Genomic DNA, 72089 nt, shown 5'->3' with positions numbered 1-72089 from the left:
CCCAGGGCGGAGAACAGGGCTTGACACACAGTGAGCGCTTAACATATCACGGTCGTTATTATAAAAGCATGAAAAAAATTAGATCTGAGGCCAGTGAGCAAGTCTTCCAGAGTCGACAGATAATTTTGGATAACCTCATCTGTCTTCTGGTGTGGGCCAAACCCCGGTGGCCCATATTCAATCACGTTTTTTGAGCGTTTACTGTAGGCAAAGCACTGTACTAAGCGCTTGGGAGAGTACAGTGTAACCGCAAATGGCCACATTTCTGCCCACAGCAAGCTCACAGTCTAGAGGGGGAGACCTACATTAATATAAATTAATATAAATTCTCCCTGTCTCTATATGTTGCCAATTTGTACTTCCCAAGCGCTTAGTACGGTGCTCTGCACATAGTAAGCGCTCAATAAATACGATTGATGATGATGATGATGATGATAAATAAATAAATGAATATAATAAGAATAATGATTATTATTCTAGAGGGGGAGACCTACATTAATATAAATAAATGAATGAATATAATAATGATTATTATTCTAGAGGGGGAGACCTACATTAATATAAATAGATGAATGAATATAATAATAATAATAATGATGATTCTAGAGGGGGAGACCTACGTTAATATAAATAAATAAATGAATATAATAAGAATAATGATTATTATTCTATAGGGGGAGACCTACATTAATATAAATAAATGAATGAATATAATAATGATAATAATGATTATTATTCTAGAGGGGGAGACCTACATTAATATAAATAAATAAATGAATATAATAAGAATAATGATCATTATTCTAGAGGGGGAGACCTACATTAATATAAATAAATGAATGAATATAATAATGATAATAATGATTATTATTCTAGAGGGGGAGACCTACGTTAATATAAATAAATAAATGAATATAATAAGAATAATGATTATTATTCTAGAGGGGGAGACCTACATTAATATAAATAAATGAATGAATATAATAATGATAATAATGATTATTATTCTAGAGGGGGAGACCTACATTAATATAAATAAATGAATGAATATAATAATGATAATAACGATGATGATTCTAGAGGGGGAGACCTACGTTAATATAAATAAATAAATGAATATAATAAGAATAATGATTATTATTCTATAGGGGGAGACCTACATTAATATAAATAAATGAATGAATATAATAATGATAATAATGATTATTATTCTAGAGGGGGAGACTTACATTAATATAAATGAATAAATGAATATAATAAGAATAATGATTATTATTCTAGAGGGGGAGACCTACATTAATATAAATAAATGAATGAATATAATAATGATAATGATGATGATGATTCTAGAGGGGGAGACCTACATTAATATAAATAAATAAATGAATATAATAAGAATAATGATTATTATTCTAGAGGAGGAGACCTACATTAATATAAATAAATAAATGAATATAATAATGATAATTATTCTAGAGGGGGAGACCTACATTAATATAAATAAATGAATGAATAGAATAATGATAATAATGATTATTATTCTAGAGGGGGAGACCTACATTAATATAAATAAATGAATGAATAGAATAATAATAATAATGATTATTATGCTAGAGGGGGAGACCTACATTAATATAAATAAATGAATATAATAATGATAATAATGATTATTATTCTAGGGGGGAGACCTACATTAATATAAATAAATAAATGAATATAATAAGAATAATGATTATTATTCTAGAGGGGGAGACCTACATTAATATAAATAAATGAATGAATATAATAATGATAATAATGATTATTATTCTAGAGGGGGAGACCTACATTAATATAAATAATGAATGAATAGAATAATAATAATAATGATTATTATGCTAGAGGGGGAGACCTACATTAATATAAATAAATGAATGAATAGAATGATAATAATAATGGTTATTATGCTAGGGGGGAGACCTACATTAATATAAATAAATGAATGAATAGAATAATAATAATGGCATTTATTAAGCACTTACTATGTGCAAAGCACTGTTCTAAGCGCTGGGCACCGAATATGAACGACAAATGATAAATTAAGGTAAACAGCGTGGCCCAGGGTTTAGAGCCCAGGCCTGGGAATCAGGAGGACATGAGTTCTAATCCTGGCTCCGCCACCTGTCAGCTGTGTGACCTTGGGCAAGTCACTTCACTTTCCTAGGCCTCAGTTCCCTCATCTGGAAAATGGGGATGAAGACTGGGAGCCCAGTGTAGGGCAAGGATTGTGTCCAACTCAATTACCTTATATTAATAAATACGATTGATGATGATGATGATGATGACTTTGGGTAAGTCACTTCACTTCTCTGTGCCTCAGTTACCTCATCCGTAAAATGGGGATGCAGACTGGGAGCCCCATGAGGGACAACCTGATCACCTTGTAACCTCCCCAGCGCTTAGAACAGTGCTTTGCACATAGTAAGCGCTTAATAAATGCCATCATTATTATTATTATTATTATTATTATTGTTATATCTACCCCAGGGCTTAGAACAGTGCTTGGCACATAGCAAGCAGTTAACAAATACCATTATTATTATTATTATTATTATATCATCATCATCATCATCAATCGTATTTATTGAGCGCTTACTGTGTGCAGAGCACTGTACTAAGCGCTTGGGAAGTACATCATTATATATATCATCATTATATCATATATATATCATTATATCATAATATATATCATCATTATTAAGAACCCAAACCCAGCCTGAGTCTAGGGACCGCTCGGAACAGACCCCCAGGGCTCTTCCTTCTGGGAAAATCAATCAACCAATCGTATTTATTGAGCGCTTACAGTGCAGAGCACTGTACTAAGCGCTTGGGAAGTACAAGTTGGCAACATAGAGAGACAGTCCCTACCCCACAGTGGGCTTACAGTCTAAAAGAGAAACCAGAGAAGCCCTCCACGTGATGTAATTATGCTTCCCGCTTAGGAGGGCAAAGCCTCGCCCTATCTCCCCCACACCCTTGACCTCGCAGTTCTGACGGACATATCTCTAAATTATATATTCTAAATTATCTATGGATATTAATATATTAATGTCTGTCCCCCCCCCCCCCAAGATGTAAGCTCGTTGTGGGCAGGGAATGTGGGTGCCAACTCTGTTGCAATGTGCTCTCCCAAGGCCTCAGTACAGTGCTCTGCAGCAGGAATTGCTCAGTGCCATCGATCGATTGATTAATTGATCTCCATAATCTCCACGCGGGCGCAGAGGGGAGAGGCCGGAGGGCTTCCCGGTGAGGGCCGCCCGTGCTGGATGCGAGGGGATCGGGGAAATGGGTTCGGATTCCCAGAAGTGATCCAGCCGGGATGAAGGATTTTCCGAGGGGAAGGATGCCAGGGCCTCTCCCAGAGTCGGACACCGCCAGCTTCGCCGAAACATTGCCGGGTGGATGGCTTTTGGACTGGAAGGTTAGTCCTGTCATAATAGTTGTCATATTCGGAAAGCGCTTACTAGGAGCCGAGCACTGTACTAAACGCTGGGAAGAGACAGGATGATCAGGGCAGGTCTCTGCCCAAGTTGGGGCTCGCTGTCTAAGTAGGAAGGGAGACAGGGATTGAACCCCACTTCACAATCATTCATTGAATCGTATTTATTGAGCGCTTACTGTGGGCAGAGCACTGTACTAAGCGCTTGGGAAGTCCAAGTCGGCAACATGTGGAGAACGGTCCCTACCCGACAACGGGGAGGGGGAGACAGACAACAAAACAAAACAAGTAGACAGGTGAAATTGAAGCCTAGGAATGATCAGTCAGTCTATCATATTTATTGAGCGCTCACTGTGTGCAGAGCACTGTACTAAGCGCTGGGGAGAGTACAATACAACAATATAACAGACACGTTCCCCTGCCCACAATGAGCTTACAGTCTAGAGGAGGAGACAGACGTGAATAGAAATATGTGAATTACAGATCTGGATACAAATGCCATGGGGCTTGGAGAGGGGATAATAATAATAATAATAATAATGACATTTATTAAGCACTTACTATGTGCAAAGCAATCAATTGTATTTATTGAGCGCTTACTGTGTGCAGAGCACTGGACTAAGCGCTTGGGAAGTACAAGCTGGCAACATAAAGAGACAGTCCCTACCCAACAGCTAAGCACTGGGGAGGTTACAGGGTGATCAGGTTGTCCCACGGGGGGCTCACAGTCTTAATCCCCAGTTTACAGGTGAGGCAACTGAGGCCCAGAGAAGTGAAGGGACTTGCCGACAGTCGGCAGAGCCGGAATTTGAACCCACGACCTCTGACTCTTCCCACTGAGCCACGAAAGGAGCAAGGCGAGGTGGCGCAGGAGGGAGCTGAAAAGATAAGAAGGCTTAGTCGGGCCGAGGGCAAGTCACATTGCTTCTCTACGCCTCGGTTTCCTCATCTGTAAAATGGGGATTCAATCAATCAATCAATCGTATTTATTGAGCGCTTACTGTGTGCACAGCACTGTACTAAGCGCTTGGGAAGTCCAAGTGGGCAACATTCAATCCCGGTTCTCCTTCCTTCTGAGACTGTTCTACCCACTAGGCCATTCTGCTTCCTTGGAAGAGCAGCCTAGCCCTCCTGAGAAGAAACCCATTTGGAAGAAGAAGCTGTGAAATCATTGGGAAGCAGTGTGGCCTAGTGGATAGAACACAGGCCAGAGGGTCAGAAGGACCTGGGTTCCCCTCCCAGCCCTGCCTTTTGTCTGCTGTGTGACCTTGGGCAAGTCATTTAACTCCTCTGGGCCCCAGCTACCTCATATGAAAATGGGGACTGTCTCTATATGTTGCCAACTTGTACTTCCCAAGCACTTAGCGCTCAATAAATATGACTGATGGATTGATTGATTGAGGACGTGAGCCGGATTCCGTCCGGCAGGCGGAGGAGGCCGGACTTTTTGTGGAAAACCCTGCTGACGGGGAAAGGGAGAGAGGAAGAAATCCCAGTCCCAGGAGCTGCGGGAGGAAGATGGGATGGGATGAGCTGTCCAGGCCGGGCTCCTCAAGGGTCAGGCCTGGAAGGGAGGAGACCCTGGGAAGGGGAAGGGATGGGTGGACAGTCCAACCGGGAGTAACGGCGTGCAATGAAGCGGAGGAAAAGTTGGGCCTCGGGGTTGGAAAATTGTTCGAACTCGCAGATGACTAAACCGTGGAATGGTCTCTCCCAGGAACGCAATGGGAACCTGTGGGGTTGAGTCATTTCAAACTGGACCGGACGAAAGTAGAGCGGGGGGGCGATGACCCGAGCCGCTTCGGTCGTGGGACATTTCTCCGGGACTGGACACCTGCCCGGGACCCCCGTGATAAGAACTCTTTGAAAGGGAAGAGGGAGAAGGGGAGAGATGGAGAGGCGGAGGTGGAGACGGAAACAGAGGCAGGGAAAAACAGAGATGGAGCCAGAGGGAAAGAGAAAAGTGATCATGAGATACAATCAATCAATCAGAAGCTAAGAGGAAATGTACAAGAGAAATAAAGAGAGAAAAGCGGGAGGAAGCTAAGGAAATTGGAGAAGCAGCGTGGCTCGGTGGAAAGAGCCCGGGCTTTGGAGTCAGAGGTCATGGGTTTGAATGGTCAGCTGTGTGACCTTGGGCAAATCACTTCACTTCTCTGGGCCTCAGTTCCCTCACCTGGAAAATGGGGATTAAGACTGTGAGCCCACCGTGGGACAACCTGATCACCTTGTAACCTCCCCAGCGCTTAGAATGGTGCTTTGCTCATAGTAAGCGCTTAATAAATGCCATCATCATCATCATTATTATTATTATAGAGTCAGAGAGAGAGGGAAGCCTTCCCAGACTGAGCCCCCTCCTCCTCCTCCCCATCCCCCCATACGTCCTTCCCCTCCCCACAGCACCTGTATATATGTATAAATGTTTGTACGGATTTATTACTCTATTTTATTTGTACATATTTATTCTATTTATTTTATTTTGTTAATATGTTTTGTTTTGTTCTCTGTCACCCCCTTCTAGACTGTGAGCCCGCTGTTGGGTAGGGGCCGTCCCTATATGTTGCCAACTTGTACTTCCCAAGCGCTTAGTACAGTGCTCTGCACACAGTAAGCGCTCAATAAATACGATTGAATGAATGAATGAATGAGTGAATGAGCGCTCAATAAATGCGATTGAATGTACAATGAATGAATGAATGAAAGGGAGACTGAAGCAGAGTTTGAAAAGAATTCAGTGTCAAGAGCTCTCTCGAGGCCAAAGATTTCAATCAGTAACAATAATTGCGGTATTTGTTCAGTGCTTACTTTGTACTTCCCAAGCGCTTAGTACAGTGCTCTGCACACAGTAAGCGCTCAATAAATACGATTGATTGACTGATTGATTAGTACAGTGCGCTGCACACAGTAAGCGCTCAATAAATGCGATTGAATGTGCAATGAATGAATGAATGAAAGGGAGACTGAGGCAGAGTTTGAAAGGAATTCAGTGTCAAGAGCTCTCTCGAGGCCAAAGATTTCAATCAGTAATAATAATTGCAGTATTTGTTAAGTGCTTACTTTGAACTTCCCAAGCGCTTAGTACAGTGCTCTGCACACAGTAAGCGCTCAATAAATGCAATTGAATGAACGAATGCCGCACGTTGTAGTAAGCGCTGGGTAGATATGAGCAAATCGGGTTGCACAGAGTCCCTGTCCTGCGTGGGGCTCACAGTCTTCACCCCCATTTTACAGGTGAGGGAGCGGAGGCCCGGAGAAGTGAAGTGACTTGCCCAAGGTCCCCCCACTGACCAGTGGTGGAGCCAGGATTAGAACCCAGGTCCTTCTGATTCCCAGGCCCGGGCTCTATCCACTAGGATATGGGCTCCTTCCCCCATCTGTAATTTCTTTTAATTCCCCCTTTTAGACTGTGAGCCCACTGTTGGGTAGGGACTGTCTCTATATGTTGCCAATTTGTACTTCCCAAGCGCTTAGTACAGTGCTCTGCACACAGTAAGCGCTCAATAAATACGATTGATGATGATGATGATGACTGCCTCCCCCTCTAGACTGAAAGTTGTTTGAAGATGGGGATCCCCAAAGATCCTGTCTGCCAACTCTGTTGTACTTTCCCAAGCGATAGCGTAGCGGCTAGAGCACGGGCACTGTAATAATAATATTAAATAACAATATTATTAATAATAATAATAATAATATTAAATAACAAGAAGAGAAGCAGTGTGGTTCAGTGGAAAGAGCCCGGGCTTTGGAGTCGGAGGCCATGGGTTTGAATCCCGGCTCTGCCAACTGTCAGCTGTGTGACTGGGCAAGAACCTGTATATATCTATATATGTTTGTACATATTTATTATTCTATTTATTTATTTATTTTACTTGTACATATCTAGTCTATTTATTTTATTTTGTTAGTATGTTTCGGTTTTCTTCTCTGTCTCCCCCTTTTAGACTGTGAGCCCACTGTTGGGTAGGGACTGTCTCTGAATGTTGCCAACTTGTACTTCCCAAGCGCTTAGTACAGTCCTCTGCACACAGTAAGCGCTCAATAAATACGATTGATGATGATGATGATCTATATATGTTTGTACATATTTATTATTCTATTTATTTATTCATTTATTTTACTTGTACATATCTATTCTATTTATTTTATTTTGTTAGTATGTTTCGGTTTTGTTCTCTGTCTCCCCCTTTTAGACTGTGAGCCCACTGTTGGGTAGGGACCGTCTCTATATGTTGCCAACTTGTACTTCCCAAGCGCTTAGTACAGTGCTCTGCACACAGTAAGCACTCAATAAATATGATTGATTGATTGATTGTTTGATTAACTTCTCTGTGCCTCAGTTCCCTCATCAGCACAATGGGGATTAAGACTTTGAGCCCACTGTGGGACAACCTGACCACCTTGTAACCTCCCCAGTGCTTAGAACAGTGCTTTGCACATAGTAAGTGCTTAATAAATGTCATTATTATTATTAGTAATGATAATTATTATCAGTAATAATAATACAATATAATGATATAATATACTATTTATTTATTATTTTATTTGTACATATTTATTCTATTTATTTTCTTTTGTTAATATGTTTTGTCTTGTTGTCTGTCCCCCCCTTCTAGGCTGTGAGCCCACTGTTGGGTAGGGACCGTCTCTATACGTTGCCAACTTGTACTTCCCAAGCGCTTAGTACAGTGCCCTGCACACAGTATAAATGTCATTATTAGTAGTAGTAGTAATAATTATCATCAATAATAACAATACAATATAATAATAATATAATATATTTATTATTTTATTTTACTTGTACATATTTATTCTATTTATTTCATTTTGTTAATATGTTTTGTCTTGTTGTCTGTCCCCCCCTTCTAGACTGTGAGCCCACTGTGGGGTAGGGACCGTCCCTATACGTTGCCAACTTGTACTTCCCAAGCGCTTAGTACAGTGCCCTGCACGCAGTAAGTGCTCAATAAATACGATTGAATGAATGAATATGTTATAATCATATACAATAATTAATAATGTAATAATATATTATGTAATATAATAATTAATCATAATAATGATGGCAGTTACTAAGCGCTTACTATGTGCAAAGCACTGTTCTAAGCACTGGGGAGGTTACAAGGTGATCAGGTTGTCCCACGGGGGGTGCACAATCTTATTATTGTTATATATATATGTTTATATATATATGTTTATGTTTATATTTATATATATGTTATATGTTTATATATATGTATATGTTTATGTGTGTATATATGTATATGTTTATATATATGTTTATGTTTATGTTTATATATATGTTATATAATGTATATATTATTATAATGATGATTACTGATCATTATTAGTAATAATAATAATGACGATGGCGTTTGTTAAGCGCCTAACATGGGATAATAATTATAATAATGATTACCGATCATTATTAGTCATCCTAATAATGATGATGGCATTTGTTAAGCACCTACCATGGGCCAGGCACCCGTTCTAAGCGCTGGGGTAGATACAAGCTAATCAGGTTGTCCCCCGTGGGGCTCACAGTTTTGCAGATGGGGTAACTGAGGCACAGAGAAGTGACTTGCCCAGATTTTCACCCGGGTCTTTGCTGTCATCTTTAAAATGAACTTCGTGACTCCACAGCGGCCAAAAAGGGGGGAAAAAAGGCCAAAATGACCTTGGCCCACAGAGACAATCAGGGATTGGAACTGAATTCTGCTCATCCAGGACTGAATGGAAGGGACTTCGGCTCCCCCTCGTGTTAGCAAGGGGGCCGTGCTGCTTCCTCCTGCACACTTTATTATTATTATTATTATTATTATTATTATTAATAATAATAATAACTGTACTGAGTACTTGGGAGAGTACAGTGCAGCAGAGTTGGCAGACGCGTGCCCCGCCCGCACTGAGTTTCCAGTCCAGAGATTGATCTAATAATCAGTGTGTGTCTGCGCACGAATTCATTCAGTCGTATTTATTGAACGCTTCAGTAATAATAATAATAATAGTGATAAGAATAATAACGATAATAATAATAATAACTGTACTAAGTACTTGGGAGAGTACAGTGCAGCAGAGTTGGCAGACACATTCCCCGCCCACACTGAGTTTCCAGTCCAGAGATTGATCTAATAATCAGTGTGTGTCTGCGCACGAATTCATTCAGTCGTATTTATTGAACGCTTCAGTAATAATAATGATAATAATAATAATAGTAATAATAATAACTGTACTAAGTACTTGGGAGAGTACAGTCCAGCAGAGTTGGCAGACACGTTCCCCGCCCACACTGAGTTTCCAGTCCAGAGATTGATCTAATAATCAGTGTGTGTCTGCGCACGAATTCATTCAGTCGTATTTATTGAACGCTTCAGTAATAATAATGATAATAATAATAATGATAATAATAATAATAGTAATAATAATAACTGTACTAAGTACTTGGGAGAGTACAGTCCAGCAGAGTTGGCAGACACGTTCCCCGCCCACACTGAGTTTCCAGTCCAGAGATTGATCTAATCGGTGTGTGTCTGCGCACGAATTCATTCAGTCGTATTTATTGAGTGCTTCAGTAATAATAATAATAATAATAATAGTGATAATAATAATAATAATGATAATAATAATAATAACTGTACTAAGTACTTGGGAGAGTACAGTCCAGCAGAGTTGGCAGACACGTTCCCCGCCCACACTGAGTTTCCAGTCCAGAGATTGATCTAATCGGTGTGTGTCTGCGCACGAATTCATTCAGTCGTATTTATTGAGTGCTTCAGTAATAATAATAATAATAATAATAGTGATAATAATAATAATAATGATAATAATAATAATAACTGTACTAAGTACTTGGGAGAGTACAGTCCAGCAGAGTTGGCAGACACGTTCCCCGCCCACACTGAGTTTCCAGTCCAGAGATTGATCTAATAGTGTGTGTCTGCGCACAAATTCATTGTTGTATTTATTGAGCGCTTCACTAATAATAATAATAATAATAGTGGTAATAATAATAATAATAATAATAATAACTGTACTAAGTACTTGGGAGAGTACAGTGCAGCAGAGTTGGCAGACACGTTCCCCGCCCACACTGAGTTTCCAGTCCAGAGATTGATCTAATAGTGTGTGTTTGCGTACGAATTCATTGTTGTATTTATTGAGCGCTTCACTAATAATAATAATAATAGTGGTAATAATAATAATAGTAATAATAATAATAATAACTGTACTAAGTACTTGGGAGAGTACAGTCCAGCAGAGTTGGCAGACACGTTCCCCGCCCACACTGAGTTTCCAGTCCAGAGTTTGATCTAATAGTGTGTGTCTGCGCACGAATTCATTGTTGTATTCATTGAACCTTCAGTAATAATAATAATAATAATAGTAGTAGTAGTGGTAATAATAATAATAATAATAATAACTGTACTAAGTACTTGAGAGAGTACAGTGCAGCAGAGTTGGCAGACATGTTCCCCGCCCACACTGAGTTTCCAGTCCAGAGATTGATCTAATAGTGTGTGTCTGCGCACGAATTCATTGTTGTATTTATTGAGCCTTCAGTAATAATAATAATAATAATAGTAGTAGTAGTGGTAATAATAATACTAATAATAATAACTGTACTAAGTACTTGGGAGAGTACAGTCCAGCAGAGTTGGCAGACACGTTCCCTGCCCACAATGAGTTTCCAGTCCCGAGATTGATATAATGATCGGTGTGTGTCTGCGCATGAATTCATTCAGTTGTATTTATTGAGCACTTCAGTAATAATAATAATAATAATAATAATAATAACAACTGTACTAAGTACTTGGGAAATAATAATAATAACTGTACTAAATACTTGGGAGAGTACAGTGCAGCAGAGTTGGCAGACACGTTCCCCGCCCACAAGGAGTTTCCAGTCCAGAGATTGATCTAATAATCAGTGTGTGTCTGTGCACCAATTCATTCAGTCGTATTTATTGAGCGCTTCAGTAATAATATTAATAATAATAATAATAATAGTAATAATAGTAATAATAATAATAATAATAATAACTGTACAAAGTACTTGGGAGAGTACAGTCCAGCAGAGTTGGCAGACATTCATTCAGTCATATTTATTGAGCGCTTCAGTAATAATAATAAAAATAATAATAATAATAATAACTGTACTAAGTACTTGGGAGAGTACAGACCAGCAGAGTTGGCAGACACGTTCCCCGCCCACACTGAGTCTCCAGTCCAGAGATTGATCTAATAATCAGTGTGTGTCTGCGCATGAATTCATTGTCGTATTTATTGAGCGCTTCAGTAATAATAACAAATTACAGATGAGGTAACTGAGGATCAGAGAAGTTAAGTGACTTGCCTAAGGTTACACAGCAGACATGTGGCGGAGCTGGGATTCGAACCCATGACCTCTGACTCCAAAGTCCATGCTCTTCTCCACTGAGCCATGCTGCTCCTCCTCCCCCATGATGATAATAATAATAATAATGATGATATTTCATTCAATCGTACTTATTGAGCACTTGAAACTCACAATTTCAATCCCCATTTTCCAGGTGAGGTAACTGAGGCCCAGAGAAGTGAAGTGACTTGCCCAAGGGCACAGAGCAGACGGCTGGCGGGGGCGGAGCGGAATTAGAACCCATGACCTTCTGGCTCTCAGGCCCCTGCCATTATTATTATTATTATTATTACTGTTAGTACAGTGCCTAGCAAATAGTAAGCACTTAACAAATACCATTATTATTATTACTGCAGTGTCTGGCACAAAGTAAGTGCTAAAAATGCCATTATTATTAATAAGAATAATAATGGAGTTTATTATGCCATTATTATTAATAAGAATAATAAATCCCACCGTGCCATTATTATTAATAATCATTATTATTGATAATGATAAGAATAATAAATACCATTCTTATTCTTATTCTTATTATTTCAAGTCAATTTGGTTGTATCCACTCCAGTGCTTAGTACAGTGTCTGGCACAATAGCAAGTGCTTAATACATACCATCATCATCATTATTATTATTATTGTTATTATTATTATTGAAGCAGCGTGGCTCAGTGGAAAAGAGCCTGGGCTTTGGAGTCAGAGGTCATGGGTTCAAATCCCGACTCCACCACATGTCTGCTGTGTAACCATAGGCAAGTCACTTAACTTCTCTGTGCCTCAGTTCCCTCATCTGTAAAATGGGGATTAAGACTGTGAGCCCCACGTGGGACAACCTGATCACCTTGTATCCCCCCCAGCGCTTAGAACAGTGCTTTGCACGTAGTAAGCCCTTAATAAATGCCATTATTATTATTAATTATTATTATTATTATTATTATTATTATTATTATTATTATTTCAGTGCCTGGATCATAGTAAGTGCTTAACAAATATCATTATTATTAGTAATGGTAGTAGTATTCATTAATTCAATCGTATTTATTGAGCACTTACTGTGTGCAGAGCACTGTACTAAGCGCTTGGGAAGTACAAATTGGCAACATATAGTAGTAGTAGTAGCAGTATTATTATAGTGTCTGGCACATGGTACATGTACCATGGTACATGGTACACAACTTGTACTTCCCAAGCGCTTAGTACAGTGCTCTGCACACAGTAAGCGCTCAATAAATACGATTGAATGAATGGTAAGTGCTTAACAAATACTATTATCCTTGTTATTGTTATTATTATTATTACAGTGTCTGGCACATAATAGTAATAATGGCACTTAGTAGGCGCTTACTAGGTGCAAAGCACTGTTCTAAGCGCTGGGGAGGTTACGAGGTGATCAGGTTGCCCCACGGGGGGCTTACAGTCTTCATCCCCATTTTACAGATGAGGGAACTGAGGCCCAGAGAAGTGAAGTGACTTGCCCAAAGTCACACAGCTGGCACATAGTAAGTGCCTAACAAATGCTGCTACTATTATTGTTATTATTGTTTATTCATTCATTCAATCAATCAATCGTATTTATTGAGCGCTTACTGTGTGCAGAGCACTGGACTAAGCGCTTGGGAAGTACAAGTTGGCAACATAGAGAGACGGCCCCTAGCCAACAGTGGGCTCACAGTCTAGAATGAATGAAATGCCATTATTATCATTATTATTGAATGAATGAATGAAGTGCCATTTTTATTATGATTACGATTGAATGGATGAATGAAATGCCATTATTATCATTACGATTGAATGGATAATGAATATCATTATTATTCTTATTATTACGATTGATCGAATGAATGAAATGCCATTATTATCATTACGATCGAATGGATGAAGGAATAGCATTATTATTATTACTATTACGATTGATCGAATGAATGAAATGCCATTATTATCATTACGATCGAATGCATGAATGAAGGGCATTATTATTATTATTATTATTATTATTATTATTATTATTACGATTGATCGAATGAATGAAAGCCATTATTATCGTTACGATCGAATGGATGAATGGATAGCATTATTATTATTATTGTTATTACTATTATGATTGATCAAATGAATGAAATGCCATTATCATTACGATTAAATGGATGAATGAATATCATTATTATTATTATTACTATTACGATTGATCGAATGAATGAAATGCCATTGTTATCATTACGATCGAATGTTATTATTATTATTATTATTATTATTACTATTACGACTGATCGAATGAATGAAATGCCATTATTATCATTACGATCGAATGGGTGAATGAATAGCATTATTATTATTATTACTATTACGATTGATCGAATGAATGAAATGCCATTATTATCATTACGATCGGGTGGATGAATGAATAGCATTATTATTATTATGATCATTATTACTATTACGATTGATCGAATGAATGAAATGCCATTATTATCATTACGATCAAATGGATGAATGAATAGCATTATTATTATTATGACTATTACGACTGATCGAATGAATGAAATGCCATTATTATCATTACGATCAAATGGATGAATGAATAGCATTATTATTATTATGACTATTACGACTGATCGAATGAATGAAATGCCATTATTATCATTACGATCAAATGGATGAATGAATAGCATTATTATTATTATTATTACTATTACGACTGATCGAATGAATGAAATGCCATTGTTATCATTACGATCGAATGTTATTATTATTATTATTATTACTATTACGACTGATCGAATGAATGAAATGCCATTATTATCATTACGATCGAGTGGGTGAATGAATAGCATTATTATTATTATTATCATTATTACTATTACGATTGATCGAATGAATGAAATGCCATTATTATCATTACGATTAAAAGGATGAATGAATGGCACTGTTATTCTTATTATTACGATTGATCGAATGAATGAAATGCCATTATTATCATTACGATTAAATGGATTAATGAATAGCATTATTATTATTATCATTATGATCAAATAGATGAATGAATAGCATTATTATTATTAATATTATTAATATTAATGTGCTCTGCACATAGTAAGCGCTCAATAAATACGATTGATTGATTGATTATGACTATTACGACTGATCGAATGAATGAAATGCCGTTATTATCATTACGATCGAATGGGTGAATGAAATGCCAGTATTAGTATTATTATTATTATTATTAAATGAACGAACGAAATGCCATCTTATTAGGGTTCAATGTGGATGAATGAAATACCGTTATTATGATGGTTATTACGATTGATTGAAGGGAACACCATTATTATGATTCTTGCGATTGACCGAGCGAATGAAATGCCATTATTATTATTATTATTATTACTATTATTATTATTATTATGACGATTGAACGAACGGTTGAAATACCAATTGCGATTGCGGACATTGGCGCCGGCAGGGGGCGCCGTGCAGGCGGGCGGGCGGCCGGCAGGTGGCGCTGCGGCGCCAGGGGCGGCCGGCCCAGGCCGAGGCAGTCGAGCGCCGAGCGCCGAGCGCGCATGCGCCGCCCGGCTCCCCGCCCCGAGGCCGGCGAGCGTCGAGCGCCGAGCGCGCATGCGCCGAGCGTCGGGCGGAGAGAGGGAGGAAGGAAGATGGCCCCGTCGGGGGGCTTTGGGTGCCGCGGCTGCCGGCGGGCCCTGGCCTGGCTGCCCGTGCTCATCATCGTCCTCGTCGTGGCCTGGGCCTACTACGCCTACGTGTTCGAGCTGTGCGTTGGTAAGCGAGGGCGGGAAGGCGGGGGGCTCCTCAGCCCCAGAGCATCCGGGGACCCTCAGGCCGGGCAACATCCGGGGACCCTCAGGCCGGGCAACATCCGGGGACCCTCAGCCCGGGGGCAGCGGCCTTCCCTCAGGCCGGCCAACATCCGGGGTCCCTCAGCTCGGGGGTAACGGTCTCCCCTCAGGCAGGGCAACATCCGGGGACCCTCAGCTTGGGGGTAACGGTCTCCCCTCAGGCAGGGCAACATCCGGGACCCCTCAGCCCAAGGTCCAGCAGCCTCCCCTCAGCCTGAGGCCTAGCACACACATCCTCAGCCCGAGGTCATCATCACCATCATCAGCAGTTGTATTTATTGAGCGCTTACTATGTGCAGAGCACTGTGCTAAGCGCTTGGGAAGTACAAATTGGCAACAGGTCTAGCAACATTCCCTCAGCCCAAGGTCTAGCAATATCCCCCCAGCCCGAGGCCTAGCACACGCCCCCTCAGCCCAAGGTCTAGCAGCCTCCCCTCAGCCCGAGGCCTAGCCCCACACCCCCTCAGCCCAAGGTCTAGCAACCTCCCCTCAGCCCAAGGTCTAGCAACTTCCCCTCAGCCCGAGGCCTAGCACACACACCCTCAGCCCGAGGCCTAGCACACACACCCTCAGCCCAAGGTCTAGCAGCTTCCCCTCAGCCCGAGGCCTAGCACATGCACCCTCAGCCCAAGGTCTAGCAACATCCCCTCAGCCCAAGGTCTAGCACCCTCCCCTCAGCCCGAGGCCTAGCACACACACCCTCAGCCCGAGGTCTAGCAACCTCCCCTCAGCCCGAGGCCTAGCACACACACCCTCAGCCCGAGGTCTAGCAACCTCCCCTCAGCCCGAGGCCTAGCACACACTCCCTCAGCCCAAGGTCTAGCAACCTCCCCTCAGCCCAAGGTCTAGCAATATCCCCTCCCCTCAGCCCGAGGCCTAACACACACACCCTCAGCCCAAGGTCTAGCAGCCTCCCCTCAGCCCAATGTCTAGCAATATCCCCCCAGCCCGAGGCCTAGCACACACACCCTTCAGCCCCGGGTCTAGCAGCCTCCCCTCAGCCCGAGACCTAGCCCCACACACCCTCAGCCCAAGGTCTAGCAACCTCCCCTCAAGCCCAAGGTCTAGCAACCTCCCCTCAGCCCGAGGCCTAGCGCACACACCCTCAGCCCAAGGTCTAGCAGCCTCCCAAGGCCTAGCACACACCCCCTCAGCCCGAGGCCTAGCCCCACACACCCTCAGCCCAAGGTCTAGCAGCCTCCCCTCAGCCCGAGGCCTAGCACACACACCCTCAGCCCAAGGTCTAGCAGCCTCCCAAGGCCTAGCACACACCCCCTCAGCCCAAGGCTTAGCCCCACCCACCCTCAACCCAAGGTCTAGCAACCTCCTTTCAGCCCGAGGCCTAGCACACACACCCTCAGCCGAAGGTCTAGCACCCTCCCCTCAGCCCAAGGCCTAGCACCACACCCCCTCAGCCCAAGGTCTAGCAGCCTCCCCTCAGCCCGAGACCTAGCCCCACACACCCTCAGCCCAAGGTCTAGCAGCCTCCCCTCAGCCCGAGGCCTAGCACACACACCCTCAGCCCAAGGTCTAGCAGCCTCCCAAGGCCTAGCACACACCCCCTCAGCCCAAGGCTTAGCCCCACCCACCCTCAACCCAAGGTCTAGCAACCTCCTTTCAGCCCGAGGCCTAGCACACACACCCTCAGCCCGAGGTGTAGCACACGCACCCTCAGCCCAAGGTCTAGCATCCTCCCCTCAGCCCGAGGCCTAGCACACACACCCTCAGCCCGAGGTCTAGCAACCTCCCCTCAGCCCGAGGCCTAGCACACACACCCTCAGCCCGAGGCCTAGCACACACACCCTCAGCCCGAGGTCTAGCAACCTCCCCTCAGCCCGAGGCCTAGCGCACACACCCTCGGCCCGAGGTGTAGCACACACCCCCTCAGCCCAAGGTCTAGCAACCTCCCCTCAGCCCAAGGTCTAGCAATATCCCCCCAGCCCGAGGCCTAGCACACACACCCTTCAGCCCCAGGTCTAGCACCCTCCCCTCAGCCCGAGACCTAGCCCCACACACCCTCAGCCCAAGGTCTAGCAGCCTCCCCTCAGCCCGAGGCCTAGCGCACACACCCTCAGCCCAAGGTCTAGCAGCCTCCCAAGGCCTAGCACACACCCCCTCAGCCCAAGGTCTAGCAACCTCCCTTCAGCCCGAGGCCTAGCACACGCACCCTCAGCCCAAGGTCTAGCAGCCTCCCCTCAGCCCGAGGCCTAGCCCCACACCCCCTCAGCCCAAGGTCTAGCAACTTCTCAACCGGAGGCCTAGCCCCACACCCCCTCAGCCCAAGGTCTAGCAGCTTCCCCTCAGCCCAAGGTCTAGCAGCCTCCCCTCAGCCCGAGGCCTAGCCCCACACCCCCTCAGCCCAAGGTCTAGCAACATCCCCTCAGCCCAAGGTCTAGCAACGTCCCCTCAGCCCGAGGTCTAGCAACCTCCCCTCAGCCTGAGGCCTAGCTCACGCACCCTCAGCCCAAGGTCTAGCAACCTCCCCTCAGCCTGAGGCCTAGCCCCACACACCCTCAGCCCAAGGTCTAGCAACATCCCTTCAGCCCAAGGTCCATCCCCAGGCACCCTCAGCCCAGGGGCCAGCAGCCTCCCCTCGGCTTGGTCCCCATCCTGCAACTTCCCCTCAGCCTGGGGCCCGGCCATGACCCTTTGCCAAAGTTCCAGCATTCATTCATTCATTCAGTCAGTCATTTTTCATTCATTCATTCAATCATATTTATTGAGAGCTTACTGGGTGCAGAGCACTGTACTAAGCACTTCGGAAGTACAAGTTGGGAACAGAGAGAGACAGTCCCTACCCAGCAGTGGGCTCACAGTCTAGAAGGGGGAAGACAGACAACGAAACAACACATAGTAACAAAATAAAATAAATAGAATAGTAAATACAAGTAAAATAGAGTAAAAAATCTGTACAAACGTATATACAGGTGCTGTGGGGAGGGGAAGGAGGTAGGGCTCAGTCTGGGAAGGCCAGAGCACTGTACTAAGTGCTTGGGAAGTACAAGTCGGCAACATATAGAGACGGTCCCTACCCAACAACGGGCTCACAGTCTAGAAGGGGGAGACAGACAACAAAACACAACATGTAGACAGGTGTCAAAATAGAATAAATAGAATTATAGTTCTATGCACATCATTAACAAAATAAATAGAATAGTAAATATGTACATGTAAAGTGTCCTCAGCCTGGCCTCCAGCAGCCTCTCCCGGGGTCCGGCCACACACACGGAGCCCGGGGTCTCTCAGTGTTGTCCCTGCCTAGGGTTCAGCATTCCCCCAGCCAGTGGGCTGGGCCCCTTTATCCTCCCTTTCCACCCTTTCTTCTCCCACAGCAATACTACTAATAGTAATCGTGGTATTGGTTAAACGCTTACTATGTGTCAGGCACTATACTAAGTGCCGGGGTGGATACAAGCAAATAGGGTTGGACACAGTCCCCGTCCCACTTGGAGCCCACAGTCTCAATCCCCATTTTCCAGATGAGGGAACTGAGGCCCAGAGAAGTGAAATGACCTGCCCAGGTATTTAAGCCATTATCTGTGCATCGAGCAATGTGCTAATACGCGACAGTCGGGTCAGCCGCGGGTTTCTAAGTGCTATTAATCAGTTGGTGTTCGGTAATTTTTATTGAGCACCTACTATTTGCGAAGTACTGTGTGCAGTGCATGTGTTGAAATGCAAGTAGAAGATGTGATATAATCATTAATTGCAGAATTGTGGAAAGGTAAATCCGTGAATCATAGTGGGTGGGGAATGTGTCAGTTTTAAGCTTTTACTGTGTGCAGAGCATTGTACTAAGCACTTAGTAAAGTACAGTTCAACCATAAACGGTGACATTCCCTGTCCACAATGAGCTCACACGCCCAAGCGCTTAGTACAGTGCACACTGCGCTCAGTAAATACGATTGGAAAGATGAATAAGTGAATGTTAACATGAATTCACAAGGACTAAGAGAAGTGTATGAATGTAAGTTCTGAAGTGGACATTCATATGACGTGATCTGGGATGGGGGAAATTTGTCGGGGAAGGCTCTCTGGAGGAGGTGTGTTTTCGGAAGATTTTGCGGTTGGGGAAATGTGAGAGACTGTGAGCCCAACTTCTAGACTGTGAGCCCACAGTTGGGTAGGGACTGTCTCTATATGTTGCCAACTTGTACTTCCCAAGCGCTTAGTACAGTGCTCTGCACACAGTAAGCGCTCAGTAAATGCGATTTATTGATTGATTGCTATGGTAGATTTGCAGGGAGAGGGAGCTCCAGTCTGGGAGAAGGACGGGAGCGAGAGAGTTCAGTAGCTACAGAGTGGAGCGCGGGAGAGAGGCTAGAAAGAAGATGCTTTCAGCCTAACTCTGTCACCTGCAAGGACAGAATTAAGACTTTGACAAAATGCTTCGCTTTTGCTGTCATCTGGAAGTGGCCATCTAGGGCCATTTAGAATTTTCCCGTTTTGAGATTTAGGGGAACTGAAAGAATGTATAAACTTGGGACAGTGCCAAGAAAGAGTTCTTCCCCCCCCCCCCCTTTTTTTTTAATGGTATTTGTTACACATTTACTATATTCCAGGCTCTGTACTAAGCAGTGGGGTAGTAGATTCAAGCTAATCAGGGTGGTCACAGTCCCAGTCCATCATGGGGCGCAGTCTTAATTCCCATTTTACAGGTGAGGCTCAAAGTGAAACGACTTGCCCCAAATCATACAGCAGACAAATGGCAGAGGCAGAATTAGAACCCAGGTCCTTCTGGCTTCCAGGCCCGTGCTCTATCCACTAGGATACACCACTTCTCTAATTTATAGTGCTTCTCTCTTTTTATGATGATGAAAAAAGAACTTTAGTGGATAGGGAAAAGAAGTCTAGTCGAGGCTCAGATTCCCAGAGGATTGTGTTAAAATGTGAAATCATTCATTCAGTCATTTATTGAGTGCTTACTGTGTGTATAGCATTGTATTAAGGGCTTGGGAGAGTACAGTGTAACAACAAATAGACACATTCCTGCCCACAACCAGTTCACAGTGTAGAGGGGAAGATGGACATTAGTGTAAATAAACGGATTAATAAATAAATAAATTACAGATATATGTGCTGTGGGGATGAGTGGGAAGATGAATAAAGGAGCAAGTAAGAGCAGTGCAGGAGGGATTGGGAGAAGAGAGGAGGGCTTAGGGAAGGCTTCTTGGAAGAGATATGCCTTCAGTAAGGTTTCGAAGTGGGGGACAGCAATTATCTGACGGATATGAGCAGGGAGGACGTTCCAGGCCAGAGGTAGGATGTGAGCGAGAGGTCGGCGGCCAGATAGATGAGCTCCAGGTACGGTGAGAAGGGTAATATTAGAGGAGCAAAGTGTGTGGTTTGGGTTCGGGTGGGAGAATAGCAAGGTGAGGTAGGAGGGGGCAACATGTTGGACTGCTTTAAAGCCAGGTGAAGAGTTTTTGTTTGATGTGGAGGTGGCTGGGCGACCACCGGAGGTTCTTGAGGAGCGGGAAACCGAGCGCTGTGAATGTTTTCGAAGGATAAAGATTCGGGCAGCAGAATGGAGAGTGGACTGAGGCAGGGAGGTCAGCAAGGAGGCTGATGCGGTCATCCAGGCGGGACAGGGTGAATGCTTATACTAACGTGGGAGCAGTTTGGACAGAGAGGAAGGGATGCATTTTGGCGATGTCGTGACGATAGAACTGACAGGATTTAGTCACGGCTCAAAGTGGACGCTTGTCTCCATTCGAAGGGCATTACTGCAGAGTAAAGGGAGGGTCCTGATCTCTAGAGGAAGACCCTCCTCGCCCCCACCCCACCCCCAGTGCTATTTTCTCAAATGCCTACTTTTCTGTTTAAAGCCAGGGTGGTGTGTAGCGAGGCAGGACTGGTCTGTCACCCGAAGCTATACACAGGGGCCGAAATGATCTAGTTAGTCCCCAAATCAAACTGTTTTGGGGAGTTTAGATTCTTAGAAACAGTGGGGAGGGGGCGAATGACAGTCTCTAGTCCATCAGTAGTATTTATTGAGCACCTTGTGCAGAACACTTGAGAGAGTACAGTAGAGTAAGGACAGGATTCCTACCCTCAAGGTGTTTGCAGTGTAGCTGGGGAGGTGGGCAGTAAAATAAATTAAAAGTGGGGGGAAGTAATAGAGTATTAAATACGTGCTAAAGGGCCACGGGGTTGGTGGGGGGAATGAGTGCCCACATGACTGTAAGTTCTCTACCCCCTTCCCCGCCACACAGCACTTGTGTATATTTGTACATATTTATTATTCTCTTTATTTTATGAATGATGTGTATATACCTATTGTTCTGTTTATCCATTTTGATGCTATTGATGCCTGTCTACTTGTTTTGTTGTCTGTCTCCCCCCTTCTAGACTCTGAGCTCATTGTTGGGTAACAATGGTCTCTATCTGTTGCCGAATTGCACTTTCCAAGCAATCAATCAATCATATTTATTGAGAGCTTACTGTGTGCAGAGCACTGTACTAAGCGCTTAGGAAGTGCAAGTTGGCAACATATGGAGACAGTCCCTACCCAACAGTGGGTTCACAGTCTAAAAGGGGGAATTAGTACAGTGCTCTGCACAAAGTAAGCGCTCAAAAAATACGATTGAATGACTGGGTGGTGTCAAAGTACTGAGGCAGCAAGAGGGGGGAATAGGGTTGTTGTATTGTCCTCTCCCACGCACTTAGTACAGTGCTTTGCATACAGTGAGCGCTCAGTAAATACAAGTGAATGAATGAATAGGGCAGGGGGAGAGGAGAGATTAATCTTGGAGAACATCCTGGAGGCGGTGGGTCCTTTCAGAAGAGCCTTGTAGATAGGGAGAGCAGCAATCAGCCCGGTGGGAAGGGGGAGGAAGTTCCTGAGAGAAGGGAAGACCTGAGCAAGGTGGCTTCTCTGGAGAGAATATGGGGGAGGTAGGGGGGTTCCCTCTCCTGTTCAACCTGAGATTAATGAACCTTGTGGGGAGAACCTGGGGAAATGGAAATCTGCAAACCAAGGGGCAATGAACTACAACAATAATAATGATGATGATGATGGTATTAAGCTCTTACTATGTGTCATATACTGTTCTAAGTTGCTGGGTTAGGTAGATGCTAATGAGGCTGGACACAGTCCCTGACCCACATGGGGCTCCCACTCTCAATCCCCATTTTCCAGATGAGGTAACCGAGGCCCAGAGAAGTGAGGCGACTTGCCCAAGGTCACACAGCCGACAGGAGGCGGAGCCGTGATTAGACCCCAGGTCCTTCCCGTGCCCAGACCGGTGCTGTACCCCCTAAGCCGTACTGCTTCCTAATGCATTTCCACAGCCGTGAAAGTTGTTCACTCAGACCTAATCAAGCAAACTCCCAAGTGCTTAGTACAGTGTCTGCACATAGTTTTGACTCATCTTTTCTCGCTGTCCCCCAAAGATCCATCTTACCTCCTTCCCTTCCCCACAGCACCTGTTTATATGTATATGTGTTTGTACATATTTATTACTCTATTTATTTACTTATTTATCTTGTACATATCTATTCTGTTTATTTTACTTTGTTAGTATGTTTGGTTTTGTTCTCTGTCTCCCCCTTCTAGACTGTGAGCCTGCTGTTGGGTAGGGACTGTCTCTATATGTTGCCCAAGAGCTTAGTACAGTGCTCTGCACCCAGTAAGCGCTCAATAAATACGATTGATTGATTGATTGATCTTAGGTTGGGTGTGGGTTCCTCCACAGACCCTCACATTTCCAGCTGGTCAGATTTTCAACCCTCCTCCTGTCAGTGATGCTTCCGTGTGAAGAGAGCCTCCGGACGCCCCAGTCCTAACCTGGCTGTCTCTGGCATTTTGAGTTTTCCTTGAGGAGGACACCAGCTCCTCCACCTCACCCTGAAAACGGGAGGATCCATTTCTCCAGAAGCACATCAAAGGGAGCGTCCTGAGGTTGAAAAAATAGGAGAAAAGTCCTGGCCAAGGACTCTTGTTGGGAACTTGAGTCATCTAACACCCCAACGGCAAGCCGTGGCTAGAAGGATTAGAGAGGGTGTGCGGTTGTACATCCAGTCCCAAATCCCTCTGTCTTGGCTAGGGGATTTACCCATGGAATTGTGTAACACACACTTACACAAAAAAAGAGCCTAATAATGCGCCCAGTCTTTAAAAACTTGGGATGGGCCTGTGGTAGATTTCGGTCTTAAATTAGCACACATGGCCAAAGGGTTTTTACGTCTTGCCCCGCCCAGCCGAAGGAAGGGGTTATTAGGGAGGGAAAGGAAGGTAGAAATGGCAGTCAAATACCACAGTCTTTTTGGAATGTACTCCTTATTTTTTTTTCCCTCTTCAGAGGCCTACTGCTTCCAGCAAGCAGAGGTTGCCAGAAAATCCGCCCCCCCTTCTTATCTCTGCTTCTCAAAACAAATTGCCCCTCTTAATTTCTTTTAGGAGCCAAACAGTTTTCATTTCTACTCTCTACTGGGTCAAGAAAGGGACAGGGCGTTGGGAGGCAGAGGAGACGTCTCCAGAAGTAGCACGGCCTAGTTGGGTAGACCAGGGGCTTGGGAGTCAGAAGGACCTGGGTTCTAATCCTGCCTCCACAACACTTGTGTGCTGTGTCACCTCGGGCAAGTCGCTTCACTTCTCCGGGCCTCAGGTCCCCCATCTGGAAAATGGGGACTAAGACTTGGAGCCCTGTGTTAGAACCACTCACCTGACGACACAAGGGTCATCTTGCTCACTTACTTTGGAAGATAAACAAAAGGGGCCTTGGTCAATCCAAGCATTCAGAAGGGGTAAAGATGTGAAATCGGGTCAGAATCCCAAAGGGAACTCGGAGTTTTCTTTGAAGAGTGAGAGACTGGTTAAACATGGTGTTGGATAACATATTTTAGTCAAAAATATTGAAAAGAGCATTCAAGACTCTAGACCATAAGCCCACTGTGGCAGAGAATATGTCTGTTTATTGTTGTATTGTACTCTCCCAAGCTCTTAGTACGGTGCTGTACACACAGTAAGCGCTCAATAAATACAATCGAATGAATGAATGACATCGACTGCATCCAAATTGATTAGTTTGTATCTCCCCCAGCTCTTAGAATCAGTCAACTGTATTGAGCGTTTACTGTAGTGGAAAGAGCAATGGTCTGAGAGTCAGAGACCTGGGTTTTAATCCTGGCTCCTCCACTTGTCTACTGTGTGACCTTGGGCGAGTCACTTCACTTCTCTGGGCCTCAGTCTCTTCACCTGTCAAATGGGGATTAAGACTGTGAGACCCATCTGGAACATGAACCGTGTCCAGCCCGATAATCTTGTATCTACCTTAGCGCTTAGTATAGTGCCTGGCACATGGTAAGCGCTTAACAGACTCCACAATCATTATTATTATTACTTGGGAGAGTACACTATAACAGTAAACAAACACATTTGCTGCCCACAGCAAAGCTTACAGTCTAGAGCTTAGAACTATGCCTGACACATAGTAAGTGTTTAACAATTATCGTAAAGAAAAAAGAGAGGGAGAAAGGGCACACCGAATATTCCTTTTGAGGAAGGTGCTCAGTACGTATACAAAAGGGCAAATAATGATCTCCACCCACTCGCTTAGCCAGCAAGAGTAGCTGTGGAACAACAGCAGTCGTCCTCTTCTTAAAAATAATCATTATGGTATTTGATCATCGCTTACTATGTGCCAGACACCGTACTAAGCGCTGAGGTACATCCAAGCAAATTGGGTTGGACACAGTCCCTATCCCACACAGAGCTCCTAGTTTCAATCCCCGTTTTCCAGATGAGGGAACTGAGGCCCAGGGAAGTGAAGCGACTTGCCCAAGGTCACACAGCCGACAAGCGGGTGGAGTCAGGCCCTTGCCCTGTGCACTACGCCACGCTGCATGTGTGGGCATCAGTCAGGATCCTCCCAAACGTCTTGGGTTGGGCAAGCGGAGATCCACCCTTAACCAAGACTGGCCCGTGGAAAGCTTCCCTGCTCCTCCCGTTGGCACAGACGAAAGGAAAAACATTATAGACGGTCCTTTCAGGCCTTCCATCCTGAGGTTCTCCAACTGGCGACGGCGGAGGAATCAACCAGCTGGGGGTAACTCTAGGAGGATGGATGTGGGAAGAGGAAAGATGTCAGAGAAGCCCCTCGTTAGCTCCTGTCGATCCTCAGTATCGGTCGGTGAGGTTTGTGGAAGCATAGGAACAAGGCCCCATGGAGTGGATCTAAGAAAAAGAAAGCTTCCCACCCGCGAGGAGAGAGAGAAAAGGGTGTCACACACGAGTCTGAGCATGCAGTACCTCTGTTCCCAGAACAAAGGATGAGCACCATTACCCTGGAGGCTCGTTCCCAGTGCCCCACTTAGCACGGAAATTAGAAATGCCCACTTGGGAATTTGGATCAGAGTCAGATGCCTCAACACTACTAATTATTTTCCTCCCCCCGCCCCTCTTTTTTTTTTTTTACCCAACAGTGACTGTGACCAACCCAATTGAAAAAGGTAAGATAAGTTCATACACTGCTCTGACCAGGCCAAGCGCCATTTTCTGTCATCCGTTCACTCGTTCCCCCCTCTAATAATGATAATAATGGCATTTATTAAGCGCTTACTATGTGCAAAGTACTGTTCTAAGCGCTGGGGAGGTTACAAGGTGATCAGGTTGTCCCACGGGGGGCTCACAGTCTTCATCCCCATTTTACAGATGAGGGAACTGAGGCCCAGAGAAGTGAAGTGACTTGCCCAAAGTCACACAGCTGACAATTGGCAGAGCCGGGATTTGAACCCATGACCTCTGACTCCAAAGCCCGGGCTCTTTTGCACTGAGCCACGCTGCTTCTCTAGACTGCGAGCTCGTCGTGGGCAGGGACTGTCACCGTATATCGCTGTACTGTACCCTTCCAAGCCCTTAGTACCATGCTGTGCACACAGTAAGCGCTTAAGAAATACGATCGAATGAATGAATTCATTCAGTAGCACTCACTGAGAGCCTACCGCCTTTAGAGAAATAATAATAGAAGGTATGCTCTTCTAGGGTCAAAAGACAGAAATCAAAGATGCTGGGGTCTCCGGAAACTTTAAAAGCCATACTATTTTAATAATAATAATGATGGTATTTATTAAGTGCTTACTGTGTGCCAAGCACTGCGATAGATACAAGGTAATCAGGTTGTCCCACGTGGGGTTCACATTCTTAATCCCCATTTTACAGACAAGGTAACTGAGGCACAGAAAAGGGAGGTGACTTTCCCAAAGTCACACAGCTGATAAGTGGCAGAGCCGGGATTAGAACCCGCGACCTCTGACTCCCAAGCCCGGGCTCTTTCCACTGAGCCGCACTGCTTCTCTTCGTACTTATTGAGCCTTTTACAGTTTTCGTCCTTGTTTTGAATCACTCTTCAGAAACAGCATGGCCTAGTGGAGTCAGAAGGTCCTGGGTTCTAGTCCCGGCTCGGCCACTTGTCTGCCGTGTGACTTTGGGCTTGTCACTTTGCTTCTCTGGGCCTGCCTCAGTTCCCTCATCTGTAAAATGGGGGTTGGCACTGTGAGCCCCGCGTGGGACAGGGACCGTGTCCAACCCGATTTGCTGGTATCCACCCCAGGCCGTAGTACCGTGCCAGACACATAGTAAGTGCTTAACAAATGCCACAATTCTTATTGCTGTTGTCGTTTCTGTGTTTATTATAATTATTCTTCTTCTTAGGGTGATAAAAGCCCCGACTACCGTTAGCCTCATTTTGCAAGTGACACAAAGTATCTTGACCTGAGATCTCACAGCCCATCACCTCCAGGATTGAAGCTCAGAATTCCTTGGCCCTTTGGGAGAGCCTCACTAGACCAGGAGGGGAAATTCTGGAAAAAACTTTGCTGCCAACTGATCCCTCTTGTTGCCTGTGGGTACAGGCATTAGGATCCAGTGACCCCCCTGCCAGCATCCAAACCTTTGTCCGTCTCCATGATTTGCAGGCCATAGTGAAGACAGTCTCATCATTGCAAGTTATTATTATTGTTATTATTATTACGATAAGCACTTACTATGTGCCAGGCACTGTTTTAATAATAATAATAATTAGGCATTTGTTAAGCTTGGGGTGGATTCAAGCAAATCGGGTTGGACACGGTCCCGATCCCACGTGGGGCTCGCAGTCTCAATCCCCATTTTATAGACCAGGGAACTGAGGCTCAGAGAAGGGAAGTGACTTGCCCAAGGTCACCCAGCAGACAAGTAGCAGAGCTGGGATTAGAACCCATGACCTTCTGAGTCCCAGGCCAGTACTCTATCCTGATGCCATGCTGCTTCTCGTATCGTGCTTAAGAGCCGGGGTAGATTCATTTATTCATTCAACCATATTTATTGAGCGCTTACCGTGTGCAGAGCACTGTACTAAGCGCTCGGGAGAGAACAGTATAGTAACACAACAGACACACTCCTTGCCCACAGCGAGCTTACGGTCTAGAGGGGGAGACAGACAATATAAATAAATTACAGATATGTAGATAAGTGCTGTGGGGCTGGGGGGGGATGAATAAAGGGAGCAAGTCAGGGCGACGCAGAAGGGAGTGGGAAATGAGGAAAAGCGGGGGCTTAGGGAAGGCCTCCTGGAGGAGATGCGAGCTAGTCAGGTTGGACACAGCACCTTTCCGACACGGGGCTCACAGTCTTAATCCCCGTTTTGCAGATGAGGGAACTAAGGCCCAGAGAAGTGAAGCAACTTCCCCAAGGTCCCACAGCAGACAAGTGGCGGAGCTGGGATTAGAACCCAGGTCCTTCGGAATCCCAGGCCCGGGCCCAATCCACCAGGCCAGGGTCTGTAGGATTGCTTCTTCATTTCCTTGGACAAAATTTCCAGCTGCCAGCAGCCACTTGGAAGGGGAAACTTTAGATCTCTCCCAGCGGACCCTGGCTGCTCACTGAAACCGTGTTATGATCAAATCTTGCCCCCTTTGGGTCCGATTTTCCTTCCATAGGGGCTGTCTCATTATGTTGCCAACTTGTACTTCCCAATCTCTTAGTATAGTGCTCTGCACACAGTAAGCGCTCAATAAATGCGATTGATTGATTGATTGATTGACTGCAACCTCCCCAACCCCTTAGCCTTAGATTGCGAGTCCCTTGCAGAGAGCCTGGGATCGTGTCTATTCCTCATCCTTGTATTTCTTTCCCGGAACTTAGTGCAGCCCTCTAGAGCAAGCACATGATAAATATTACCGCTAATAACAACAGTAATAATCGTGGTATTTATTAAGTGCTAACTATGTACCAGGCACCGTACTAAGCACTGGGGTAGATACAAGCAAATCGGTTTAGACACAGTCCCTGTCCCATATGGGGCTCACGCTCTTAATCCCCATTTTACAGATGAAGTAACTGAGGCCCAGAGAAGTGAAGTGACTTGCCCATGGTCACACAGCAGACATGAGGCAAACCTGGGGTTAGAACCCACCTCCTCTTGCTCCGACCCGTGCTCTTTCCACTGGTCCACACTGCCACTTGTATGTGCCAGTGCAGTGATACACTCACTGCTCTTCCTAACCCAGATTTTAGAACCTCGCAAGACTCAAATTCACGAGGCGAAACGAGTTCGAAATTACGATTTAGAAGAGGCTACTGGGGAATTTTCTGACCGTAAAACGGTGTTTAGATACATTCATTCATTCATTCAGTCGTATTTATTGAGCATCTGCTGTGTGCAGAGCATGGTACTAATCAATCAATCGTATTTATTGAGCGCTTGCTGTGTGCAGAGCACTGTACTAAGCGCTTGGAAAGTACAATTCAGCAACAGAGCCCAAGAACGGGCTCACGGGACGTTGCCAAGGGAATTTGTGATCCCCTTCCTCGGAGCCGTGTACAATTTAGGACATGTCCTCTTGACTGGAATGGTTTAGTTTCAGCCTTGCCCGGGGGCCAGGAGTTGCACTAGATAACTTCTCGAAGCCTCACCCAATCCTCTCATTTTGTGTTTCGCTTCAACCTGTTTTGTGCACCAAAAACAGAAATTCCACATGTGGATGTCAGCTAAGTCATGGTCAGAATCCAAATAGGGAACAGTGTCATTGCTTAGGAAAAGAAACCTTTCTCAGTTGCCCAATGGGAAAATCAAAAATCTCAAATCTTTATTTATTTTTTTGTTAAGCGATTACTATGTGCCAGGCACTGTACTAAGAACTGGGGTAGTTACAAGCTAGTCAGGTTGGACACAGTTCTTTTCCCACACGGGGCTCACAGTCTTAATCCCCATTTTACAGATGAGGGAACTGAGGCACAGAGAAGTTGTCACTTACCCAAGGCCACACAAAATCTTTTCCTCCCAGACCTTGGAGCCACCGCTTCAGAAGCCTTCTGTTCTTTTCTGGTAATGATTTCTTCTAAAATCCCATTATCGATCACTCTAAGTGATGATGTTATTTCTGTAGCATCTTTCCTCCAAGGAACTCTTCTTATGGTATTTAAGTGCTTGCTTTGGGTCAGGCACTGTACTAAACGTTGGGGTAGATACAAGCTGACCAAGGTGGACACAGTCTGTGTCCCATAAAGGGCTCACAGTTTTAATCCCCACTATACAGAGGAGGTAACTGAGTCCCAAAGAAGGGAAAGATTAGAGAGGGCATCCACATTCCTCCTACTGTCAGCTCGCTGTGGGCAGGGAATGTGTCTGTTTGTTGTTGCATTGTCCCCTCCCAAGCGCATAGTACAGTGCTCTGCACACAGTAAGCGCTCAATAATTACGATTGAATGAATGAACGAACTCCATTCAGGGGTGCCGTGCCGCTCGATTTTTGCTCGGCGATTGGTTGGGTTTCCTGCCGTTGTTTGCTACTCTTCCCCCAAAACCTCCTGGCTTTGCAGATGAGAACGCCTGGCAGAGTCCTGGCTTTCATATGGTAATAATAATAATAATGTTGGCATTTGTTAAGCGCTTACTATGTGCAAAGCACTGTTCTAAGCGCTGGGGGGGATACAAAGTGATCAGGTTGTCCCATGTGGGGTTCACAGTCTTAATCCCCATTTTACAGATGAGGTAACTGAGGCTCAGAGAAGTGAAGTGACTTGCCCAAGGTCACACAGCAGACATGTGGCGGAGCCGGGATTCGAACCCATGACCTCTGACTCCAAAGCCTGTGCTCTTTCCACTGCCCACCCCCAGGGTCTGACCACTGCCAGAGCAACAGAGGGATCCCTGGCACCTGTTGGCTTAAGAGAGACGTTTTCCCTTTTCCATTTTGCGAGCCGCGGCAGCTTGGGAAGGCGGTTTTCCAGCCGTTTGATATCCCCAGTGGTAGAAAAATCTCCCTGGAACATCACACGTACCCATGGCTCCGCTGGGTACAAGATGGCCATTCCAGGGGCCAGGGGATTAATTAGAAAGAGGTGTGCGTTGGAAAGAGAGAGAGAAAATACGGGAGAACTTTGGCACCGTTGGGAGTCGCAGCTGAAAAGCGTCATAATAATAATGGCATTTGTTAAGAGCTTACTATGTCCCGAGCGCTCTACTAAGGGATGGGGTGGATACAAGGAAATGGGGTTGGACACAGCAGTCCCTGTCCCACGTGGGGCTCCCAGTCTTTATCCCCATTTACAGATGAGGGAATTGAAGCACCGAGAAGTGAAGTGACTCACCCAGGGTCATACAGCAGACAAAAGGCAGAGCCTGGATTAGCACCCAGGTCATTTGACTCCCAGGCCGGAGCTCTATCCACGGGGCCATGATGCGATTGTGAGCTCGTTGTGGGCAGGGATTGTCTCTGTTTATTGTTGTATTGTACTTTCCCAAGCGCCTAGTACAGTGCTCTGCGCACAGTAAGCGCTTAATAAATACAAATGAATGAATAATGCTGAGAAGCACAACACAGTCACGACAAGGCAGCTCTGTCCAAGATGGGAAACCTATGTTGTGTTTCCAACTCCTGCTTTCAATCAATCAATCAATCAATCAATCAATCGTATTTATTGAGCGCTTACTATGTGCAGAGCACTGTACTAAGCGCTTGGGAAGTACAAATTGGCAACACATAGAGACAGTCCCTACCCAACAGTGGGCTCACAGTCTAAAAGGGGGAGACAGAGAACAGAACCAAACATACCAACAAAATAAAATAAATAGGATAGAAATGTACAAGTAAAATAAATAAATAAATAGAGTAATAAATATGTACAACCATATATACATATATACAGGTGCTGTGGGGAAGGGAAGGAGGTAAGATGGGGGGATGGAGAGGGGGACGAGGGGGAGAGGAAGGAAGGGGACTTTGGGGGTGTCTGGAGCGTGAGTTCAGTTGTCCCCCAGCCCCCCATTCCATCTCTTTAGACTATAAGCTCGTCGTGGGCAGGGGTTGGGTCTGTTTATTGTTCTATTGCACTTTCCTAAGCACTTAGCACAGTGCTTTGTACACATTAAGCGCCCAATAAATACGATCGAATGAATCGCTTTTCCCCACAGCGGCCTCAGGAAGGAGGGGTGTTTTCCTCCGAGGCTCACTTGGGACTCACAGTTTGTCCTCAGTTCTTGCACTGCCTTCCCATCCCAGAATGAGCACATTCCTAATGATTCCGGGCTCTCTGTTAGGAACAGGAAAGCTCATGGAGAAGCAGCGTGGCCTAGCGGAAAGAGCACGGGCCCAAGAGTCATTAGGACCTAAATTCTAATCCCACACACTGCCACTCTCATTCATTCAGTCGTATTTATCGGGCACTTACCTTGTACAGAGCACTGTGTTCAGTGCTTGGGAGAGTACAGTATATCCCTGCCCACACAAGCCTACAGTCTAGAGACTCTCCACCTGTCTACTGTGTCGCCTTGGGCAAGTCATTTAACTTCTCTTGCCTATTAGTTATAAAATGGGGACTAAGACTTTGAGGCCTGTGTGGGACGGGGACTGAGTCCAACACAATTGCCTTGTATCTACCTTATTGCTCTGTACAGTGCCTGGCACTTGGTAAGTGCTTAACAAATACCACTGCTGTTGTTATTATTATTATTATTAGAACGATTTGTGTTTCCTCATCAGAACTTTCTGCGCTCCGTTTGCAGTTAGCCAAGCATAACCGTGACAATTTTTCTTTCAGCCGTCTACCTCACCGCTTTCCACGCCATCTTTGTGCTTTTTGCCTGGACCTACTGGAAGTCTATTTTTACCCTGCCTTGCCAGCCAAACAAAAAGGTAAGACTTCCAACTACCTCGTGAGCTCCTCGGTGCCGATAGACCAAGAGATGAGAGAAATGGAGGTTCCCCCCTAAGCCAAGGCAACAGACCTGGTGCATGGGGGATTTAGACTTCTAGACGGGAGTGGTCATTAAATTCTGAAACGCTAGGGAGAATGTGGAATCTTGGTCTCCGCAAGTCTCAAAGAATAAGATGAAATGATGCTTCCTGACCTTTTCCTTTCTGCAGGAGATCATAGTGGTAATTATTATTGTTATTGTGATATTTCTTAAGCACATTTGTTCCAGGCACTTTACTAAGCACTGGGGTAGATGTAGGTTAATCAGAACAGATGCAGTCCCTTGTGGGACTCATATTCTAGAGAAGAGGGGGAACAGAGAGACCTTGCCCGTCAGCATGCTAGAGAAACAGCGTGGCTTAGCGGAAAGAGCCCAGCCTTGGGGGTCAGAAGACCTGGGTTCTAATCCTGTCTCTATGTTTTACCTTTCATTCATTCAGTCATATTTATTGAGTGCTTACTGTCTGCAGAGTACTGTACTTAGTGCTTGGGAAAGAACAATACAACAATAACCAGTGACATTCCCTGCCCACAGTGAGCTCACAGTCTAGAGTGGGGGAGGCAGACGTTAATACAAATAAATAAAATGAGAGATCTGGACATAAGTGCTTTGGGGCTGGGAAGGGGGAACAGCAAAAGGACCAAGTCAGGGGAATATAGAAGGGAGTGGGAGATGAGGAAAAGTGGAGCTTAGCCTGGGACTTAATGTTTGACTAGAGGCAAATCACTTAACTTCTGTGTACCTCAGTTCCCTCACCTGCAGAACAGAAATTCACTCCCCACTCTCCCTCCTACTTAGACTGAGAGCCCCGTGAGTGGCCTGACGATCTTATATATACCCCCAGCACTTGGTACGGTAAGGGCTTACGGTTACTATCGGCAGGCCCTGGTGAGCAGAGAGCGCACAGAGAATCCCTGGGTATGGCAGTAAGGAGGAAGTTCCATTCGGGAAACCACTGGACATGCACTGAATCCTAGCTAGATGTGTATCCTGGGCGTGGATGGTAAGAACCATCCCAACGGCCACCAAAGTGGGCACACCAGGTGGAGGGAAGGGAACTAAGCAGCCGCCTGCCTTGGATTCTCTAGGTGTATTTGTTATATTGTTTCTTGTCCTCTCATTCAATCATTCAATTGTATTTATTGAGCACTAAGCTCTCCCATCCGCTCAGTACAGTGCCCGGCACACAGTAAGCGCCGAATAAATACGGTTGATTGATTGATTTGGCCTGGGTGAGGTGACCTCTTGAAGTCTCTGAGAAGATGAAGTTTCACACATCCAACCAAAGGCCTGTTTCAGCAAGGAAATCCCATTCGCTGGAAATCGTTTTTTCATTTGGAAAATCCTCCTGCACCTGAATTTGCACAGGGCAACCATTAAGGACACCAAAAGATCTGAGTCTCACAGCCAAACTGCCCCGTGTCCATTGCCTTTTCACCTTTTACTGCCTGCTTGGGATGAAAAGAAGTCGCCAGTCCCCATGCCCCGGATATCTTGGGCATGAGTGGGCCCCCAGCCAGAACCCAGGATCTGTCATCGGCCTGGGCCCCTTATCAGACACAATCGCAAAGTCCTCTTTGGGACCTAGAAAAGCAGACCCACCTTAGGAGGGCCAAGAACCCTCCCCCGGGGCCACAGGACAAGCTAGAATATAATAATAGTAGTAGTAATAATAATAATAGTATATGTAAAGCGCTTACTATGTGCCAGGCACTGGGGTGGATACAAGCAAATCGAGTTGGACACAGGCTCTGTCCCATGTGGGGCTCACAGTCTCAATCCTCATTTTGCTGATGAGGTAACTGAGGTACGGAGACTAGTAATAATAGTAGTATTTGGTAAGTGCGTACTATGTTCCAGGCACTGTACTAAGCACTGGGGTGGATACAAGCAAATTGGGTTGGACACCATAACTGCCCCACATAGGCTCACAGTACCAGTCCCCAGTTTACAGGTGAGGTAACTGAGGCACAGAGAATAATAATAATGATATTTGTTAAGTGTTTACTATGTGCCAGGGAGAATAGTAATAATAATAATAATGATATTTGTTAAGTGCTTACTATGTGCCAGGCACTGTACTAAGCACTGTGAAGCAGTGTGGCTCAGTGGAAAGAGCCCAGGCTTTGGAGTCAGAGGTCATGGGTTCAAATCCCAGCTCTGCCAGTTATCAGCTGTGTGACTTTGGGCAAGTCACTTCACTTCTCTGGGCCTCAGTTACCTCGCCTGTAAAATGGGGATGAAGACTGTGAGCCCCCCGTGGGACAACCTGATCACCTTGTAACCTCCCCAGCGCTTAGAACAGTGCTTTGCACATAGTAAGCGCTTAATAAATGCCATTATTATTATTATTATTACTAAGCTCTGGGGTGGATACAAGCAAATCAGGTTGGACACCATAAACTGTCCCACATAGGGCTCACAGTCTCAATCCCCATTTTCCAGATGAGGTAACTGAGGCACAGAGAAGTGAAGTGACTTGCCCGAGTTCACACAGCAGACAAGTGACAGAGTCAGGATTAGAACCCATGGCCTTCTGATTCCCAGGCCCATGGTCTATCTACTACGCCAGGCTGCATCTCATATACTATGAGATACTTAACTTCTCTGAGCTCCAGTTACCTCATCTGTAAAATGGGGATTAAGACTGTGAGCCCCCCGTGGGACAACCTGATCACCTTGTAACCTCCCCAGTGCTTAGAACAGTGCTTTGCACATAGTAAGCGCTTAATAAATGCCATTATTATTGTTATTATTATTATTATATAGCTCAGATTAGCCTCTCACCATTCCATGTAGGAAGTGATGGCCCAGCAGCAATTATGAGCAGTTGGGCAGATAACAGGATTTAGGCCGGGTGGGGATTGAAGCTGGATTTAGACAAGCGGAGAAAATTCCAGACATTCTAAGTCCTGTTATCACCATAACTTCTGATTTGCAGAGAGGAGGAGGAAATCTCCAGTGTGTGTTTCACAGCAGCAGAAGCATAATAATAATAATGATATTTGTTAAGGGCTTACTATGTGCCAGGCACTGTACTAAGCTCCAGAGGGGATACACGCAATGGAGTTGGACACAGTCCCTGCCCCATGAGGGGCTCACAGTCTCAATCCGCATCTTACAGATGAGGGAACTGGGGCCCAGAGAAGTGAAGTGGCTTGCCCGAGGTCACACAGCAGAAAAATGGCAAAGTCAGGATTAGAACCCCTAACCTTCTGATTCCCAGACCCGGGCTCTTGGGCCAGGTGGCGAGAGGGTGGGTCAAGACCAGCTCCCGTGTTCTGATTTTATTCCCGCTTCTAGGTGTCCACTACTATTCCATTCTTTCCCTCCAGGGCATTGTAAGCCAAACCCGAATAATAATAATACTGATGATAATGATATGTGTTAAGCGCTTGCTAGTATGCCGGGCACTGTACTAAGCGCTGGGGTGGATACAAGCAAATTCACTCAGCCAATCGTATTTATTGAGCGTTTACTGTGTGCAGAGCACCGTACTAAGCGCTTGGGAAGGACAAGTTGGCAACATATAGAGACGGTCCCTACCCAACAGCAGGCTCGCAGTCTAGAAGGGGGAGACAGACAACAAAACAAAACATATTAACAAAATAAAATAAATAGAATAAATATGTACAAGTAAAATAAATAGAGTAATAAATATATACAAACATATATACATATATACAGGTGCGGTGGAGAGGAAGGAGGGGGCTGAGTTGGACACAGTCCCTGGCCCGCCTGCGACTCAGAGTCTTAATCCCCATTTTGCAAATGAGGTAACTGAGGACCAGAGAAGCGAAGTGGCATGCCCAAGGTCACACAGCAGACAAGTGGGGGAGCCGGGATTAGAACCCACCACCGAATGTCAGCAGACTCCAAAACCTGAGTTCGAGGATACCCGACAAAAGGGCCCATTAGAAAGTAAATGATTCTTTCCCTCCGCCAGCACAAACGAAGATTAAAAACCACTTTGTGATACCCTGCCAGGAACTACAACGTTTTGGGATTGAAAGTGAAGGGAATTTTGAAAAACCTGCCCGACCTTTGTGCTGTTTATCGGTAAACACTCCATTCCCCACTGCTGGTGAAATGACTTTTTCAGCCAGCTTCACAGCTCTTTCTACTACTGATTTCTTTGTCGTCTCAGCGTCCTGGGCTGTAATCAACAGCTAGGGAGTTGGGGGAGGCGTGTTCTTTAAACACCCTGCTTTTGTGTGTGCTTTTGGGAAATGGGCGGTGGTGGGGGGGATTCTGAAGAAAAAAGGCTTATGGAAAAAAGCACGATTGGATTCCAAAAAAGAAAACTCTTGATACAATTCCATTTAAGAATCAAAAATGATAAAGCCCTGCCAGGGGCTTCCATCCAGCGAGCTAGCTGTTAATGATAATAATGGTATTTTTTAAGCGCTTACTATGTGCCAGGCATAATAAGTATAATAATGGTATTTGTTAAGTGCTTACTATGTGCCAGGCACCATTCTAAGCGCTGGGTTAGTTACAAGGTGATTCGGTTGTCCCATGGTGGGGGCTCAGTCTTAATACCCCTTTTACAGCTGAGGGAACTGGGGCCCAGAGAATCAATCAATCAATCGTATTTATTGAGCGCTTACTGTGTGCAGAGCACTGTACTAAGCGCTTGGGAAGTACAAGTTGGCAACATATAGAGACGGTCCCTACCCAACAGTGGGCTCACAGTCTAGAAGGGGGAGACAGAGAACAAAACCAAACATATTAACAAAATAAAATAAATAGAATAGATATGTACAAGTAAAATAAATAAATACAGTAATAAATATGTACAAACATATATACATATATACAGGTGCTGTGGGGGAAGGGAAGGAGGTAAAACGGGGGGATGGAGCAGTCAAAGAGGATTAGGATGGATTAGACACTGTTGGATTTGGCAAGAAGGTGATCATTTGGGACCTTTGAGAGGTGGTTTCCCAGAGAAGTGAAGTGACTTGCTCGGGGTCACACAGCAGACAAGTGGCGAAGCCCGAATTAGAACCCATGACCTCGTGCTCCCAGAGCACAGGCCTATGCCATGCTGTTTCTCATGGAGGTTTACTGCTTTTCTTTCCATACTGCAAATTCGCTCGCGGCCCCGGAAATTCAGCGGCCAGCAAGACGAGCGTTACGTACCTTGGCACCCGAGGAAGTGGATTAGTGGAAGTGTCTCCCCCTTTTAGACTGTGAGCCCACTGTTGGGTAGGGACTGTCTCTAGATGTTGCCAACTTGTACTTCCCAGGCGCTTAGTACAGTGCTCTGCACACAGTAAGCGCTCAATAAATACGATTGATGATGATGATGATTTCCGGCCTGTTCAGCCATGACCAAGCCCGGACGCAGTCGACTTGGTGCCAGCTCCACGCTGAGAAGCAGCACGGCCTAGTTGGGTAGAGCACGGGCCAGCGCTTAGAACAGTGCCGGGCACATAGTAAGTGCTTAACAAATACCATCATTATTATAAGGACCCGGTTCTAATGCCCTCTCCGCCACGTATCTGCCGTGTGACCTCGGGCAGTTCACTTCCGCGTGCCCGAGTTACCTCCATCTGTAAAATGGGGATCAAGACTGTGAGCCCCAGGTGGGACAGGGACAGCGTCCAACCCGATTTGCTTGTAGAACAGCGTCCAGCACATAGTAAGCACTTCACAAATAGCTTTAAAGAAAACAAAAAGCAGCTCCGTTGGTCCCTTGGGAGTACGAGGTTTTCCGAGTCTTGTGAGTGTTCTGCTCTCCATCCCTTGAGTCCGTCAGTCTGTCTCCCCTTTCCTCAGCCCTCCTACTCCTCAAGATGATGGTTTTGGTTGGTCCGGAGTCTGTTTTTGCCTTTAAGGGAAAGCAGATGTTACAACTCAAAAAAGAAGCTTTCGCTCTTCATTGCGGCTAACAAAAACCACAAGGTCCAGCTGCAGGGGGGAGATAGAAAGCACTCTCTCCGCTCCGATCTAAAGAGACAGTCGGAAAAAGCGGCTGGTAAACTGAGGCACCGGGAAGGTAAAGAGAGCCAAGAGCCATCACTTAAATAGCAAGGAGCGGGGGTATGGTAACGAGATGGGCGGCTTGGGGTTGCAGGGCACTGAACTATGGGAAGCATGCCAAAGAGGTATAGGATTTGATCTTTGCCCTTTATGGGCTTACAGTCTGATCAGTCAGTCAGTATTTATTGAGCGCTTACTGTGTGCAGAGCACTGTACTAAGCACTTGGGAAGTACAAGTTGGCAACATATAGAGACGGTCCCTAATCAAGCAATCAATCGTATTTATTGAGCGCTTACTGTGTGCAGAGTACTGTACTAAAGCGCTTGGGAAGTACGAGTTGGCAACATATAGAGACGGTCCCTAATCAATCAATCATATTTATTGAGCGCTTACTGTGTGCAGAGCACCGTACTAAGCGCTTGGGAAGTACAAGTTGGCAACATATACAGTCCCTACCCAACAGTGGGCTCATGGTAGACATAAACGGATGCCATGATTAATGGTGAGAAAGCAACAGTCTCAGCGTGGCTCAGTGGCAAGAGCCCGGGCTTTGGAGTCAGAGGTCAGGGGTTCAAATCCCGGCTCCGCCAATTGTCAGCTGTGTGACTTTGGGCAAGTCACTTCACTTCTCTGGGCCTCAGCTCCCTCATCTGTAAAATGGGGTTTAAGACTGTGAGCCCCCCCCCCACTGTGGGACAACCTGATCACCTTGTAACCTCACCAGCGCTTAGAACAGTGCTTTTCACAGGGTACGCGCTTAATAAATGCCATTAAAAAAAGTCACCTACGAATAAAGAACAAAATTAATGAGGGAAAATTGTCGACATTTGAGTGATCGGCCTCCTGATGGGATAGCAGGGTGCTGGATCCAGGAAGGTGGATGGATCAGTGAGGGGCCGTCTCCCAGAGGAGGTGACTCTTGGGGGAGTTTGCCCGAAGGATGATAATGCTAATAATAATAATAGTGGTATTTGTTAAGTGCTCACTATGTGTCAGGCAGTGTTCTAAGAGCTGGGGTAGGAACAAGCTAATAATAATGATGGCATTTGTTAAGCGCTTACTATGTGCAAAGCACTGTTCTAAGCGCTGGGGGGGATACAAGGTGATCAGGTTGTCCCACGTGGGGCTCACAGTCGTAATCCCCGTTTTACAGATGCGGGAAACTGAGGCTCAGAGAAGTTAAGTGACCTGCCCAAGGTCACACAGCAGACATGTGGCGGAGCCGGGGTTCGAACCCATGACCTCTGACTCCAAAGCCCGGGCTCTTTCCACTGAACCATGCTGCTTCTCGACGCAGTCCGTGTCTCACGGGGGACTCACCGGCTTAACCCCCGTTCTACAGACGGGGTAACTGAGGCCCAGAGAAGTGAAGTGACTAGACCAAGGTCACACAGCAGACAAGTGGCGGAGCCAGGATTAGAACGGTCAGGCACCCAGGCTGGTGCTCCTAGGCCACGCCGCTTGGCATTTCACAATCCTGACACTGCGCATCCTTTGGTTGCAGACTGGAACTCTGTTAAAATTCTGTCCGGCAGGACTGTTCACTGGCCAAACAGTTTTATTCGGAAAATCCCTGAAACGGCAGTGAAGAGAGCCTTGACTCTAGATCCCCTGGGTTCTTCATGAATAATAATAATAATGGTGGCATTTGTTAAGAGCTTACTCTGTGCCAGGCACCGTACTAAGCGTCGGGATCGATCCAAGCAATTTGGGTTGGACCCAGTCCCAGATGGGGCTCATAGTCTTAATCCCCATTTGACAGATGAGGTCACTGAAGCACAGAGAAGTGAAGTGACTCGTCCAGGGTCACACATCAGACAAGTGGTGGCGGCAGGATTAGAACACATGACCAGGCCTGTGAATGATATGCCTGCCTACCTGCTACATTCTGCACACTTCCATCCTTCTCCCTCACCTCTGGTTGGACAATTTAGGCAACAGGAGGAGTGACTGGCAGATCACAATGGCCAAACCAACGTATTCCTCCTGTCTACACAACTGTATTAAGTAGTCGGGTGATTTTTCCCCACCTCTGGCTCTCCCGAACCCATCTCCTGGCTGTTTGCCTCCTAGGCGAAAACTCTTCTACGTGTACTTTGCACCTGGCCTAGGTAATTGGCATTTGTACGTGTAAAAACATGTGTTTTTAAAAAGCTGCAAGTATCCGCCGGAGAATAATGCCTGACCTGCCCGCCGTCGCTTCTGCTTTTAGTTCCACATGACGTACGCGGACAAGGAGCGCTATGAGAATGAAGAGAGACCCGAAGCCCAGAGGCAGATTCTCACCGAGATGGCCAAGAAGCTACCGGTATATACGAGAACCGGGAGTGGAGGTTGGTTCATCCCAAGACGAGAGTTCAGAGGGAGAGGGAAGGGCGGGAGGAATAGGAGAGAGGCAGGCAGGGTTTGTGTTGGAATTAAAGACACCTGCTGGCAATCCAGCCCCTCCCACTTAGACTAATCAGGAACAGCAGTGATTTCTTACTGCAGAACTTCACGTGCTTGCAGTAGGAGCTCCAAAGACACCCCGAGATACAGTCAGTTCCACCCTAATGCTCATTTTCAGTAGCCATTTCCACTAGGAATATCCTTAGGGCATTAGAGACATCCTCTGGTCAGCACACGCCTGTCCGTTGGAAGAAAGAAGCACATATGCATATGGAAGAGACCTTTAAGGGACAGTAAATTACCCCAGTGCAGCTTCTCCTTAATGCAAGACCGTGTTCTGGGATAACTGCCGACGCAGTGAACAAGTCCTCTAATCCCAACGCAGCCAAGTAAGAGTGTTTAACCGTAGCCTGTTTTAAGACCCGTCCTGCCTTGCTTGGTGAAATTCCCAAGGCGTGTTTTTGGTAAAGTTGGCTAGAATTAGACTGACTCATCGCAGTTTACACTTGTGTCATGCAGTCACCCGGAGGTGACTAGCCAGCTCTTTTTCAGGCAGTTTTCTGCTCGTTTTCAGTTCAGGTTTAGGGGAAAATGAAGGGCACCAGTCTTTGTGTGGTCCTGGAATAATTGAGGGATTTGTTCCCTACTGCCTAGGAGAGGAGGAAGGCAGAGACTCAAGTGGGGAAATTGGCTGTACCCCCAAGGGCTGGGACTAGAATGATTGGTGTATCAGAGTGATTCATGTTAATCAGTTGTATTTATTGAGCGCTTACTATGTGCAGAGCACTGTACTAAGCATGTGGGAGAGTACAATATAGCAGTAGGTAAACACATTCCCTGCCCACAATGAGTTTACCGTTTAGAGGGGGAGACAGACGATAAAAATAAATTACAGGTAGGTACCTAAGTGCCGTGGGACTGAAATGCAGTTTCAGGTGGGGAAATTGGGCTTGCTGCTACTGTTTTTGTTTCTTCTCCATTGTATTTCTCATATCAAATTGTTCTTTCCAAATTACGGGAGTGCAGGCTCTAGCTAAGGATCTGGTTATAATTGGGATTGACTTATTTTTTAAACTAGTAATGTCACAAGTAATCAGTAGTAGCTCTTGTGGAAGTGGGGCCAGTCCCTAGCAAATGCCCAGCTCCCCATATTCAAAAGCCTGACTGATGGAACAGCGCTTAGAACAGTGCTTTGCACATAGTAAGCGCTTAACAAATGCCATCATTATTATTATTATCTTCTTCTGACTTTCTTGACTAAGCTCTCCTCTCTTCTTCTATGCTCCCTTCTGCATCACCCTGATTTGCTCCCTTTATTCACCCCCTCTCCCAGCCCCACCGCACTTTTATCCATATCTGTCATTAATTTACATTAATGTCTGTCTCCTCTAGACTGTAAGTTCATTGTGGGCAGGGATTGTGTCTCTAATATTGTTACATTGTACTCTCCCGAGCGCTTAGTACACTGCTCTGTGCACAGTAAGTGCTCAACAAATACTCTGATTCCTTAAGAGGAGTTGAACCACTGTGGGATTTGAAGCGGTGATGACTGGTTTCTCTTTGCTGTTCCTCAATCTCCAGATTGGTTTCAGCTGCTCTGACTAGCCCAACCACATTCTTTTTTTTAAAAAAAAAAAGCCTTCTCTTATTCTTTTTGGAATATTTTAGTTTAGAACGGCAGTATTAAGTAGGTTACTTTTCTCTCTTGCTTTTTATTTGATCAAGTAGCAGACTCCATGGTCATCCAGGTCTTGTTCATTCATTCATTCATTCATCCCAGCACCATTTAAAGGGCTGTCTGCCCACCCCTTCTTGGCTTCATAGTTTTAATATCGGGTTAGTGGATGCAGTAAACTCCAGAGTCATTAGCTGTCTCTATATGTTGCAAACCTGTACTTCCCAAGTGCTTAGGACAGTGCTCTGCACACAGTAAGCGCTCAATAAATACGATTGATTGATTGATTAGCCGCCATGGGATTATCATTATTGTGTTAATAGCAATAATGTGCAAGTCCAGGAATACTGCTTAGCTACTGCCCCTTTTAGCTATAGGAGTTTTATGGGTTTTAATCACCCAAGCCTAATCTAGACTCTGGGGGTGGTCTGGGTAATAGCTTATTTGGATGACATTTTCTAGATGGAGAGGCTGAGCTAGAAATGGGTAAGAGATTTACTGAGCGTATCGGGAGGCAGAGCCCAGTCGGGTTAGAAATCGAGAAGTTTTGCTTCTTTATCTCATGTGCAGGCACCCAAAGGACAGTTTTGGCCGGGAGCATTTTAAAGCCTCTTCCAACAGCAGAAAGACACTGCACCCCACCCCACCTACAATTCCCAATCACCCCACCACAATCACTTTATACCTGTGTGAGCTGCCTTTTTTCCTATACCTTGGAAAAAAGTCAGTCAGTTGTACTTATTGAACATTTACTGTGTGCCGAGCACTGTACTAAGAACTTGAGAGAGTACAATGTAACAAACACATTCCCTGCCCACAGTGAGCTGACAATCTGGAAGGGGAGACAGACGCTAATATAAATAAGTAAAAGGACAGTTATGTACATAAGCCGGGATGGCGGATGAGTAAAGGGAGCAAATCAGGATGACGCCAAAGGGAGAGGAAAGGAGGGCTTAGTCAGGGAAGGCCTTTGGGAGGAGATAGATGGGACTTAAATAAGGCTTTGAAGGTGGGGGGAGAGTAATTGTCAGATATGAAGATTGAGGGCGTTCCAGGCCAGAAGCCGGATGTGGGTGAGAGGTCGGCGGTGAGACCAGAGTTTCCCTCTCCTGACCCAGCGTGCAGAGGAAAGTTGCCACCCAATAGACTCGCGGCCCAAGCGGCAAGGTGCGTGAACCCCGGGCCGGTCCCTGACAAGATACTAATCCCATCCCGTTTCTTTCAGCCGTGAGATTCTGCGACCGGTGTCAGCTCATCAAGCCGGACCGCTGCCACCACTGTTCCGTCTGTGCCACGTGAGTGACGGGATGTCTGCCCGGGGCCCCAGCCCGGCCGCCGCTGGTTGCCTAGGCAAACCGAGGCCAGCCCTCCCGGGTGGACGGGCGGAGACCGACATATCCCTCGTCCATCAGAAGCGGCCAGGCTGCCCACACCCTCACGCGGATCATGATTTTGCCCGCGAAAAAATGCCAGGAGGCAGGAAAGAGGTGTGAGGGTCCCGTCCTCCTTCAGAAGCAAGGACCCCTGCCTTCAGGAACCGCCCCCCAGGGTCATCCCTGGCCCCGTGCTTGCAAGATTTTCCCAGCCTGCACCTTTGTTCTTCCTTTAGCCCTTTCATGGGGCGTGATAGCGAGACGCCCCTCTCTTAACTTCTCTAGGCCTCAGTTACCTCATAAAATGGGGATTAAGACTGAGAGCCCCCTGTGGGACATGGACTGTGTCCCATTTGGTTACCGTCTACCTACCCCCGCGCTTAGAACAGTGCCTGGCTCATAGTAAAGTGCTTAATGAATACCATAAAAAAGAGAGAGAAAGATAGAACTGGACCGTTTGAAATGAGCCACCGGTTCCCACCGTGCCATGCTCTTGTATTCCTAACTCCCTCTAGTTAAGCGGCTCAGTTTCCACGGGGCTCATCCGCTCTTAGCCCGACTAACCCTCCCTGTAAAGTGGTCCGAGACCACGTCCAAAGTCTATTCTCCGGAAACAGCTGAGGATACGGGGGTGCTGGGGTGGCAGTATTGGAAAGCACGGAGAGGGGGAGAGCCATTGCTACAAAGTTTTGAAATGTTTGCGGGGATCCAGGCTATCGTTCCTCCCTCAGTGCTCGTTGGCCATCTTAGCGGAGTCGGGCGTCATTTCCCACGGTCACCCCCCGTTCTCTTTCTGTCCCTCTCGCAGGTGTGTGTTAAAAATGGATCATCACTGCCCTTGGTAAGTCACCCCGAACAGCTCGCTCACTCTTCTTTTAGTATCAAACGCTTGGCTGTAATCTTTCTCCCCAGCGGGGCTTTTTTCTAGTCAGAAAAGCCCCTGGCAGTTGCCCCCTTCTGGGATCCTGTCTGGCCGTGAGGCTGAGGCCGGGTGGGCGGGTGGCATCCCCTCTGCTACTTCGTTTCCTCGACGAGGCTCCGAACGACACTGGGGAGGTGGTGAGGCCAGGGCAGGGCTTTTGACAAACTCCCTGCTCCATTTCCCAGCTGCTAGACCAGGGATTTCCCCTCCTCCTGTGACTGTGAGCCTTCATTCTGCCAGTTGAAACAACACCACTGTTCCTCAGGAGAGGGGCTGCCTGCCCTGTTTCTGCTGCTTTTACTTGCAGATTCCCTTTCTTTAAAACCCGGATTCCACACCTCAGGATTGCACCTCTAATCCAGGTGGTGTTTTGTGAAAACCAGCCAATCGGAGGTTAATGGTGGGGGAGTCGAGGGAAAATGCTCAGGGGCTCCTTTTGTTCTCAGGCCATCGGAGAAGTCACAGGCCTGGCATTTTCTTTTTCTTTTAATACAAAGAGAAAGGAAAGGGGAAACAGTTGACTAAATCCCACTTCCAAATTCTTCCATTCCTCTGTTCCTCCAAGCTCCTGCAAAATACACAAATGGCAGAGACAGTGACGGAGTAATTTCTATCTCCTCCCAGAAGGTTCCGGGCTCTCAAAAGATTCTGGGAACTATAGTCCTTTACGATCTTGGGCAAGGTATTCCCTAGGGAGGGAGAGGGTTACAGGAATACATTTCTTTCAGTCCCCTCGCATTACAGTTCTTACTCAGGGGACCTGAGTGTTTCCACCACAGCAACTCACTGTTCATTTTGTGGACTTGATGTGCTTTGTAGCCAGAACGGTTTCCCGTAGAAGGTAAAGAATGTCTTTCTGAAGTTTTATGTAAGAGCAGTGCTGCTAGACTCCTATCGATTGAGTCCAGCAAGCAGCCACGGGGTTGGAATACAAAGCGAGTCCTTCGCTGTGAGAGAGATGACACGTGTCAGTTCCACCCCTCCCCGGCTTGAAGCTGGGAAGTTTTGGCTCAGTTTCCCCCCTTCCTCTGTCTCCAAGAAGACAGGCCTGGAGAATCACCACCTCCCCGAGCCAGGTGCTAATGTTGAGACGCTGGAGTGCTTTATGAGCGTCCGGAATCACGTCTGCCAGGGTCTGGGGTCGAAAGCCAGCCCAGAATGAGAACTGAAATAAGGCAGAGACCTGACCTGTTTGGCCTGGTCTGCCCTTGTTTTGGAATCTCTGCCCTCGCTAGTTGCTCAAACAATCGGCCATTAGTATTTATTAATTTTTTTAATGGTACTTATTAAACTCTTACTATGTGCCAGGCACCGTTCTAAGCGCTGGGGTAGGTACCGAGTAATCAGTTTGGACACAGTCCCTGTCCCACTTGGGGCTCACTGTTTCGATCCCCATTTTCTAGATGAGGGAACCGAGGCACAGAGAAATGAAGTGGCTTGCCCAAAGTCACACAGCAGACATGTGGCAGAGCCGGGATTAGAACCCAGGTCCTTCCGACTCCCAGCCCCTGGCTTTATCCACTAAAGCACGCTGCTTCTGTACTGGTGACCTCAGGCAGGTGCCTTATAATAATAATAATACTAATGTTGGTATTTGTTAAGCGTTTACTATGTGCCAAGCACTGTTCTAAGCACTGGGGGAGATTCAAGGCAATCAGGTTGTCCCACGTGGGGCTTACTGGCAATGAAACAGAGAAGTTAAATGACTCGCCCAAAGTCACGCAGTTTAAAAGTGGCAGAGCTGGGATTAGAACCCATGTCTTCCGACCCCCAAGCCCATGCTCTTTCCACAAAGCCACGCTGCTTCTCTGGGCCTCAGTTGCCTCATCTGCAAAATGGACTTTAAATCCTGCTCCCTCCTGCTGAGTCATTCATTCATTTTATTTGTACATAGTTATTCTATTTTATTTCATTAATACGCACCCCTGCTTTAGACTGTGAGCTCCATGCAGGGCAGGGACTGTGCCCCAACTGATAACCTTCTGTCTGCCCTAGTGCTCAGAACAGTGCTCGGCATGTAGTAAACACTTAACAAATACCACAATTATTATTAGTAATAGTAGTGGTAGCAGGGAGGGGGAATATTTGTATGCTTAGGGGGCGAGGACTCAACTGTAGGTGATGCGGTAGATGTGGGGGAAGGAGCACGGGGAGAGGGGAGTTTACTCCGGGAAGGCCTAGAGGAGGTGTGATTTTTAGGAGATTTGTGGAGATGGAAGTAGAGGGGGGGAATAGAGGCTGCTAGATGTGAAGTAGGGGGTGTTTTAGGCTGCAGAGAAATTGTCAGGCCCGGGAAGTGGGTCGACATTAGAGGAATGAAGCGTGTGGGTTTGGATTCCAGTGAGAAATGAGCCAGAATAAGTAGGCAGGAGAGAACTCATCGAGCGCCTCACAGGACGCAATCGGGGAAACGGGCTTAGCTCACGTCTTCCATCAGAATGACCTGACTTCAACGCAGACTTTGTGTTTTAGGGTGAACAACTGTATCGGCTTTTCCAACTACAAATTCTTCCTTCAGTTCTTAGCCTACTCTGTGCTCTTCTGCCTGTACATAGCAACAACAGTCTTCCAATATTTCATCAAATACTGGACGGTAAGTTTCGGGACCCCGACGTGCTCTGCCGGGACTCTGAGCCCGTCGGGGGGCAGGGAATTTGGCCGCTGTCGTAGCGTACTCTCCCGAGCCGTCAGTACAGCAAGTGCTCGGTAAATACGACTGAATGAATGAACTGACGTGAAAATTGTACACCTTGTTGCCGGCTTCACGTCGTAGAAAATTAACTGACAATGACATGAAGACTTACGCACCCCCCCGCCAAAAAAGTCTGACCTGTAGCCGTGGTTATTTAGGGATAGACTATTATTGTACTTTTCCAAGCGCTTTGTGCAGTGCTGTGCACATAGTAAGCGCTCAGTAAATACCATAGACTGATTAACCGTGGTGGGCCGAATGTCAGCAGTGTTGAAGTCCTCTTGGCAAGACCTATGTCAACTTTACTGGTCAGAGACTCGGTTACAGAATAAGGAAGGCAGATGATAGCGATAATAAGTAACTGTAATAGTCGTTAAGGTCTTTCTGTGTGCCAAGCACTGACCGGAGCCCTGAGAGAGAGCGGAGATAAGCGGACGCAGACCCCATCCCACGTGAGGCTCATAGTCTGCAGAGGCCTCCCCTGACAAAGCTCTCTTTTCCTTTTCTTCAACTCATTCGTTAACTCAATCGTATTTATAACAGTAATAATAATGATGGTATCTGTTAAGCGCTTACTATGTGCCAAGCACTATTCTAAGCACTGGGGTAGATACAAGGTGATCAGGTTGTCCCACGTGGGGCTCACAGTCTTAATCCCCACTTGACAGATGAGGTAACTGAGGTACAGAGAAGTGACGTGACTTGCCCAAAGTCACACAGTTGATAAGTGGTGGAGCCAGGATTAGAACCCACGACCTCTGACTCCCAAGCCTGTGCTCTTTCCACTAAGCCACGCTGCTTCTCATATAATAATGGTGGTATTTGTTAAGCACTTACTATGTGCCAAGCACTGTTCTAAGCACTGAGGTAGATACAAGGTAATCAAGTTGTCCCCCATGGGGCTCATGGTCTTAATCCCCATTTTACAGCTGAGGTAACTGAGGCACAGAGAAGTTAAGTGGCTTGTTCAGAGTCCCACAGCAGACAAGTGGCGGAGCCGGGATTAGAGCCCGTGTCCTCTGACTCCCAAGCCTGGGCTCTTTCCACTAAGCCACGCTGCTTCTAAGCACATTTACTGAGCGCTTACTGTGTGAAGGACACTGTAATAAGCGCTTGGAAAGTACAATTTGGCAACAAAGAGAAAATCCCTGCCCACATCGGGCTCACAGTCTAGAAGGGGGGAGACAGACATCAAAACAAACAGGCATCAGTAGCATCAATATAAATAAATAGAATTATAGGTATATATACACATCAAAACAAGTAAGCAGGCATTAATATAGAGAAATAAAATTATGGGAATGTGCACAAGTGCTGTGGGGCGGGGAAGGGGGGAACGCCCTTCTGCGTCGCCCTGATTTGCTTCCTTTATTCATCCCTCCACCCAGCCCCACAGCACTTGTGTCTGTATCTGTCATTTATTTATTTCTATTAATGTCTGTCTCCCCCTCTAGACTGTAAGCTCATTGTGTGCACGGACTGTGTCTGTTATATTGTATTAATAATTGATAATTATGGTATTTATTATGCATTTACTATCTACCAGCCACTGTACTGAATGCTGGGGTGGATACAAGCAAATTGGGTTGGACACAGTCCCTGTCCCACATGGGGCTCTCACTCTTAATCCACATTTTACAGGTGAGGTAACTGAGGCACAGAGAAGTTAAGTGAATTGCCCAAGGTCGCACAGCAGACAGGTGGCAGAGCTGGGATTAGAACCCATGGCCTCCTGGCTCCCATGCCCCGGGCTCTGTCCGCTATGCCATGCTGCTCTGTAAATAAATTACAGATCTGGACATCATAATAATGAGATAATTATAATAATGCATAATGAGAAGCAGCGTGGCTCAGTGGAAAAGAGCCGGGGCTTTGGAGTCAGAGGTCATGGGTTCAAGTCCCGGCTCTGCCACTTGTCAGCTGTGTGACTTTGGGCAAGTCGCTTCACTTCTCTGGGCCTCAGTTCCCTCATCTGTAAAATGGGGATTAAGACTGTGAGCCCCCCGTGGGACAACCTGATCACCCCGTGACCTCTCCAGCGCTTAGAACAGTGCTTTGCACATAGTAAGTGCTTAATAAATGCCATTATTATTATTATAATTGTGGTATTCGTTAAGCGCTTACTATGTGCCAAGCACTGGCGTAGATGCAAGGTAATCAGGACATAAGTGCTGTGGGGCTGGGAGGGGGAATAAAAAAAGAGAGCAAGTCAAGGCGACACAGAGCGGAAAGGAAAGCAGGGAAGGCCTCTTGGAGGAGATGTACCTTCAGTAAGGCTTTGAAGGAGGGGGAGAGTCATGGTCTGTTGGATAACAGAGAGGGGCCGAACACTGGTTTGGGCACCCTTTAGTGGGTGGGGGCGGGTGGAAAGGTTGAGAACAACAATACGGAAAAGACTGAGCTCCCCGCCTGAAATTCGGATTCAAACGATCGTATTTATGGAGCACTTCCTGTGTGCGGAGCGCTGTACTAAGCGTTTGGGAGAGGACAGTCGAACAATATAAGAGGCACACTCTCTGCCCACAATCAGCTGACAGTCTAGAGTCAGTCAGGGGTAGTTACTGAGCACTAAGGACTTGGGCAAGAACAGCACAACAGAGTAGATAGACACATTCTTTGCCCACAGTGCGTTGATAATCAGCGGTTTTTATTCCTTCAATCATATTTATTGACCGCTTACTGTGTGCAGAGCACTGTACTGAGTGCTTGGGATGGTACAATACAGCAATAACCGGTCACATTCCCTGCCCACAATGACAGTCCAAAGCCGGGGAGACAAATAAAAGTACAATGCAATTCAATACAAATAAATAAAATTAGGGATATTGAGTGCTTACTGTGGGCAGATCACTGTACTAAGCGCTAGGGAGAGAACGGTACAGTAGAGTGGGTAGACGTGATCTCTGCCTTCAAGTACCTTCCAGTCTGACGGGGGAGACAGATGTTGAAATACATCACAGCTAGGGAAAGCAGCAGACTCTGAGAATGCGGACTGTGAATTGAGTCTGTGGATTAAGAATAAGTGCTGTGGGGCTGGGCGTGGGGTGAATACTAAAGCGCATAAGGGGTTCAAACTCACTTGCAGAAGTGACACAGAAGGGAGTGTGGGGAGATAAGGGTAGTCAGGGAGGGCTTACGGGAGGAGATGTGATTTTAGGAGGGCCTGAAGATGGGAAGGGTGGTGGTGTTTGGATATGAAGGGAAGGGAGTTCCAAGCAATCAATGATATTTGTATTTATTGCGTGCTGACGAGTCAGGAGAGAGGATGAGGGTAAAGGATCCATAGCAAGACAGATGAGATTGAGGTACTGCGAGTAGGGGTTTTTTACGTGTTTCTGTTATGCCGGGCACTGGATAGATACGAGCTAATCAAGGTTAAACGCAGTCCCTGCCCATGAGGGATTCACAGTCGTCATCCCCATTTTACAGATGAGGTAGCCGAGGCACAGTGAAATGACTTGCCTAGGGTAACACGGTGGAAGAATGGCGGAGCCGCGATTAGACTCCCAGGCCCGTGCTCTGTACTGTATTTTACTGCCCACAATGAGCTTACGGTCTAGAGAGGGAGATAGACATTCATATAAATACATAAATTACGGATTTAAGTCCATTGTTGTGTGGGGCTTCCATTCTCTGCCCCTGCCATTCTCCCCGAGCACAGTGCCATTGGGCTTTCGAGAGAACCCACTTAGACTGTGAGCCCCCCCATGGGATAGGGACCTGATGAGGTTGTACATACCCCAGCGCTTAGTACAGTGCCTGGCACACGGTGCTTAATAATGACCATTAAAACAAAAAAACAAACAAAAGAAGCACTTAGGCCGGGAGAACGGGTCAGCGCATTTTGCCATTCTGGGCTCACCGGACGGCCGATCGCATCCTTGCCCACCTCGTCCCCCTCCTGCCTCACCTGGCTTCTCTCCTTCTACACCCGAGCCCGCACCCTCCGCTCCTCTGGTGCCGCTAACCTTCGCGCTGTGCCTCCATCTCTCCTGTCTCGCCAACGACCTCCCTCCTCTAATCCGACAATTCTTCTCCCCCCCTTCAGAGCCTTCTTGAAGGCCCGTCTCCTCCAAGAGGCCTTCCCTGACGAAGCCCCACTTTTCCTCATCTCCCAGTCCCTTCTGCGTCACCCCGACTTGCTCCCTTTGCTCTCTCCCCCCACCCCCAGCCCCGCAACACTTACGGGTAGATCTGTAATTTTATTTATTTGCATTGATATAATAGATAGAACCTGGGCCTAGCAGTCAGAACGTTATGGGTTCTAATCCCGGCTCTGCCACTTGTCTGCTGTGTGGCCTTGGGCAAGTCACTTCACTTCCCTGTGCCTCAGTTATCATCATCATCATCAATCGTATTTATTGAGCGCTTACTATGTGCAGAACACTGTACTAAGCGCTTGGGAAGTACAAATTGGCAACGTATAGAGACAGTCCCTACCCAACAGTGGGCTCACAGTCTAAAAGGGGGAGACAGAGAACAAAACCAAACATACTAACAAAGTAAAATAGAATAGATATGTACAAATAAATTAAATAAGTAAATAAATAGAGTAAAAAAAATATGTACAAACATATATACATATATACAGGTGCTGTGGGGAAGGGAGGGAGGTAAGATGGGGGGATGGAGAGGGGAGTTATCTCACCTTTAAAGTGAAAATTAAGACTGTGAACCCCATGCGGGGCAGGGACTGTGTCCAACCTCATTTGCTTGTCTCCACCCCGGGCGTAGTACAGTGCCTAGCACATAGTAAGCGCTTAACAGATACCACAGTTGTTGTTTATTTTCGGCCGTTGTTTTCGGCCGTAATTTTCAGCCGTAACTGGCCCTCCAGGTGGGGCGATCCGGCAGTCAAAAACAACGCCGAGGATTTGGAAGGAGAAAAAGGCCAACGGGATGTTCCCTTAACTGCTCACACACTGGAGTGGAAGAGTTCCCTCAGGCCCCCTTCAGAAAACAAAACCTTTCACCCTGGGGTGGTTCAGAGCACTCACCCGCTGCTGGGGCCGTGTGATAGAGAACAGAAATGCCGTTGAACTGGAAACGGGATGCCGCGGCTTCCCCTTAAAATGTTTAGCTTGCCACTGTTGCAGTCGTTCGGCAAAATTTGGCTTGATTTTTATCGTCCGAGCTCACTTTCCCCCGAGTTGCGGTTTATCTCTTCAGCTCCAAGAGAACAGCAGCTCAGAGTCTCAGAGATGGAAATTATCACCTCCATAGCCCCTCCGGTAGCTTGGAATTCAAAGGTTTGACAACACAGAAGTGACCGCAAAAAACCCAAAGCGGAAAGTCAGGCAGCCAATCGTATTTATTTTGAGTGCTTACCTAGTATGCAGAGTACTGTACTAAGTGCTTGGGAGAGCGCAAGAAAGCAGGCATATTCCTTGCCCACAGTGAGCTTACAGTGCAGAGGGGGTGACAGACACGAATAGAAGGACGTAAAGGACAGTTAGGGACGTAAGCGCTTTGGGGCTGGGACAGGGGCGAGAAATGAAGGGTCCGAGTCATGGTGGCGCAGAAGAGAAAGGGAGAAAGGTCAAAGGGATTTGTCAGGGAAGGCCTCCTGCCTTTGAGAAGGGTTTGAAGTCGGGTGAGGGGGTTCAGTGGAAAGGGTTCAGAAACAGGCCATCTTGGAGGCAGAAGTCTGGATTTCATGGTTTCCAGGAGGGACGGGTTTTGAGAGGGTGGGAAATTAAGTACGCTAATCCCCGTCCCGATCACAGCCTCGTTTCTAATTGGTCCATATCTCCCCGCCGGGCAGGGCCGCTTTTAGAGACCAAATGATAATAATAATAATGGCATTTATTAAGCGCTTACTATGTGCAAAGCACTGTTCTAAGCGCTGAGGAGGTTACAAGGTGATCAGGTTGTCCCACGTAGGGCTCCCAGTCTTAATCCCCATTTTACAGATGAGGGAACTGAGGCCCAGTGAAGTGACTTGCCCAAAGTCACACAGCTGACAAGTGGCGGAGTCGGGATTTGAACCCATGACCTCTGACTCCATAGCCCGGGCTCTTTCCACTGAGCCACGCTGCTTCTCTAATGATGTTTGGAAGCTGAGGGAATATTCATAAGGGAAGAAGTGGGTGGCAGATGGAGTGGGAAGCCGCTCAGCCTAGGGCGAGAGCACAAGCCTGGGAGTCAGAAAGACCTGGATTCTAATCCTGGCTCCGCCACTCGTCTGCTGCGGGATCTTGGACGAGTCACTTTAGTTCCCTGGGCCTCAGTTGCCTCATCCGTAAAACGGGAATTAAGACTGCGGGCCCCATGTGGGGCAGGGACTGTGTCCAACCCAATTAGCCTGTATCTACCCCAGTGCTTAGTACAGTGCCTGGTACATAGTAGGCGTTTAATAAAATACCATAAATAGAAGTTAGGTGGCAGATGGAGCGGGGACAGAAAGAGCTGGTTGTAATCGTATTTTAATACAAGTCATGTTTCCGCAGGTCCCCAGAACTTTTCAGTGCTTCCCAAATCCCATGGGTGAGCTATTAACCAGCGTGCCCATTCGGTCTTGCCCAGCTTCATGGTTTTTTTTGTTTTGTTTTCCCTCGCAGGGCGAATTACCCAGTGTTCGCTCCAAGTTCCACATCCTCTTTCTCCTCTTCGTGGCCTGCATGTTTTTCGTCAGCCTCATGATCCTCTTTGGGTACCACTGCTGGCTCGTCAGCAGGAACAGAACAACCTTGGGTAAGATCGGCCACTCCATCCGGGAAGCAGAGTGTCTTCCCCTCCCCTTTTCCTCGCCCTTCCTCCCCCAGATCCATGGCCCCAAGTGCAACTTATGAGAGTCCAAGGGATAAAAGGAAGCTTCTGGTCAGTCCAGTCTGATCGATCGATCAGTTGTATCCTTATTCAGCGCTTACTGTGCGCAGAGCACTGTACTAAGCTCTTGGGAGAATACAGTACAATAGAGTCGGTAGACACGTTCCCTGCCTGCGACGAACTGACGGTCTAGGGAGGGAAACAGGCATTGATAGAAAGTATGTAAGTGGTGTGGGACTGAGGGAGGGATGAAGACAAGGAGCAAATCCAAGTGCAAGGGTGACGCAGAAGGAATGGGAGAAGAGGAAATGAGGGCTTAGGGAAAGCTAAGGAATAGCCTTCAGTTACCAGTGATGGGCAGTTGTACAGGTCTGATCCTCCTTGCCGCTGCCACCTCGCTCTTCTTTGCAGAGTGAGACTTCTAGACTGTGAGCCCACTGTTGGGTAGGGACCGTCTCTATATGTTGCCAACTTGTACTTCCCAAGCGCTTAGGACAGTGCTCTGCACACAGTGAGCGCTCAGTAAATACGATTGATTGAAATACGATTGATTTGCAGCGGAGCCAGGTGGAAGTGGTTCTTAACACGCGGACCAGAGCTTTAGAGTTTGGTGGTGGTGGAGTGGAGTGGGGAGCCTTGGTCGGTCGGTCAGATGTATTAATGGAGCGTTTCCTGCGTGCAGAGCGCTGTACAAAGGGCTGGGGAGAGGGAACCACCCCTTAACATAGGGTAGGACCCTTATTCTGGTTTTTGGTTCTCCAAGACTCAGCTCTCTTTCTCCCCCCCCCCCCCCCCCCCCCCCCACCTACCCTACTGCAGAATCCTTCTCCACTCCAGTGTTTGTGAACGGCCCCGACAAGAACGGTTTCAACCTCGGCCTCTCCAGGAACCTGCAGCAAGTGTTTGGGGAGGAAAAGAAACTCTGGTTACTTCCCATCGCCTCCAGGTAAGCGACCGCAGGGCCAGCAGGGTGAAGGCGGAGGCAAGGCCGACCCAGGGACCCCCGGGCAATTTATGGAAGCCCAAGGTTTCCCGGCTTCTCTTCAGGAGAGAAAGCAGACGCAGAGGAAAGGTGAAAGCTCCGACTGGTGTTTCCAGAGCGGCGGCAGAAGTTGAGGCCGGGCGGCACGGTAGCGTAGCGAAACCGGATTGGTTTAATGCAGTCTAGCCCGGGTCACGGGGGGGACGGTTTATGGATGTCCACGTGTGAGCCCCACGTGGGTCAGACTGTGCCCAACTCGATTTGCTTGCGTCCACCCCAGCGTTTAGTACAGTGCCCGATTGTAAGCGCTTCACAAATAGCATCCTTGTGGTTGTCAAGAGCTGCATCGTCCCTACGTGTTTGGATGGGGCTGTAATCTTGGGGCCCGCTTCCCCACCCCAACCCTGCCCCCAGCTCTCCTCATGGGCTCTGACAGTCATTCATTCGCTCAGTCGTAGTTAGAGAGCACTTATCACGTGCAGAGCACTGCACTGAGCGCTTGGGAGAGCCCAGCAGAACAATAAACAGGCACATTCCCTGCCCGTAACGAGCTTACGTGGTGCCCAGGCATCTGTTGGTTGGGAATTCTGGGCCCCAGGAGGAGGCTGGGCTGGGGACAGGAAAAGAAAGGGAAAGGAGGAAGAGGATGAAGCTGGGGTGGCAAAGGAGTCTGGACCAAGCGGAGAAGCAGTGTGGCCTAGAAGGTAGTAATAATAATAATAATGATGGCATTTATTAAGCGCTTACTATGTGCAAAGCACTGTTCTATGCGCTGGGGAGGTTACAAGGTGATCAGGTTTTTCCCACGGGGGGTTCACAGTCTTAATCCTCATTTTCCAGGTGAGGGAACTGAGGCCCAGAGAAGTGAAGCGACTTGCCAGAAGTCAAACAGCCGACAGCTGGCGGAGCCGGGATTTGAACCCATGACCTCTGACTCCAAAGCCCGGGCTCTTTCCACTGGGCCACGCTGCTGCTTCTCTGCTTCCTAGGTACCACAGGCCTAGGAGTCAGAGGGACCTGGGTTCTTATCCCGGCTCCCCACTTGGCTGCTCCGTAGCCTTGGGCAAGTCGCTTCACTTCTCCGTGCCTCATTTCCCTCGTCCGTACAGTGGGGATTAAGACCGCGAGTCCTACGTGCGACAGGGACTGGGTCCAACCTGATTATCTTGTACCCCAGCGCTCAGAGCAGTGCCTCACATACGGCGCTTAACAAATGCCATTGTCATTATTATTATTATTATCATCATTGGAACAGCTGGACCAAACATCCGAAAGAGGGAACAGGAAGAGGGCCCGAAGGAGCCACTGGAGAGAGGGTAGGAGGAGGGGTGGGTGATGTTACACAGCGTGTTTTCGAGGACTGGACCGCCCAAACGAAGGGTGTGAATCCAGCTTTCCCACAGAGTCAGAAACGGAGACCACCTTGGATCTTGTTCCTGGTAATCTCCCTGGGAAACAGCCAGGAAGTCAGGTGGTGTTAGTAGAAGGAGGTGGATTTCTCGCCCCTGCCCCCAACACTTGAATTTCTGGTGGACTCCTCCCTCCAGGCCTCCTCCCGGCCTCTAATGACCTTGCTGCCGTCCAAGCAGGACAGATGAGGCCGGGTGCACGACTCAACAGCGGAGAAAACCCGGCTGCCCGATTTTAAACCGGGCACTATTGTCTTTCCGCTCCCCCGTGGCCGCTTAGCCCCACCCTACAAAGTCACTGCTTTTCATCTGCCACCCTTTCTCAGAATCCAGAGCCGTAAGCTAATGGGGTGTGAATTTGAATCCTCCTCCTCGTCCTCCTCTTTCTCATTAGATAGTCTTGGCAGAAGTTCCCACATTCATTCAGTTGTATTTATTGAGCATTCCTTCATTCATTCAATCGTATTTATTGAGCGCTTGGGAAATACAAGTTGGCAACATATAGAGACGGTCCCTACCCAACAGCGGGCTCACAGTCTAGAAGGGGGAGACGGACGACAAAACAAAACATGTTAACAAAATAAAATAAATATGTACAAGTAAAATAGAGTGATAAATCTGTACAAACGTATATACATATTGAGCACTTACTGTGTGCAGAGCACTTTACCAAGCGCTTGGGAGAGTACAATACAAAAATAAACACACATTCGCTGCCCACCATGAGTTTACAGTCTAGAGCGGGGGAGACGGATAGTCAGTACATAACAAAGACCATTTAAAAAAGAAAAGTGTGGAGGGCAAGGGGCTCACCACCACCAAGGCCGTTGCCCCTGAGGAGCAAGGTAGCCAGGCCCCTTCCCGGCCCGTGAGGGAACTTCCAAACTTTTAGGACGCCCTGACGGAAAGGCGACGGCCAAAGCCCAGCCAGGGCCGGAGGGTTTTCCCACGACGGAAGAGCCCCCCAACGTCGCGGAGCCGTTTCCGCTTTGGGAGGAGGCTACCTCGGCCACGCTCACGCTCCGCTTCCCTCCCGCAGCCCCGGCGACGGCCATTCCTTCCCTCTGAGGGCCGTGTGCGAGTCGCGCAACCCCTTGCTGGCCAACGGGGAGCACTGGGGGGACAACTGTTCTGACGAAGACAGCCGAGGTAAGAGGGGCCCCGATCCGGGCCTGCGAGGGGCCCCGGGGGGCGGGACAGGAGGAGGAAAGCCGGGGACCCGGCTTCTCATCCCGGCTCCGCCGCTCGTCTGCCCTGTGGCCGGGGGCGAGGCACTTGACTGCTCTGGGCCTCAGTGACCTCATCTGTAAAGTGGGGGGGTTGAAGACTGTGAGCCCCGCGGGGGACGGGGACCGTGGCCAACCTGATAAACTTGCGTCTACCTCGGCGCTTAGTGCGGGGCCTGGCACGTAGCAGACACTTAACAGATGTCGTTAAAAAATCAATCAATCAATCGTATTTATTGAGCGCTTACTGTGTGCAGGGCACTGTACTAAGCGCTTGGGAAGTCCAAGTTGGCAACATAGAGAGACGGTCCCTACCCAACAGTGGGCTCACAGTCTAAAAGGGGGAGACAGAGACCAAAACCAAACATACTAACAAAATAAAAGCCAGTCCGTGGTGTTTTTTGAGCACTTCCTCGGTGCCGAGGACTGTGGTAAGCGGTTGGGAGAGGACGAGGTTGGTGGTAGACGCGGCAGATGGGCGGTGCCGGTGCGGAGCCCTTTTGAGCACACGGACTCAGATAAGCACTGTGTTCCCTTGGTCCCTTAGTGTCTCCCAGCTCCCTCAGTTCAGGTCTTGCACGAGGTAGAAGGGCAGAGCAAAAAGCAACGTGGCCTAGTGGTCGTGGGTTCAAATCCCGGCTCCGCCAGTTGTCAGCTGTGTGACTTTGGGCAAGTCAACTTCACTTCTCAGTTACCTCATCTGTAAAATGGGGATTAAGACTGGGAGCCCCCCATGGGACAACCTAATCACCTTGTAACCTTCCCGGTGCTTAGAACAGTGCTTTGCACATTGTAAGCACTTAATAAATGCCATCATTATCATTATTATTATTATTATTATTAGTGGCTAGAGCCCGGCCCTGGGAGTCAGAAGGACCCGGCTTCTCATCCCAGTTCTGCCACCTGTCTGCTGGGTGACCTTGGGCAAGTCACTGGACCTCAGTTCCCTCATCTCTAAAATGGGGATTAAGACTGGGAGCCCCCTGTGGGACTTGGACAATCAATCAATCGTGTTTATTGAGCACTTACTGTGTGCAGAGCACTGGGAAGTCCAAGCAGGCAACATCTAGAGACAGTCCCTACCCAACAGCGGGCTCACAGCCTAGAAGGGGGAGACAGTGTCTGACCTGGTTATCCTGTAACTATCTCAGCGCTTAGTACGGTGCCTGGCACGTAGTAAACACTTATCAGACACCTCCAAAAAAAATGAAACGGAAACCAGAAGCCCGAGTTGGACGGGGTGGGGAACTCTTAAACCGCACCGAACTAGAAACAGATGGACTGAAGAGAACCCCAGCCTGGGCCCTCGCGCATTCCATCAGTGGTACTTATCGAGCACTTCTCCATCATCCTCGTCCCCCTCTCCATCCCCCCCATCTTACCTCCTTCCCTTCCCCACAGCACCTGTATATATGTATATATGTTTGTACATATTTATTACTCTATTTATTTTACTTGTACATATCTATTCTATTTATTTTATTGTGTTAGCACGTTTGGTTTTGTCCTCTGTCTCCCCCTTTTAGACTGGGAGCCCACTGTTGGGTAGGGACTGTCTCTATACGTTGCCAATTTGTACTTCCCAAGCGCTTAGTACAGTGCTCTGCACGCAGTAAGCGCTCAATAAATGATTGATGATGATGATGATGATGAGCACTTAACTGTGTGCAGAGCACTGTACTAAGCGCCTGGGGCTGTACGGTCCGTTCGAGGTGGTCAATGCGATCCCTGCCCTCAGGGCGCCTTCAGCCTCGTCTCATTCCCCCGACACACCACCCGAACAACCTCATATGTCGTTCACTCTCTGCTGGATTCTCGGCTTCCCCTGTTAGCTCTTTGTGGGCAGGGAATGTGTCTGTTTAGTGTTGTACTCTCCCAAGTGCTTAGTTCAGTGCTCTGCTCAGAGTAGGCGATCAATAAATATAATTGACCCTGGCTGACTCCAGCTCCAGCTGCCCGTCCTCTACCGTGACCCTCCCTGGTGACAATGGTCCGCACGGGCCTGGGAAAACTGGTCAGTTCAGTCCTCTGAGCAGGAATCATCATCATCATCATCAATCGTATTTATTGAGCGCTTACTATGTGCAGAGCACTGTACTAAGCGCTTGGGAAGTACAAATTGGCAACATATAGAGACAGTCCCTACCCAACAGTGGGCTGCACGGGAGAGCTGAGGGAACCAGAGAGCCCGTGGGCATCTTCCAAAAAGACATTCCCGGGAACCGGTGGTCGACCGGACGGTGCGGAAAATCCCCAGGGGCGCCACCGGTGCCACCGATTCCCGCTCTGGACTGGAAAGCGCTTTGGGAATGGAAATCGGGCCAACAAACTCTCCTGGACTCTCCTGAGTGCTTAGTACAGTGGTAGGCACACAGTAAGCACTCAGTCAGTACCATTGATTCTTTCATTCAATCAATCTTATTTATTGAGCACTTACTGCATTCGGAGCACTGTACTAAGCGCTTGGAAAGGATTGACTGACTGCTCCAGGCAGCAGCCTTTTCAGAGACGGGCCGAACATTGGGAATGAGTGAGTCCCTGGCGTTTAGCTGAACGTCTTGTTCATTCATTCAGTCGTATTTATTGAGCGCTTACCATGTGCGGAGCACTGTACTAAGCGCTTGAATTGTATCGTACTTTCCCAAGCGCTTAGTACAGTACTCTGCACACAGTAAGTGCTCAGTAAGTAGGAATAAATGACTGAATGAAAGAAATGTGCTTTCTGGTCCAACCTCTCTGCCCTTGGTTTGCTACAGAAGCTATTGATACTTTTGTGCTCCAGTAGATGCTTTTGCTAAATTCTCGCATTCTATCAGTCAATGCCTGGCACCTAGTGAGCACTTAACAAATACCACAGTTATTCTCAGTGATAATCACTTACTGTACGCGGGGCACTGTACTAAGCGCTCGGGAGAGTACAGTACGAGAGCTTTGGTAGACCTTCTGTCAAGGAGCTTGCCGTCTAGTGTTGGAGTACGCATGCTGTTTCTATATGTGCCCTGATCCATCCTGGATTTCAGTCTGTGTGCGAATGACCGTAGTCCCAGTATAGCAGAGTCACTTGGAATTTCGTTATTATTGTTATTTTTAGCAGTAATAATACTAATAATAACGGTATTTGTTAAGGGCTGGCTATGTGCCGGGCCACGTACTAAGCACCGGGGTGGTTACAAGCAATCGGGTTGGACACAGTCCCTGTCCCATAGTCTCCAAACCTCATTTTACCAATGAGGCCCAGAGCAGTGGAGTGACTTCCCCAAGGGCACACAGCAGACAAGTGGCAGGGCCGGCTTTAGAACCCAGGACCTTCTGAGGCCCGGGCCCGTGCTCTATCCACTGGGCCATGCCGCTTTTATTCCCATCTTCCGATGTGGTGATCGCCGCTGAGTTGCCCGGTCTGCTGGGCTGCAGGGCTTAATCAGGCCCATCCATCGCGCCTCCTCTTTCCTCACTTTATCCCTGGGAAAGGTGGTTCCCTTGGCAGTATCCCCGGGGGAGAAGCAGCATGGCCTGGGAGTCCGAAGGACCTGGGTTCTAATCCCGGCTCCGCCACTTGTCTGCTGGGTGACCTTGGGCAAGTCGCACGCTTCTCTGGGCCTCAGTTCCCTCATCTGGAAAATGGGGATAGAGAATGTGAGCCCCATCTGGGACAGGAACTGTGACCAATCTGATTAACTTGTATCTACACAGTGCCAAGAACAGTGCTTGGCACAGTGCTTGGCACATAGTAAGCGCTTAACAAGTATGGCATAGTGGATGGCACGTAGTAAGCGCTTAACAAGCATGGGCCTTGGAGCCAGAAGGTCGTGGGTTCTATTCCCGGCTCCGCCACTTCTCTGCTGTGTGACCATGGGCAAGTCACTTCACTGCTCTGTGCTTCAGTTCCCTCATCTGTTAAATGGGGATAAAGACTGTGAGCCCCACCATGGGACAACCTGATCACCCTGTAACCTCCCCAGCGCTTAGAACGGTGCTTTGCACATAGTAAGCGCTTAATAAATGCCATCATCATTATTATTATTATTATTATTAAGACTTTGAGCTCCACTCAGGCAGGGACTGGGTCCAATCCAGTTTGCTTGTATCGACCCCAGCGCTTAGTTCAGTGCCTGGCACGTAGTCAACACTTAACAAATACCAGAATTATAATTATTATTAATTATTCTCCCTGAGGGTGGGGTCGCAGCCCAGATGGATCGCTGTCCTTGGGGGCAGGAGGAGGGGGGATCTCTGTGTTCAAAACCACCCGTGGCTCCCACGAAGGTCTGCAGGCCCAAGGGAAAGGCATTGCCAACGGTCCGCGCCAGAGGCCAGAGCCTGGGAACGTCCTCTCATTCCCGCGGCCCGAAGAACATTATCATTCACAGAGCATCGAAGGAAGAATCCCCCCTCACACCTCTCCCTTGCTCCATTAAGCCGCCTGATTCCGCGGACTCCGCACCTCGCCGCGGCCCCGGGGGGGACGGGAAATGGAAACATTTGCGACGTAAACGGTATCGCTCGTTAAACCCAGGGCCTCTCGTTCTCCCGCCATCTCACTGCCTTGTAGAAAGCGCGGCAGCACATGAAGCGCTCTAATAACTGAGCGTCCGGATGATGTCAGGGATAATAACAGCCCGGCAGAGTCATTTTCCAACCAGCCAGCCCCGAAACGCTCCGTTACAGGCGGAAGACGGCCGTTTAAGTTGACGGACGGCCAGCCGCGCTGTTGTGAACCGGATCGTACCGATAAATAAAATAATGTCAGCCTTCGGGCCGGCGGCGGTGGGAGGCGGGCGGAAGATGCGTCAGGGAAGCCCTCTCCCCACCCTCCGGGCCCCCGGGCCGTTTTCCTCACCTTCTCGTTTATCTTCGCAGATTATCCAGAGGGCTCTTCGCTGACCATCGAGATGGAGACGTAGCCGGTGAGACGGGTCAGCCCCGAGGCAGGTGAGGAGTCCCCCGGGACCCGACACCCAAGGGGAAGACGCTTCCCTTCCCCACCAAGACACTCACACAATTCGCGTGGGTTAAAGGAATCCAGGGCCCGGGGCATAGAACGACAGTCCGTTCGCTCTGTGCGGAGCACTACTGATCACTTGGTAGAGTAATAATAATAACAATGATGGCATTTATTAAGCACTTACTATGTGCAAAGCACTATTCTAAGCGCTGGGGGGGTTACAAGGTGATCAGACTGTCCCACGAGGGGCTCACAGTCTTAATCCCCATTTTACAGATGAGGTCACTGAGGCATAGAGAAGTGAAGTGACTTGCCCAAAGGCGGCTGACAGTTTGCGGAGCCAGGATTTGAACCCGTGACCTCTGACTCCAAAGCCCGGGCTCTTTCCACTGAGCCACGCTGCTTCTCTGAGGGTAGACCCTGATCCCTGCCCTCAAGGAGTGTACAATCTACTTCCGCTCTCACTGGGAACTATACACCATATCTGAGCAAATCTAAGTCCTCTGCCTGAATAATGATAACCGTTCATTCATTCATCCAGTTGATCGTATTTACCGAGTGCTTACTGTGTACAGTGCTATGCACATAGTAAGCGCTCAATAAATACGATTGATGATGATGATGCAGAGCACTATACTAAGCGCTTGGGAGAGTACAATATAACAATAAACGGACACATTCCCTGCCCACAACAAGCTTACGGTCTAGAGGGAGATGTTTACATAAGTTATGTGTGGCAGGGCGTGAATAGAGGGAGCAAGTCAGGGCGACGCGGAAGGGAGTGGGAAAAGAGGAAAGGAGGGCTTAGTCAGGGAAGGCTTCTTGGAGGAGATGGGCCTTCAGTGAGGCTTTGAAGAGCGGGGAGAGTAGTCGGATTTGAGGAGGGAGGGCATTCCAGGCCAGAGGCAGGATGTGGACGAGGGGTCGGCGGCGAGATAGACGAGATTGAGGTACAGTGAGAGGGTTAGGGGTAGAAGAGCGAAGTGCGTGGGCTGGGGTAGGGTAGCAGAGTAGCAAGGTGAGGTAGGAGGGGGCAAGGTGATGGACTGCTGTAAAGCCAATGGTGAGGAGTTTTTGTTTGACGCGGAGGCGGGTGGGCAACCACTGGAGGTTCTTGAGGAGAGGGGAAACGTGGCCTGAACGTTTCTGTAGGAAAAATGATCTGGGCAGCAGTGTGCAGTATGGACAGGAGACGGGGGAGAGGCAGGAGGCTGATGCAGTACTCAAGGTGGGATGAGATAAGTGATTGGATTAACACAGCAGCAGTTTGGATGGAGAGGAAAGGAAGGATTTTAGCAATGTCGCGAAGGTGGAACCGACAGGATTTCGTCATCGATTGAATACGTGTTTTGAGTGAGAGAGAGGAATCAAGATTGATGCCTAGGGGACGGGCTTGTGAGACAAGGAAGGATGGTGGTACCTTCTGCAGGGATGGAAAAGTCGGGGGAGGACAGGGTTTGAGTGGGAAGCTGTTTTAGACACGTTAAGCTTGAAGTGACGGTAGGACAAACAAGTAGAGATGCCTTGCGGGCGGGAGGAAATCATCAGTCGTATTTATTGAGCGCTTAATGTGTGCAGAGCACTGTACTAAGCGTTTGGGAAGTACAAGTCGGCAACATATAGAGACAGGAAATGCCAGCCTGAAGAGGGGGAGAGAGATCAGGGCTGGAGATGGAGATTTGGGGATCATCCGAGCCACGTGAGCGAGAGTTCTCCAAGGGAGTGGGTGTAGGTGGAGAACAGAAGAGGACCTAGAACTGAACCCTGAGGGACCCCCACAGTTAGGGGGTCGGAGGCAGAGGAGGAGCCCACAGAGGAGACTGAGAGGGAGTGGCCGGAGAGAGAGGAGGAGAACCAAGAGCGGACGGTGTCAGTGAAGCCGAGGCTGGGTAACGTTTCCAGGAGAAGGGGGTGGTCCACAGCGTCAAAGGCAGCGAGAAGTCGAGGAGGATTAGGAGGGAGTAGAGGCCGTTGGATTTGGCAAGAAGGAGAAACAATGAGAAGTAGTAGCCGTGGCCTAGTGGGAGTCAGAGGATGTGGGTTCTAATCCCAGCTCCGCCACTCGTCTGCTGCGTGACCTTGGGCAAGTCGCATCATTTCTCTGGGCCTCGGTTCCCTCATCTGTAAAATGGGGATTAAGACCGAGCCCCATGTGGGACAAGGAATCTGTCCAACCTGATTATCTCGTGTCCACCCCAGCCCTTAGAGCAGAGCTTGGCACATAACAAATACCATAATTATTATCATCATCATCATTACTATTATTATTATTATCTACCTCAGCAATTATTACAGTGCCTGGCACATAGTAAGCAGTTAGCAAGTACAATAATAATAATGACAGTTATTACGTTAAGAGTTTATTATATGCCAAACACCGGTAGATACAAAATAATCAGATGGGATCCGGCCCCTGCAGTTGTTCATTCACTCATATTTATTATGCGCTTACTGTATGTGGAGCAGCACTGTACTGAGCTCTTGAGAAAGAACAATACAACAATCAACAATGAAAATCCCTGCCCACAAAGAGGCAGTGTGATGATGGCACTTGTTGAGCACTTACTATGTGCCAAGCACCCCTCTGAGCGCTGGGGTAGATACAGGGTGATCAGGTTGTCCCACGTGGGGCTCACGGTCTTAACCCCCATTTTACAGAGGAGGGAACTGAGGCCCAGAGAAGTGACTTGCCCAAGGTCACACAGCAGACGAGGGGCGGAGCCGGGATTAGAACCCACGTCCTCTGACTCCCAAGCCCGGGCTCTTTCAGCTAAGTCACACTGCTTTTCTACACTTGATGTTCACCCCACCGTCCACTACATAGCACTTATGTCCTTATTCGTATTTATTTGCATTAATGACTGTCTTTCCGTCAAGACTCTTAAGTTCCTTGCAGGCAGGGAATGGGTCTACCAACTCTTTTGTATTGTGCCCGTTCAAGTGCTCTGCACAAAGTAAGCACTCAATAAATACCAATGATTGGTAGATTGAGGGACGGGTAACATGTTGAATCTCCACTTTAGAGATGAGGAAACTAATAATAATAATTGTGGTATTTGTTAAGCGCGTACTAAGCCCCAGACACTGTTCGAAGTGCTGTGGTAGATAAGAAGTAATGGAGTTGGACACGGTCCCTGTCCCTTATAGCTCTCACAGTCTTTAATTCCCATTTTAAAGATGAAGGAACTGAAGCGCAGAGAAGTGGCTTGCCCAAGGTCACACAACAGAGAAATGGCGGAGGCGGGATTAGAACCCAGGTCCTTCTGACCCCCAAACCCGGGCTCTACCCATTAGATCACGCTGCTTCTCTAGCAGAGAAGTCAAGCGACTTGCCAGAGATCTTATACAGCAAGCAAGGGACAAAGCCAGAACTGGAATCTTATCGGTCAGTGGTATTTAGTACAGTGCTCTGCACACAGTAAGCGCTCAATAAATACGATTGAATGAATTTATTGAGCACTTACTGTGGGCAGAGCACTGGACTAAGTGCTCGGGAAAGTAATAATTGTAATAATTGTTGTATTTGTGCTTAATATGTGCCAAGCACTGTGCTAAGCATTGGGGTGGATACAAACAAATTGGGTTGGACACAGCCCCTGTAATAGTAGTAATAATAATAATAATAATAATAATAATAATAATCATAATGATGATGGTGGCATTTGTTAAGCGCTTACTACGTGCAAAGCACTGTTCTAAGCCCTGGGGAGGTTACAAGGTGATCAGGTTGTCCCACGGGGGGCTCACAGTCTTAATCCCCATTTTACAGATGAGGTAACTGAGGCCCAGAGAAGTTAAAGTGACTTGCCCAAAGTCACCCAGCTGACAATTGGCAGAGCCGGGATTTGAACCCATGACCTCTGACTCCGAAGCCTGGGCTCTTTCCATCGAGCCACGCTGCCCTGTCCCACATGGGATTCACAGTCTCGGTCCCCATTTTCCAGGTGAGGTCACTGAGGCCCAGAGAAGTGAAGTGACTTGCCCAAGGTCACAGCAGACAAGTGGCGGAGCCAGAATTAGAACCCACGGCCTGGGATCTTTCCACTAGGCCACGCTGCTCTCGGCACAAGAGTTGTTTGAGGCAGTCCCTCCCCACGAGGAGTTTACAGTCTACAGGACGGAGGCAGACATTAAAGTAGCTTAGGAACCGGGGAAATAATAAGAATATAGGAATATTTACACAAGTATTGTGGGGCTGAGCTGAGTATCAAAGTGCTTACGGGGGTGCAACCCCGGAAAGTCGGGGGGTAGAGGGAAGTGAAGGACTTAGCCCGGGAAGGCCCGTTGGAGGAATTGTGATTTTTCGGAAGGTTTCGAAGGTGGAGAGAGGGATGAACAGGAGGGAGGGAGGGGGGAACGTGGGGATGTGAAGGGGAAGGGCGTCTTAGCCCAGAGGGAAGTCGTGGGCAAGGCGTCGGCGGGCAGGCAGACGAGATGGGGATCTAGAGATTGCAGTGGTGTTGGAAGAACGGACCATTTGGGTGGGTTGAAGGAGATGAGAGTGGCTCAGTGGAAAGAGCACGGGCTTTGGAGTCAGAGGTCATGGGTTCAAATTCATTCATTCATTCAACTCTGTATGTACTGAGTGCTTACTGCGTGCAGAGCACTGCACTAAGCGCTTGGGAAGTACAAGTTGGGAGACGGTCCCTACCCAACAACGGGCTGACAGTCTAGAAGGGGGAGACAGACAACAAAACAAAACATGTGGACAGGTGTCAGGTCGTCAGAACAAATAGAATTAAAGCTAAGTGCGCATCACCAACGAAATAAATAGAATAGTAAATATGTACAAGTAGAATAAATCCCGGCTCCGCCACTTGTCAGCTGGGGGACTTTGGGCAAGTCACTTCACTTCTCTCTGCCTCAGTTCCCTCATCTGTAAAATGGGGAGTAAGACTGTGAGCCCCCCCGTGGGACAACCTGATCACTTTGTATCCCCCCCCAGCGCTTAGAACATAGTAAGCGCTTAACAAGTACCATCATTATTATTATTATGAGTGAGGTCAGGTAGGATGGAGAGAGCTGATCGAGTGTCCTAAAGCTGATCGGTCAGTCGCGCTTAAGAACAGTGCTTTGCACATAGTAAGCACTTAAAAAATGCCATCATTATTATTATTATTATGAGTGAGGTCAGGTAGGATGGAGAGAGCTGATTGAGTGTCCTAAAGCTGATCGGTCAGTCGCGCTTAGAACAGTGCTTTGCACATAGTAAGCGCTTAACAAATACCATTATTATTATTATTATTATTATTATTATTATTATTATGAGTGAGGTCAGGTAGGATGGAGAGAGCTGATCGAGTGTCCTAAAGCCGATCGGTCAGTCAGTGGTATTTATCGAGTGCTTCATGTGTGCAGAAGCGTAGTCCAAATGCTTGGGAGAGTTCAGTACAGCAGAGTTGGTAGACTCATTCCCTGCCCACCAGGAACTTACAGTCTTGGGGCAGGGGGGTGGGCAGATGTTAAAATAACTTCGGGATAAGGATATAGGGCTGAGGGTGGGCCCCGGATGTTATTGAGTGAGGAGATGTGGACTGAACATTTTTTTAGAAAAATGATCCGGGCAGCAGAGCAAAGTGTAGACTGGAGTGGGGAGAGGCTGGAGGCAGGGAGGCCAGTGGGGAGTCTAATGCCATAGTCAAGGTGGGGCATAAGTGTTCGGATCAGCGTGGCAAGCCGTTTGGATGGACAGGAAAGGGCGGATTTTAGCAATGTTGTGAGGGTAGGACCAACGGTGGCATACGTGCGTCGAAGGAGGGATGAGCCAAGGATTGATAATGCCAAGGCTACGGGCTTGTGAGATGGAGGGGAGAGTGGTGTTGTCTACAGTGATGGAGGGTTTTAGGTGGGAAGCGGAGGAATCATCGAGGAGGCTGATGCAGCAGTTAAGGTGGGAAATGATGAGCGCGGGGATCAGCCTAGTTGTAGTTCGGATGGAGAGGAAAGGATGGATTAAGAAGAAGAAGAACAGTAATAGCAATATTCTAGAGAAGCCGGGTCTCCCTTCTCTCAGGCTGGAGCTTTCCACTAGGCTTCACTGCCTCCTTTTGGAATGAGCTGCTTGGCCAGAGGTGAGTTCTGCCCGATTCCATCGGGTCTCTGGTGGCTCTTGATTTCCCTCCCCAACCCCGCAGCCGGGCAGCTCCTGCCTCGGCTGCCCAAGAGACTGCCACTCGTTTGGAAGCCTTTTCCTGGGGAAGCCGTGCGCACGGAATAGCGGCCTGAAGCAAATGAGGCAGCCACCAGGCGCTTAGTACAGTGCCCGGCTCACAATAAGCACCCACTGGCTGGTCGATCCTGGCGGTGAGAGAAGGAATTCCAGGACCAGGAATGCCGAGTGTGGGCCTGGGATCTCCCAGACCTTCACATTCCAGCATGGCCGGGGCTGGGAGTCAGGAGGACCTGGGTTCCAATCTCAGCTCTGCTACTTGTCTGCTGTGTGACCTGGGGCAAGTCACTTCACTGTGCCTCAGTTTCCTCACCTGTAAAACAGGAACTAAAACTGAGCCCCATGGGGAACTGCATCCAGTCCAATTATCTTGTACCTACCCCAGTTGGTAAGTGCTTAACAGATACCACAATTATTATTATTACTTGCATTATTACTCCTTCACGCTTCGGAAGCAGAGCTAGGTGTTCCCTCCCTCCCGTTTCCCCGTGCATTGCACCCCGGAAGGGAGGCCGGAGAAGAGAGAGGTGTGGAGACTCCGTGTTGTTCGGCCCAGCTCCCGGACAGCGGTTCTGGGGCAAAGACGGGGGAAATCGCCAACCCAACCGAGGTTGAAAAATGGCCATGGACACGTTTCCCGGCTGGCGCGGCCCCCCTGGGGCCACCTTCGATTGGGTTCGTGCGGAGGGAAGGGCCAGAGAAGCCAAGGCACCGAGCGGCAGACTGACGTCTTCTCCCTCTCTGCCGCTCCAGGCTCCGCTCCCCCTTTCACCCGGGAACTCCTCGTCTCCGTCGCCGGGCTCCCCGGAGGCCGGTGGGAACCGAGATCTGGGAGCGGCCGTCTTTCGAAATCCCGGCGGGATTCCGGGGCGGATGGAAACCGTCCCCAGCCGGAGCGCTCCTCAGATGCCCGCTGTGCAGCTGCTTCGGGACTTCCACCCGCGGCCTTTGGAAACGGACCCACTCGCCTGGGCGGCTGGATAGCGATCGATTCAGGGCAGTCTTCCCGCGTCTCTTCTCCCCGCGGCCTAGCTCAGCCTTAGCGCAGCGATGAAAGTGTTAGTGTAACGTAAGCGGCGACCCCAACTCCGGGTGACCTCCTCACAGCCCTCGATGGCCACGGACAGGCCGTGAGACCTAACTGTCCGGTGCGGTGGTGGAGAGGTGGGCTAGGAAGACGTGTAAAGGGGTGGGGGCGCGGGACCGTCGATGCTCCGTACAGCTTTGTTCCGGCGAATGACCGATTAATAGGTCGGGAGCGCCGATGCTTTTTTTTTTTCCCAGGAAACTTGGGGAAGCGGCAGCTTGTCGCCGTTAGCACCTCGGTCTCTGGGACTTTGGCGGGCGCGTTTGGCCCTTGTCGCCAAGGCCAGATGGGGAATTAAGCCCTTCTCCTTGAAGAGATGGAGTGTGGGCAGAAGGACCTGTGGGAACCGGTGGCTGCTCTTCTGACCGGCATCGGGCTAGAGAGAGGGAGAGAGATGCCTCCCAGCCGGCCCCCCGGGAGCCAGCGGCCCCGGAGAGTGGCCGGCGGAAGTGCTCGGGGAGCCGACGACCTCGAGGAGGACTCCTCTCCATGCCCGGCCCGTCTCCGCCCCGTTCGGGGGCCACCCGGCGCCGAGGCAGCGGAAGCGTGTCGACGTGGATCACGGGCTCCCGACATCCGACCGTGGGTTTGAAGTTGTTGCTCGGGTTTTTGAATCTTTCTGTCCCCGGGGGGAACGGCCTGCAGCCCCGGGAGAGCTCGCCCACGGCGCGGGTGCCGAAATGGGGGGTTCTGGGGGTCGGTGAATTTGTTTCTCGGAGAGACACGTAGAGGGCTTGCTGACTTGTATGACCCCCGCCTTGCAGATGGCAAGTGCAGTGCCAAGCCCCGAGCGTTTGCTGGGATCGGCGAGCCCGGGCCTAACCGGGGAACTGAAGCGCAACAACGCTCCCAAATTTTCCGGGGGTTTCCGGGGGTCCTCGTCGAGTGAGCGTTTCTGGGAGCCGACTCTGTCGGTGGCTTATTTCGGGCCATCTGGGAGTGGTTCTGGTGCTATTGGGTAAGGGCTTATTAAGAATTTAACACGGCCTAAACATGGGGGTAGATACATAAGACAATTAGATGACACCCGCTCTCTGTCCCACCTGGAGCTGCAGTCTCAGAAGGAGAATGGGAACTGAATCCCCGTTTGACAGATGAGGAATCGGAGGCCCAGAGAAGCAAAGTGACTTGTCCAAAGGCAAGCGGCAGAGCGGGGATCAGAACCCAGGTTTCCTGACCCTCAGGCCTGTGCTCACCCCGCTAGGCCACCTTCCTTGTTTTCCTGAAGAAACAGTCAGTACAGGGTGCTCTTGAGGGTCTGGGTGATGATGATGATGGTATTTGTTAAGCGCTTACTGTGTGCCAGGCACTGTTCTAAGCGTAGATACAAGGTAGTCAGGTTGCCCCAGGTGGGGCTCACAGGCTTCATCCCCATTTGACAGGTGAGGGAACTGAGGCACAGAAAGGTGGGCCTTTCCTTGAGTGTGGCAGGCTCGGAGCTCCCTGGGGAACTGTTTGAACCTTCCCAGGTTCCCAGAAAGCCAAATCTGCCTTTCCATCCCATCCTTCCTGGCCTCCGGAGAGAGGCAAGCTGCTTCCTCTGCTGCAGCGCTGCCTCCCCCGTGCCCGCG

At 47.9% G+C, this 72089-nt stretch overlaps 1 protein-coding gene across 1 annotated transcript; it reads left to right on the top strand.

Moving 5' to 3' along the window:
- Positions 1-15518: 15518 nt before the first annotated feature.
- Positions 15519-71854, top strand: ZDHHC15 (zinc finger DHHC-type palmitoyltransferase 15). Its single transcript, XM_038748137.1, has 12 exons — positions 15519-15642; positions 26145-26171; positions 32740-32834; positions 41098-41218; positions 44174-44243; positions 45130-45162; positions 47716-47836; positions 54496-54628; positions 55523-55649; positions 58134-58243; positions 63178-63249; positions 70185-71854. Exons 1-11 carry the CDS (start codon positions 15519-15521, stop codon positions 63219-63221), a joined length of 1005 nt encoding a protein of 334 aa, XP_038604065.1. The 3' UTR covers positions 63222-63249; positions 70185-71854.
- Positions 71855-72089: the final 235 nt, after the last annotated feature.

The sequence above is a fragment of the Tachyglossus aculeatus genome, chromosome 6, assembly GCF_015852505.1.
Source record: "Tachyglossus aculeatus isolate mTacAcu1 chromosome 6, mTacAcu1.pri, whole genome shotgun sequence".
NCBI lineage: Eukaryota > Metazoa > Chordata > Mammalia > Monotremata > Tachyglossidae > Tachyglossus > Tachyglossus aculeatus.
This window is presented reverse-complemented; position numbering and strand designations above follow the sequence as displayed.

What these genes read in the sequence shown, in the direction of transcription:
- ZDHHC15 (XM_038748137.1), top strand. Translation starts at nt 15,519, where the DNA reads ATGGCCCCGTCGGGGGGCTTTGGGTGCCGCGGCTGCCGGCGGGCCCTG. An exon ending in TACGAGAACCGGGAGTGGAG is followed by an intron (nt 41,219 to 44,173) that starts GTTGGTTCATCC and finishes CGTTTCTTTCAG; the next exon opens with CCGTGAGATTCTGCGACCGG. An exon ending in TTCTGACGAAGACAGCCGAG is followed by an intron (nt 58,244 to 63,177) that starts GTAAGAGGGGCC and finishes TTATCTTCGCAG; the next exon opens with ATTATCCAGAGGGCTCTTCG.